Below are 72,089 nucleotides of genomic sequence, written 5' to 3'. Positions count from 1 at the left end.
GCTATTGGTGTTGCAAAGTTGGTGGGTTGTGGCACTAGCATGTATATCACTTTCAATACAGTACCACATCATAGCAAATACCGGTACTGTACATTAACTCCATCATTTTCATGGACTCCACATCAGCACGTAACAAAATGCAAACATACGATAACAGATGCTGGACAGATTGAGAAAGGGATAAGCATGGAGGAACTGTGAGAGATAAGAAAGAGTATGAGTACTACATGACAGTATTGTGATACCAACTCTAACGTACGGAAGTGAAGCTTGGACATTGTTGGAAGGACACAAGTCAAGAGTGAGAGCAGTGGAAATGAGTTATTTAAGAGGAGCCTGTGGAGTCACGTGGAGAGACAGGCTGACAAATGAGGATATAAAGGAGCGTTGTGGTGTGGATGTGGATGTGATAGGAAGCGTTGTGAGGAACACACTGAGGTGGTTTGGCCATGTGGAGAGGATGGAGGGTGAAAGACTGACGAAGAGAGTGTATATGAGTAAGGTGGAGGGTGGAAGAGGGAGGGGGAGACCGAGGATGAGATGGAGGGATGGGGTGGAGAGGTATATGAGGAAGGGGGGTGTGAGTTGGGAGCAGGGCAGTGAAATGGCGGGGGACAGGGCGACTTGGAGGCGATTTGTTTGTGGCCACCCCAAACGGGATTCAGGCGTCTGGCAATAGATAGATAGATAGATGAGTACCACCAAAAACTGAAAGTCAGTTGCTAATAAGAAATAATTTTCATTCACCTACATCACCATCATTAAACATTGCAATATAAAAATTGTTCCCACTGAAAACTGAAAGACAGATGCTCATAAGCGATAATTTTCATTCACCTACATTATCATCATTAATGACTACAAAAATTGTTCACACATTCAGATACTAACGTATGTTCAAGGTCTTGAACTATTAATACACTGAAAAGCATGATCCTATTCTCCCAGTTACCTATGTTATCTTCTTACATCTGGAGCCGATGCACTAGCTTAAATCACCATAGGAAGCAAGGTAAATTAGTCTACATTGTGGTTCTCAACTGAAGTAATGAAATATACCTCGTACATCGTGTAAACCCTGGCAGGCTGAATCAGCACCCAATTTAAGGAAGATTCTCAGTCAATCACTACAGTATCAATATTATCATTATTGTCATCTCTGAAGTTCCCTGACTTAAAATAACAGAGTACATGTACACATTTTGTAAATAAATATGCACTATGTGGGACCTTTAAATGTCCAGTTTGTGACATGCCAATACAAGCAACAATACAAAATGTTTTGTGACCAAAAATCAATAGCACTGTACATTAATGTTCACTCTGGTGTTGAATGATAATAAATACATATATTTGTACCCCAATGAAAGTCAAGACAGTAACCTGTCCTTTTGTTTAGTACCATCACTATATATTTCTCTGGCAATTTTTTACCAAAATTGGCACAGCGATTCCAATTACTGTATATCCTTATAAACTCACGATCTGAAGGAAAGTAATTTTGGTACATATACAATGCAGATAGTTAAGAGTTGAATTTTGGGGAAAAAAAAAAAAGGATATTTAAGGAAGCCACCAGTCTGCTCATGGCAGTCCATAGCTTGGATGTGATGATTACCGATGATCTTGCTGATGGGACTTGTACAAGCATCAAACATTCAAATCTATTGGAAACCTAACAATCCAGCTATGTAACTTATTCTAACCTAACTTTCCCTATCTGGGGGGCTTCACCCCCCAGACCCCCTTAAATTTAACCACCTGGGATTGACAACCCTCAAATACCCATCAGGCCAAATCCCAGTCTAAGTCTTAACTAACTGAGCCTAATCTAATCTATCCTAACATATTCTAATTTAATCTATCCTAACCTATCGTAACTTAATCAGCTAAAATTATCCAAACCTATCATATCTGTTGAGAATTTGAAATTATGCCTAATGTATGCTGTGCATTTGGAGTTTGGCAGCACATCCTCCGTTTGATGGTAAATTCACCTGTATGACGGTACGAGTGATACTGTATAAACAGGCCTATATGTATTTCACATGTAAAATCTAAAAAATGTCATGACTATGATAACAAGTAACGTATGAATGACTAATTTCAAAAGGGGATGAGGATAGGCCATGCCCATTTGGGAAAGAATTAAAATGTTTTTCTATGATTTTCAGCTAAATAAACTGTTAACAACACTCACATACTGTACTGTACTGCTGGTGAGACATTCAAACAGCATTAGGTGGGTAATACAGAGAAACATGAAGTAGAGATAAGAGTGTATTACTGATTTTTTAAAACTGAAGAAGACTTATAAGCAACTCCTCTCTCTAGCTTGTGTTTTCTACACCATCCACTTAATACATTACTGTATTATATAACCATCATATTTCTGGACTAGACTACATACAGACCAGATAAGTATAAAATTATCTGGAAGTTAAGTATGTAACCACTATCATGTGTAAAAAAAAAAAAAAATAATAATAATTTAAAAAACAAAAAAGTGACAAAAATACATAAACTTTTTGTCAATCACTATGATACAGCATCTCATTAAAAAAAAAGAAAAAAAAGATGAAAGACAATCAGAGCATACACCCTAGCTATTAAGATGAAACACAATAACAACAATTATGCCAATACTCACATTTAAATCAGTACAGGGAACAGTGCACTACCAGATTTCACAAAATTGTTTTAGTGATATCAATTTACAAAGACATGGAACAGTAGCACAACTATAACAGCACACAGTACAGAGTTGGTTATCTATAACACTAACATGTCTGGACTAAAGTAACAGTAGAACTGGACAGCACTGAGAAGCTTATCATCATAACACAGATTCTGAAACCAACCACCACCAGTATGAGTTTTAGGGGTGTATATTAGGTGGCACAAGAGGCTCCACTGCACTACTTCCTCAGCAATTTATTTTGCACATCACAGCTTGATATTCTCTTCTACATTGCTTATATAATTTTAATAATGATGCAGTTTGTGGCAAAATCATACAAGAGGATATTAGAGTCATGTGTAGAATAAAAATCACACAAGAGCCACCATGAAATTTTCAAAGCCATTAGAATACAATCACCTATGAACTCTAGGTACCTGAACATTCTTACAGCCGTATTCTTAGTCCATTCTATCTGATGACATATTTTATAGTTTATTCTATCTCCAGATTTTACTTAACGTGGGAAAGACCTCTTGTCATGAAGGAATTAATAGAAGCTGTCTCACCTCTTCAGTTTGAAAGCACTCCTACATTAGATAATCTGAATGGAGCAGGATAAAATAGACAGTATGTCACCTGACTGATGGAGTTAAATGAGATGAGAAAGGTGTAATGAGGTCTTCAATTACTGAGTCATCTGTGAGATTTTATGAAAATAATATATGCCTGCCTCCTCTACTTCACTGATGAATGCTCTGTAATATGGCATGCAAGGCAACTACTGTACATACATGACCAACAGTCACAACCGTTCCATAAATGACCAACAAAAAAGAGGCCCTCCACATACAGTATACCTTCACATTTTGTTCTTAGAATATAACTGGCAATCATCACCATGACAATCCTAACTCAATTTCTGGCATCTCAACAGGTTGGCTAGGATATGGAAATAGGGGTGGGGGAAAGTTATTTACAAAATGACAGTGAAGTTGGCCACAAATTCAATTCGTCACCATTCAAGCAATCAAAATTCTCAGCTTCTCATGGGTGACACCACGGTAGAAAAGAAAATTTCATAGGCATGATCTCCTTTCTAATGGAAAAAGCAGCTATGTTTTGTTCAGTTAAATGAACATGGGGTTGTGTGCACTGGAGAGTTAACAGAAATTTAATACACAAATGACGGCATTAAAGCCAATCAGTTCTAATACAGAAGAGAAAGTGCCTAAAACTTCACAATATAAAGTATCATAAAACCAAAACAAACTATGTCTATACAATCACCTTTTTAACCCAATATCAATGACCATTTGAGGTATGGGATCCACTACATCACCAAGAGTATTTCCCAACATTCCTTCTCAGGCAAACAAATTCTGCCCTGGCTGGTCCACACTGGTTTTTCACTACGGCTTACAATACAAATTATGCTTGACTGAGAAAAATCTCTATGGTCAGAGGCTTCCAAAATCATCTTCAGAACAGTAACTCTTTTTCTGCCATTGGTACACCAATAAACTATTTACACTCACCCTAGATGATTCTGTTTATCAACAGAAATTCCAGCAGTTAGAGAGTTACTTCTGTTGCTGGAAAAAGCACCTATAAAATGTGTTGAAGTGTGTAATTCAATTAGCACAACCACCAGAAGAAGACGGGGGGGGGGGGGACTATTCTAGTCAGTTTATGAACTTTTTAGCACCTGTTCCTTTTCAGTTTATTTCTGCATATGGTGTATTAATACTCTTTTATTTCATTTATGTGAAGTACTTCTATGTCAACACTGGGATGACAAACAATATGAAAGAGAGTCCCAAGGCATAATGTGCAAAATAAAAAACTGAAGTCAGAGATGCTAGAAAGCCTCCACAGCTGATGAATTACAGTCCCTAGTCTGACTGAAACAAATACTGCCTGACTCCATTTTGTTCACAGTTTCAGAGGAGAAACCAACAAAAAGAATACTGTAAATATATCAACTAGCAATGGACAAAAACAGTATAAATATATAAAATTCTTTAACACAACAGGGGACTGAGGAGCTAATAGTTCCTTTAATTACTGTTAGGCTGACTGTATCTAAATGAATCTGCAAAACATACAATAAACCAAAACACTACTTAAATTGCCTCCTCACATCACACGGCAATTTTTATTTCTAAAATGTCTTATTGTATTCTGACATAAAGTTCGAAAGCATGGCAATGTTTCACAAACAAGCATATTAGCACCTTTTATCCTATGAACAAACCTGCTTTTATGAGAAATTACCCAAACTTCATTATCCCTCAAAAAACTAGTACTAACAGTATTTATAACCGTGAAGTAAAAACTCATTACAATTCAATATGCAGGATTGGACTTCTACTTTCCTGAAATCAGACATCTTTATCACTCTTTTGCCTTTTCTAAATGCATTATGTAATTTTACTCAGGTTATCAAATGAAATAAATTCCAGTAGTCAAAGAGCTGAAAACTGTCTCAAGTAATCTTTGTAATGCTAAAATTTTCATCACCTGACTTAAACAGTCTAAATACAGTCTGAATCAAATACTGTGCAGTGCATTCACCTATGATTTGACATTTTAGTCCCCACTAAGTGTTGCATTCTAGAAATTTGTGTTACAGACACAATACAGCTTATGAGAAAAGAGGAACTTGGTCCAAACTTCCTCCACTGTCATCACCAATGATCCTCTTAGGCCTGCTCTAACCACTCAAAATTAAAGAAGAGGCGTACAATGGAGTACAAATGAGTACAAAGGAAAGAAAACAGCAAGAGATCTAGTGGTCCTCTAGAGGTTCTTTGTTGCAGTGAAGAATATAACTACAATACCTAATTCTGTGAGTTGAAAATAAGGACAGTAAAGTAAGAATGCTTCCCTCCATCCATCTAACCCCTCAAACCACAGCTGGCAGGAAAAAGTGAGAAGAACCACCATATAAGACAGAAAATTGCCTTGGAAATTTCATGGGAAAGGTTGACAACAGCAACCACACAGTACACTATCTTAACGGTAAGGGAAGAGTAACAACAATATCATAAGAAAGAAGAGAGTGAGGGAAGTAAAGAATGAGAAGGGATGAGAGGTAAGGAGGACAGAGTATCAGCAGTGCTACTGCCTAAAATGGGACTCACATTTTCAATGTTCTATTTATCTTTCCAAGTGACAGAGGATGGAAAGAGAAGGGTATGACAGCATGGATATGAGAGAGGGTATATAAGTAACAGATGGAGAAAGGCAAGGGAAGAGGAAAGGAGAATGAGAGAGAGGAAGAGAGGTGACAGAAGAAAATATGAAGAAGGAAGGAGAAAGGGAGAGAAGACCAACAAGGGTGCTGCCTCCAGCCAAGCTGAAGAAACAAAAATAAACTCTTATGCCACATGTATTATGAGGGTCACATTTGGATACGAAGAAATGAGTGCAAAAAAGGGGAGAAAGATGCCTTGCAAAGACTGGGGCACAGACTGGTAACTCATGCTAGGCAAAAAAAGGTTACATAATGGATGACAGTGTCACATTCAGGGCTCACATTCTTCACTATGCAAATTCATGTTTTACAAATTTTTCAGACTTGATCAATAGCTAATCATATTAAATATGGATCACTTGTGGAAATGTGCATTATAGGCAAATATACCATACGAGTACATCCGTGGAAGCAGAAGGGTTCCCTACAACCCACTCTGATATAACCAAAATATATATGAAAAAAGAAAATATACGGGTGACTTTAGACTCCCTCCACTGTCTTTCTTTCCTTCATTCTTTCTTCTTCCTTCTCCCTGTGGGTGACTCTACACTAAGTGACAAGCCACATGGTTTCCTGTACACCAGGAAACCATTTACTATGCTGAGTGGTAACCATATAACCAAATTTTGGCACCTGGTGGTTTTGTGGGTAATTAAGGCACTCCATTCGGATTGAGCCAGTGAAGGTTTATATCCAAGGGATGGTTGGGGTTTATTGCTCATGTAATGCCACTCAGGGATGAGTGAGGCTGGTCACTCTCATCTGAAATGTCAGGACCAACTTGCCTAGCCCTGGGCTCCTATGCTCCTTATGGGGCAACGTGGGATTGGATGATGAAGAAAATGAATGAAGAAAATATACGAATAATAATAACCGTGATAACTTTACTTTTTACCAAGCTTCCTTAACACACACCATTCAGTTGCCATTACTTAATACTTTACTGTATTCTGCACTGCATACTTTGTATATTTACTTGGTAGTGTCAGACTCATGACTCAGTAGGTTTCACTAGACTTTTCCCATATAGAGATAGTCCTTGCTATAAATCAATGATTTATTTAATAATAAGCTAACTTTTTATTTTTTCCATATAATCAGCACTGGTGGAATTTACAGACCAGTTTTATAGGTTGCAAGTAAATTACCACGGATTCAAGAGGTTGGCGGTGGTGACCATCATTCACTCACTTGATGCAGAGTTGCCTACTTCTTCCTTCACTTTTGTTGTTCTGTTTCTGCATCTACTCTCCTCACTTCCTACACCTCTCATTCCTTCCTTTCACTCTTTATCACTCTTCTTTTCACTTCAAGTAGCTCTACACTATGTGACAGGTCTAATGGTTTTCTGTACTCCAGGAAACCATATACAATTCTGGGTGGTAACCATATAACCTAGGATCATGGGGTGAAGTGGAGCCTACTGTGGTGCCACTGTTAACTGGGCAGAGAGACACAAGTGCTGCATCCACCCAAAAGCCTAACCTCTACACTTTTCCCTGCATATCGCTGTGGCGAAGTGCTGTCAACCACAGGGAAACATTGGTTCATGGCATGGAATGGCCCTGCAAGGGTGGTTGCTTGCCTGTGGTTGGTAAGTCTGTTTGGCCTGACAGACTAGGGCTGAAAAAAAAAAAAAAAAAAAAAAAAAAAAAAAATACTATGGCCCCTACTTTCCATGATACTAAATCTGAGAGATACTTCTCCTAGTCTTTTGGTATCTCTGATAATACTGAGTAACTACAAATTCTGCCTTGAACCAAATCGTGTGAAATAACAGAATGCAATACAATGTAGCAACAATAACTGAAAAGAGAATGAACACTACTGCACAGTATTTCAAAGTTCTTCAACCAGTATTTCAAAATTTTAAGCACTGCAGGAGTCCAAATACTTTTATGGTGACTGTACTGTTGCAATGAAGATGTTAATATTATAAACTTGTACGCAGTTACATAGAGAATAAAGATATCTCGACAATTCCCATGGAAGCCAAAACCTATAATGTACTACAAACCACTCAACCACAATGAGAACCTATATATTTAATGTTACAATTAATACTGCACATAAAACTATACTGAAAAGGGAATATGAAAAAAATCTGGTGGGTAGTTCTTGACTCTACGCCTAAAGATGACGGTGACAATGGGTAGTGTTCCAGATGAGTTTGGAGGTTCTTTAGCATCTTTAGCCCATCAGCTTATTTCTGTGTATTGTCTTTATATTCTCTCATGTGATACTTTGCAAATTATGCTGATACAGTATCAACCCTTTTAATTTGGTGACCCATCCTATTGGTTTATTCTTGATACTTCCTGATAATTTTATTAAAACTTGTGGAGAGAAGACAATACCTAACCACTCCAGTTTGGTAAGTCTTCCCAAAGCTGAGTAACACAATCTGGATATAGCAAGGATTTATAATGAAAAAAAATTATAATTTTACATGAAAATACTGTATCAAGGGGTTATACATAAAAACAGTTAAGTCAAGTGTAAGTGTCAGAAAGTCTCTTAGACTAATGAGAATACAACCCAACATACCACAGGGAAGACTGAGGTGATGCTGAAGGACACAGGCATTCCTAACAGTTTTTACACAACCCTTTCAGGGAGCAAAAAACACTAACTATTAGATTTTTCCTCCCATCTGTGGGTTTTATTCAGCTTAAGAGTGGCACCCTGTCCTCCAAAAAGATTAAAAGCAACCTAGAGTAACCATTTTTAGGATATGGGAAATCTTAACTATTTTATTCCTGTTGCAGAATACCCTACTCAGCTTCAGAGTGGCCTCCATCGATTGTCAGTGCTACAGGGATCATTAATTACCCTTACGATAACTGCTGTTATTAACCTGCTCTAAAGTCAAAATATTTTTGTATGCTTATAATCCCTCAGTTCATATATGGATGATTTTGGTTACATGATTTCACAGTCATATTCAAACTGCTGATATATTTTGGTAAAGTGGAATTCCCCTTCACAATTTCTGATACTCTAACTAACAGATCTCTAGATTTGGTCTTCTCATGAATGTTGCACATACCAATCAATCTGGGGACATTTAAAAAAAAATTAATCTTGTTCCTTCCAGATGATTTTCTTCAATTTAGGGAAAGCCTCTCATTATTACTGGTGTTAATGAATGCTATATCTAACTCCCATCTAAAAAGCATCTTCTACACTGGTTATGATCATGTAGAGGTACCATGAATAATAAATATACAAAGATGTCATCATATTCAAGAGATTACTGTACAATTTCTGGGTAACAGTAATTGCCAGCCACATATTACACCTTTCAAGGTGTACATACCCAAGGTTAGGATATGAAAGTTAAATACATATTGGAAAAGAAAATCTGCTTACTCCTCTTGATGGTGCTACACACTCAAGAATTTTCCAGCTACCTTTTGTAAATCATACTTAAATGCAATGGCTATGGTCCCACTCCAAGTAGGGCATTCTAATCACTGGACCATGACTTTCATTATTTTACAGGAACACATTCTAGGCAATAAATGAGAAATGCTTGTAATCTGAAGAAGCGAGTAAATATGAAGTTGCAGGCAGGAAGAACACACAACTGTGAAAGAAGGGGTAGTAAGGAGCATATTTACATAAGCTAAGAGGGGTTTACAGTACCATATCCTTACGAACTTTTTCGGGATCTAGCATGTTAATACCCTGCTATACAGAACTCTTTATGCAATCTGTACTGGTATCAAACACCCATAAATAACACACAAAAATTTAACATCATCATCATCATCTTTATCCTACTTTCCATTAACAAATGGGGTGGGTAGTACTAAAAACATGAGTCTTTAAAATCAGCAAAACTTGTTACTACATGCTAATTAACTGCCAATGAAGAGATGCAACAAAGCATCCTAAGGCTCAGAAAATGCATTCTTATCCCTTCGGAGAGAGAAAAAAAAAGTCACTTAGAAATTTTATCCTGGCTGCTGCTAGATCATTTAAAATATTCTGGGAAAGCTTGAGTCCTGTCGAGGGTTGAGACCAGAAGATAACTGATAGTGAGGTAGATGCAGGGTTGTAAGTGAAGTAATGCAGGTGGGAAAGAGGAATACTGATAGTGTATAAAAGTTGATGAGTACAGATAACAAAGTAAAATGAAATGAATGCATCATGTGGAATGACTCTGAGGCTGAATCAAATGATGTGGAAGTACTTAAAAAAAAAAAAAAAAAAAAAAAAAAAGGAAATAGTACTGGAATCAAAGACATACAAACAATGATATTCTGAGATGTTAAAATAAAAAAATCATTATAGAATAGCATATTAAAATATTTAAACCTCTCCGCTTAAACACTACACTGGTTCTGATCAACAATTATGTTCTGAAACAGAACAATGAAAAATTCACCAGTGCTTCACTGCCGCCTTAAACATAATAATACACCTAAAGTAAAAGATTTGTCTGACATAAAACCTCAAAAATACAGAATCGTCATGCACTTGTACCAATATTTTCACGTGTAATTATTCACCTGTGTACTATCTACTTCACTCTCATCTTAAATGTCAGGACCAACTTGCCTAGCCCCAGGCTCCTACGCTCCTCATGGGGCGACATAGGATTGGATGATGGATGGATGGATGTACTATCTACTTCAAGTAATATCTAACAGGAAAAAAAAATCATTAAGAATTCAGGTTGAAAGTCACTATCACATAAATTGCATTTAAACATATGGCATTATTTATGAGGCAAGTTGTGAACCTTCAATTCACATTCACATTCATCTCAACCATTCAGTAAAAAGGAATGACACACTCAACTATAAAGTACAGTATACCTAAAGTGCTAATATGGGAGAGATGACACCCTCTTCCAAGCAAACACAACTCTTTATTTTTCCTAATTTAACCCCCCTCCTTTCTAAATACAAACACATATCTTGTTATAAAAAGTGTGTAAAAGTTTTACAAACAGACTACTGCACTAATGCTCATGGAAGAGGGCTGAAACAGGTGCTAAAAACCGTCTCCATGATTAGAGTGGAACAACATCTAAGCCAACTCCCTACCATGGGCATTTGTTTATATATATATATATATACTGTATATATATATCTATCTATATATATATATATATATATATATATATATATATATCTATCTATATATATATATATATATATATATATATATACATACATACACACATACATACAGTCCATTCGCTTAGTACACGAGTTTCTATGACACAAAATGCCTAGTGTGTGATGGGGGAGGACGTGACAAAATTAGGTAATCTGTAGTGCGCCAGTTGGTTTTAAAAATGCAAATCGGTGCAACAGTGTGAGGTGAATCCTGTGCCGTGCTGCAGAGCGCGACCTACCCTTGTAGTGTGTAATGAAGTGTCCTGTATCACTGTCACATGCCATGGCCATGGATAGTGAAGATCTACCGATTTGAAATGCAGGCAAAATCTGGTGGCCTTTGGTAAGTTTAAAGACCAAGTGACAATGAATGAAAACAAAGTGAGAGCTCAAGAGGTTCCAAATGCCACAGCAAACGGCCTCCACTGCTACTCAACAGACATGCCGAGGAAGTGAACTGAAGGCATCAGACTCTGATCACCACCTTCTTTACTCCACCACAACAATAACAAGATCTGGTGCCCTCAACATCAGCTGAGGATGTCAATAATGGTGTATTTGTTTTGTCTGCCTTGGACTTTGAGGAGTTCATGACTGATGTGGAGCATGCTGGTGGTGGTGGTGGTGGAGGGTACTGGGGCTGGAGCACCGTAACTGCCTCACTCTGCCTTGGAACCCCAACTCTTCAAGTCAACTAAGCCTTTCCTGTGTCGATTGTACAGAAAAGGGCTATTGTGTGGGTTATAATTACTGTGTATATGTGTTTAATGTCCTGTAATACAAAGGTAAAATGAGACTAGGGCCCAAAGGGGTGACTTTTGAGGTGGCCACGCCATCAATTATAAATTTCCCCATAAGGCATGTAATTTGTAAAGCATGAAATTTCTAGAATGTGAGGTCTTCTACTACCCATATTCTCACGTACTTAGTGAATGGATTGTATATGTGTGTGTGTGTGTGTGTGTGTGTGTGTGTGTATATACAGTATATATATATATATATATATATATATATATATATATATATACATACAATACCCTCGCGTCCAACATGTGTTTGTCCAGCACGATTCGCGTCCAGCGCGGAGAGCAAAAAATTAGTACAATTTAATACAAATTAAGTACTGTACTGTAAAATGGGTGCGTAAGCATAACACTGACGGAGCTCCGAGAAGTGGGCGAAATCCGCAGTTCGCCTCTAGCACGATCAACTCTGGTCCAACACGGTCATACTGGACGTTCCCATGACGCTGACAGCCAATCAAAACTTCCGATCAAGTAGCCTCCCCCGCCCGCTATCGTGACATGATCGTGATGTTGCCCAATGAAAAATGCTTCTGCTCTCATGTGAAGTTTTGTTTAAATTTCTCCCGCCAAAGCACCACTCAGTCGCATAATTCACACTAGACGGTGCTTTTTCTCACTGCATTTTCTGCCCTTGCTACTGCATTTTACCCTGCTCACAATGCCTAGGAAGCCTTCTAAGAACCCCAAGAAGTGGCGGCACCTACCTCAGGCCACCAAGCTAGAATTCATCGAGAGGCAGAAGAAAGGGGAGAGGAATTTCAAAGGATTTATGAGGGAGGTTGAGGAGGAGCAGCAGCCATTATCTGCTAGTGATGCCAGCAGCCATCCTCCAGGGACCCAGTAGGACTACCTACAGCCTCGGATATAACCTTCCATTCCCAGCAAGCCCACCAACATTATCGTAAAAGGTTAGTTATCATTCAAAGTACAGTACCATTTATTATAATTACAGTAGTACCAGTATATGTATAGGTATATGGTAGGTATTTAGGGTGACTATTCCTAGGGTTGTTGACATAATTAATTTTTCCCATAAGCTCTGTTGTTTGTCCAACATGGGACCCATGCATGACAATATTACCGTGTTGGCCATGAGGGTACTGTGTATATATATATATATATATATATAGATAGATAGATAGATAGATATAGATAGATAGATAGATAGACAGACAGACAGACAGAGACACAGAAAGACAGACAGACAGATAGATAGATAGATAGATAGACAGACAGACAGACAGACATAGATAGATGGATAGATACGTACATACGAACCTGACACATTCAGTGCCATATAATACAACACAAATGACAAAAAAAGTAAGAATCATGCACTCTGATCCTGTCTCACACTGGTAGCCCCACTTACACGTTACATGGTAAAATTGTGGATTTGACACTGACACCATTTCTTTTACATCCTCCTCACATCAAAAGGAGTGCTCTAACCTCATTGTGAGAGTTACCAGTTTAATAACTTAAGAAACAAAGTGAGGAAGATTCAGAATAATTAGGGTCATCTAACGTGGATACGTGAAATTAGTGAAACGTTTCATGAAACAGATGAGACTGTTGTGCAGATAAAGCTGGCAGACATTGCATCAATGAACTGGAAGCACATGAATTTACATTAAACCAGATTAGGTAATCTTATACATTTGCAAACTTGAACTTCATATTCAAAAACAAGTTTTGCTTACCAGTGTTAGCACTTCTTGTAGCCAACTCCTTCAGTCGTGACACTCTGCGGAGAGACTACCAATGCCCAAGTTGTCTTGTTCGGCTAGTCTTCGGTGTTGTTCCCATGCTAGTCTGGCATCAGTTACAGTGGATGGGATTCATGACCATTTTCTTGGTCATAACTACTCAGACTTGTTCTATGGCATTAGGGTATGGGTTATCCTGTACTGCAGATCATTTACTTTATTTCAGAAGTAAGCACCTTGAAGGTTAGCTACAAAGTTATTAACAAAATATTAAGAAATGCACCTCACAGTTAGACATACCAATTCTTTTGAACTTATTCAGAATTCCACAAGACTCATCTGTAAAAACAATTTTTGATCAGGTGTACATACATTCCGTCCTCCCTATTGTATGAATACATACACTCACACTATCCTCCATACTGTATACACACATACATATATTCACACTGTAATCCCTAATTTATGAGTATAGACATTCAAACTATCATTCCTATTGTATGCACACACACTCATAGTAAGCACTTAAAGATGAATTAACACTTACTCTCCCACTTCAAACATGTCTGCTTCTGACAGAAACACATACTCAAGGGAGAGGAATGACCCCAACACCAACACCTCCCTCGTGTGCACACATGGACGTAATAAACTCCCACTGGTCCTGCTCTGGGCTGTACACTTCTACTGTGGAGAGGTTGTTGGCCCCATCATACCCTCCAATGGCATACAGTCGCCCCATGTTGGCCACAAGTGCCACACGACTTCGTGTCACATTCATGGCACCAATGAATGACCACCTAATGAAGAAAATAATATATATTAGTACAGTATTATGTGCTAGGTGGGGGTGTCCAGCATCAACTCACTCACTGTAGTGCTGTCTTCAAGTGACTCAGAACTGACCTACAATCCAAATGGTTTTCTGCAAAACAATTCAACATCTTGTTTGGCAACCATATACAGTACAGTACTTATGACAACTTAAGGTCGTGACACACTGCTACACATGTATGTTGTATATACAGTAGTCCCTCAATTATCCAGATGCTCAATATCCGGACGTGTTCATTATCCGGATGCTGGACCTCAGCTCTAGTAAACCATTATCCGAATTTATTTGCTATTATCCGGATGTAAAAGTCCCCAAGAACTTCGGCTGGCCAGCCAACATGTTCAAACATTTAGTATTGTTGCCGCTGGGCTGGCTTGAGCCATGAGTGGGAAGTAGTCCGTAACCCACAACCAGAGCTAAAATGTCCGTCCACCCCTGTAATGAATGGTCAAAGTCACGCGCTTGTCCTATTACTCCCAACAAACCTCCAGCACCCGAGTACTGTAATACAAATGTAACCCGCAAGCAGTGTCAAAAAGTCTGTAAGCATTCCCCACCAAATGTCCAATATCGTGTGGCCATGGGGGCTTAGTCTTTCCCGACTGCCACCTCCATCGAACATTGACCACAAGCCACAAGCCACAAGTACATGTTCAGTGACAGCGGCCATCTGCCTCTCTACTGAAGGTCGAAAGTTCCCTGATCACGGTTAGTCGTTTCCACATGGTCACTCAGAGCCTAACAGACTGCAAGTCACATGTAAATGTACGGTAAAAGTACCCGTCCGCCTGTTGACAGAAGGGGGAGAATCCTTCCCACAGCTTTGCTTCTCCCCTCCTCCATACCAGGGGAGAATCCTTCCCACAGCTTTGCTTCTCCCCTCTTCCATACCCTCTCAGCTCACCCGTCACTCCCTTAGTCCCTACCCCCCTCTGTGGTGAACACTAACTAGTGAGTTTTCAATTTTTTGCGATTTATGCAACTACTATTGGCTGTATCGAAATTCTGCAGTAACCATGAGAAAGCTCATGAAATTCTGCATCTAGACATATGCTTAACCTTTGGTAGGTGCTGGCAAAATTTTGCATTAGGATGATGGTAAGTTATATGAAGGTAAGTTTACTCCTGAACACTTCATTCTTGCTATATTTCTGTACTTTTACTTGTCAGTTTTATGTGCTTTTATTAGCTTATTTTATAGTATACACATCACCGAAGACCAATTTCCGGTGGCAAATTTGGCCGTGGAATTTTTTTGGAGCCCCGGGTGAAATCACTTGTCACAGACAACAGATTTTCAAACCGTCGTCAGTTTTTTCGTGGAATTTTGATGTTTAGCATTAACAAGTGTTCGTAGGCCCTTCGGGCCCCTCGCACTTGCTCCTGCAGAGGGCTCTTGCGTTTATGTGCTGTTCTAGTGTAACGTTGTCACTTGGATTTTTTGCAGTTAATCAACTGATCGTGTTATTTGCAGCTCCGGGAATGGAACCCAAGTTGTCCGAACGCATGTCCGAAATATTTTAGTTGTACCTGTGGGCAAAAAATTCTACAGAGATCCTATGCCGGGCGCCAGGAGCAGCGTTTTTTTTTTGGTCAAAATGTGATCGCTCATTAAATATAGTAAAAGTTTTTCAATTGTGATGGGACCAAGTTTTTTCACATCAGCGAATTTTTTGCGATTTCTGTGCCAATTTTGGTGCAATTTCAATGTGTAGTTTCAGCTGTCCAAAATACACACACACACACACACACACACACACACACACACACACATGGCTACTGCTATAGTATATTAAATATGGATAATCCTATGTGTGTTTTGATGTCTATATATGGCAGGTTGATCTGGAAACAGTGCCAAAACGTACTGTCCATACAGTTGTGTATAGGTCGGGTATTTTTTGGTTTTCAGTTTTTTTTTTTTTCATGGTTTTCTTGGTGTTTAGCATTACTTCGGATATTCCTATGTGTGTTTTGATGTCTACGCTGGAGGTGGGGCTGGAGCTTGCACTGTAGCTAGGGTAAGGAGTGGTTGGAGGAAGTTATGGGAGCAGTTGCCTTCCTGACATTGAGAGGGCTCTCTGTCCATGACAGGGTATCTTTTTATGCAGCATGCGTTAACAGGGCAATGCTGTATGGCAGGGAGACCTGGGTAGGAAAGGAAGAGGATATTAGCAAGCTCAAATGTATAGAAATGACGATGATGAGAAGGATGTGTAGATGTGTAGTGTGTCCCTGAATGCAAGGCCTTGGGGGTCTAGGATTACATATGAAACGTTGACAGTAAGGATGGGACTGGAATATATTGGTGCGGCAAAAAAGTGGGGTATACTGAGATGGTTTAGACACGCTGATGACAACTGAGTGCATAAAGTCAGAAATGTAAATGTCAGAGGTAGAGTTGCGAGGCAGACCAATAAGACCTGAGACGAGGTCGCAGAATTAGAATGTGACCTCAGGGATAAGGGACTGAATAAGGAGGCTGCCAGAGATTGAGCAGCGTGGACAGCCACCATTAAGTGATCAATATGCACACAAACAAGTTGGAGCCTTTATTAAGCGATACGATGTGATATCTCTGGGCACTTCAAACCCATGTGCGCAAGACAAAATTTCATTCAGACTGGTTTATTCTAATACGTGACCACAAGGCATTTTGCAAAAAATGGCTGTCTCAAACATGTACTGTATTGTGTAACAAAAAAAGGAGACAAAACTTTACATCATCATTTAATCTTGTGTTGTCCCATGAGCAGCATTGGAGCCTGGGGCTAGGAGAGTTGGCCATGACATTTAACCCTATCAGGTTTCTGGGCTGGGCACATAATGTCTGTGCTACAGTCAGCCACTCTCACGCTGACCCAAATCTTCGCAGCATGATATTTTTCTTTGATCCCTCTGTGTAAATACACTTTTCATGATAGAATGTTGGTTGTGGTGTAATTTTAAACCGCCGCATCCCGTTGACGTATATATAAGTCCAAATGTTTTGTCACTGTGACTCCCGTTGATGTATATAAATGCGCCGCAATTGCAAGGTCTGTCATTTGCACAATTTTCAAATTTTGTGCGTGATTTTTGGTATGCAAGCATGGGACACCTTCCTCTACAAGATGCCAGGCAGGGACAATGCCTTACCCCGCATGACCTCCCCTCCTCCACTTGCCATTGTCTCAGCAAGTCACCCATTACCAGTGACCTGGCCAGTAAAGACATATCGTGCCACGGTAAGAAATTCAAGGGCAGAGTGATTCCCAAATCAATGACAATGTGGAGGACAAAGTTTACGTAGCATTAGAGGAAGAAACAGTCAGAAATGATGATCAGGTAATGTTGCCAAAAAAGGTCAGGTATGTTGATGTGTTTGGTGAGTAAAACAATGCTTATATCGCCTCTATTACTGTGTGAAAACCAATATACTCTAGTACTACATATAAATTCGTACCAAATAAATAAAGATAAATACCATTTATGAGTGGTGTGGAATAGTTACCCTCCCATAGAACTCGTTTTCTTTGGAGCCAGCCTGATAGAAAACCCAGTAAGATTAAGGGGTACTGCTATCTGTATCCAGTATTTTAAACCTCAGGTGTGCGATTTCTCTATGAATTTTCGATGTTTCTCACCAAATGCGGAGGTTTGAGCCCAAAAAAAAAAATTTCCAAAATTGGTCGGAGTCAGAGGTGGAAAATCGGTCAGGATGGGGCGGGTTAAAGCTGAATAGTTGTGCTTTATTGTCGTATGTTCAAAAAAAAAGAACAAAGAAAATAAAATGTCAAAATGACAAGTTGAAGTTACGCAAAAGCCATAAATTTTATACCTTACCATAGAAAAATATTAGAAAAAAAAAAAAAATAATAATAATAAAGATATGTAAATCTGGTTTAAACCATGAAAAACTACAATAAATTACCTGTACAATGAAATATGGATTATGTAATTTTTTTAAAATGAAAGGAAAGAGATGCACAATTTTATTTTAGTCTCGACTGCATATTCGTTTCGCAATCTTTTTCTTTGATCGGTCAGTGTAAAGACACTTTTTATGATAGGATGCTGGTTGTGGTGTTATTTTGAAGCTGAATAGTTGTACTTTATCGTAGTATGCTCAAAAATGGAAAATAAAGAAAATAAAAAGTCAAAGCGACAAGTTGAAGTTAAGCAAAAATAAATAATTTTATACCTTGCTGTACACTAATAATTGCCAAGAATAAAGTGATAAAGAAACAAAGTCATGAGTCAGACCAGCTGTGCAGTACCCACCATGCATAGAGCAACCATTCTGTGACGTCCCGCTCGAGCCTCTTTGTTATGACGCATAAACACGATTTATGGTGAATATTTTACAAAAGCTTCTTAAAATGATGATTAAAACCGTCATCGGAATCTCTGAGGTTGGATTTGAAATGACGATCAAAATTGTCATTGGAATCTCAAAGGGTTAAGATCACAATGACCAGCCTCTCATCCTTGTGTAGCATTACATAAACAATAAACCCCAACCACCCCTTGCATATAAACCAACACAGACTCAATCAGGATGAAGCGCCTTAATTGCCCACTAAACCACCAGGCACCATAGTTTGGTCATATGGTTACCACCCAGTAAAAGAGTTTCCTGGCGTATGGGAAACCATTTGGCTTTGCCACTCAGTGTAGAGTCACCAGTAGACACAAGGAGGAGGAAAGAAAGAAGGAAAGATTGACATATGAAGAAAGAAGGTAAGAAGGAAGGAAGAAAGGAAACAGCAGCCATCCGAGTGCAGCATTACATCGAGTGAGTGGATGGTGGCCACTCTCACACAAAACTTTTTATAAACAATAAAAAGAGAGCCCACGTAAAGACTGGATGAATATCCAGTGAAAATGGCAATCAAGCACCAATTAAGGTATTAAGAATTGTGATCTTACTCCAATGTACACTCAGTACATGCAGAGGTTATGTATCCAAATAGCAGAGCTAGGCACCGTAATCTGAAATTCAAATCTGCAATCAATCACATTTCTGCAAGCTCTGACTCTTACCTTCTGCTACCGCAATTCTGCAATAAACGTGGAATGTACAGGTCCACTACCTCAATACCACAACTGCAATCCAGTTTCATAATTTTCAATACAAAGTGCACAAACAGGGGGTAAATCAATTGGTAACGTAATGAATTATTGAATTTATAATCTACTTATGACATTAATTTCCCACAGTGACACTCAGTCACTGTGACTCTCACTACTCACTAGTAACTCCATTCATAACTTTACTCTGACCACTTCTCTTAGTCCGCACTGACTCAGAAGTTCAAGTTCAGAAGTTCACACTTGTGACACTTGCCACTTCTTCACACCCACACGTCACAGTCATTCTGAGTCCTCCAAGACTGAGAACAACTCTATCTTGAGCAGGTCCATGTTCCTTTTCATGAACACCAATTGCTCGAAGTTCTCCGAGGTCAGACTTGCCCTTCTGGCCTTCATGACGTACGACCCCTGGGAGAACAGTCTCTCACAATACTAGTATTATAATAATATAATTATATCCATTAATGCAAAAATAATATAAGGAAAAGATATAGCCTTTGTGCCACTCAGGAATATCAATCTGACCAGTAGCAGAATGCAATGCATAGAACTTAAATAGATAATTCATATAAATGTGCTTACTCTTGCTGATAATAACTCAGTAAGCCCTTAAGATCATCATCTGTCAAACTGTGGAACAACTATGCATGATTAGTTATGTGTGCCATAAAAATTACTGCCATGCTGGCTTATAGTATATCGTATCGTATTGTATCATTTCTCCTGGTATCGCCCATCCCTACTGCTAACTGACACAGCAACGCTTCACCTGCCGCCGCTCCTGGCCAGGAATCCTGTTCAAGCTTGATATTCATGAGTCAAGCTGTAGTCTGTACTAACTGACACCGACCGCAACGTGGGAGATTGCGGACAGGATTGCAATTGCAGATGTACTTCCACAATGCAATACTGCAAGTTTCAGACAAGTTTGCTGAAATCACAATTCCACAACTGAAATCATGTGGTCCGCTATTGCAGAAGTGATTGCGGACGTGCCCAGCTCTGCCAAATACAGGTAATAAACCAGAGTGAATTAATCAAATCACAAGGTAACACTCCTCATTCAAAACTGTTACACACTGGTGGGTCTGCTTTCCTATGTTTCTTAACCACTGGAAGGCAATATATGACTCTCCTTTTATAGTCACTGTTGGGTGTCTATTATCTGTTCTGATTTAAGATAGCTTGAGCAGGATTGTTGGTGGGAATCTATAAGAGTAACGCTGACTTACAGAGTCAGCAATGACTCAACTCTCTCACAATGAGGACTTACCTGAATAGAGGCAGCAAGAACACAGTGAAAGTTTCAGAAAGGTTTTATGGAAAAATTTTCCTGCTTCTTCGGTACAAGAGGTTTCCCTTAAGCTTAATATCATCACCTGGCATCAGCAAGAATAAAACAACAAAGGTGTCATTATACTGAACGGACTAAAATCAGCATGGGGGCTGCAAATGCAAATCAGTGAGTAATGGGGTAATAAACCTTGTATGTCCATATACTCAAGGAGTTACAGCTATCCTTGGGTTAAGGAAGGTGTCAGAAACCTCAGCTGTCCTTGTAATGAAGAGCTTAAGGTTAGCATGTGGTTAAAGCAAGCCAGGATGGGGTCTATGAACACATACTTGCTGGTGATGGGATCATACACTTCAACTGTCCTGAGGAAGGTAGAGCCGTCATAGCCACCACAGACATAGAGCCGACCATCTAGAGTGGCTGCTCCAAGACGGCATCGCTTGCTTAGCATCGGCGTCACAGGCGTCCACTGACATGTTGTGGGATCATAGCGCTCAACCTGGGAATATTATTGTACTTTGTTACTGACTATTTGGCAGGCGTGAATGAAGCATGTCTATAAAGAATATTACTTCCTACAAAATGCTGATGGCTAGGAAAGTGACATGCAGCCAGGATTATGGGGATTTGAATGATGTGTGATTAGTTATTTGGTCAATTTCACTTTGTATGCTGCTGCTAAGTTTTCCTTATTGTACTTTCCCCATATTTGAATCTTACCTCAGCCCATTCTTAGAGAGAAAAAAGGTCAAGATGATGATCCTGATGCTTAAGATTTATGTTAGGAGAGAGTGGAAGACCATTTGCAGTATGGAAGAAAGTATATCAGTACAGTACAGTCAACCTTCGTATAACACGGTATCACATAACATGGATTTGTACTTATGTGGTCACCTGTAGTATGACCCAAAAATATATACTGCTGTCACAAACAGATATACTGTGGTCACAAACAGATATACCGCGGTGAGTTATCGGATGTTGGAGCTCAGACAGCCTGCCAAAAGTCATTTGTCACATGTGATGACGTCAGGCGAGCGGTGCACTGTGATTGGTCACATGATGTCATATCCATATGTACCCCCATCGGTCACTTGGGGCATCCTCATTTGTTTTTTGATGGTCTCCCGCCTCGTGCCCGCGTCTGAGGTAGAGTCTGGGGTCACCAGTGACAGTGTGGTCAGTAGCGCCAGTCAGGTTAGTGACCTAAACTTTTTTTTATTAATGTCTAGTAACCTTTCTTATGTATTTTTAATAACTTCCTGTGTATGAGTACCAGAGTGAATGTTAGCTGGATGTTTTTTTGGGGGTTTGGGTGGGATCTAGGGTGAAAAAGGAGAATCTAGAAAATGTCCAGTCTAGGTTGGCCCTTTATAATGGAAACATGTGGAATGCATAACACTGAAAAGTATGGCGCGGAGTGTTGTCAGTCTACAGTATATTAGCCGTGTTATTGGAGGAAGGACCATACTCTGGTAACAGAGAATGAAGAAGACAGTGAGACACAGAGTGAAATATCTATATGGGGAGGAAGTAGCATGGATGTGATCTTATGATAACATATTCTATGAATCCTAAGAGGGAACAAGATGTCAAAGATAATCTATCTATCTATCTATCTATTGCCAGACGCCTCAATCCCGTTTGGGGTGGCCACAAACAAATTGCCTCCAAGTCGCCCTGTCCCCTGCCATTTCACTGCCCTGCTCCCAACTCACACACCCCTCTCTCATATACCTCTCCACCCCATCCCTTCATCTCATCCTCGGCCTCCCACTCCCTCTTCCCCCCTCCACCTCACTCACATACACTCTCTTCGTCAGTCTTTCACCCTCCATTCTCTCCACATGGCCAAACCACCTCAGTGTGTTCCTCATAACGCTTCCTATCACATCCACATCCACACCACAACGCTCCTTTATATCCTCATTCGTCAGCCTGTCTCTCCATGTGACTCCACAGGCTCCTCTTAAATAACTCATTTCCACTGCTCTCACTCTTGACTTGTGTCCCTCCAACAAGGTCCAAGTTTCACTTCCATACGTCAGAGTTGGTATCACAATACTGTCATGCAGTGACACTTTGAAGAAATATCACCAAGTGATTATACTTCTGGCTGAAAGTTTCCTGCCTAAGTGTAATGACTGCGTGGTTAATTAACAAGTTTGTGACCAAAGTTCATACTCATGGTAGTACCTCCCAGCATCAATGGTAGCCACCCATCTACCATCTCTTAATGTGGTATTATATCACTGCTTAATGTGGTATTATACAACTGGAATGCTAGATCTATCTCACGGTAGGGAATACTAAAGAATATTAAAAAGAATATTAAAATGAGTGAAAAAGTACTGAATACCTATGAAAATTTCCAAGTGCATTAATATAATAGCCTAGAGCACTGGCTATCAACCTTCCTACATATTTAACCCATGTTAGATGATTATAAGTATAAAGAAGGCCATAATTTGATGAATATAGTGGATACATTAATGCAGCTACAGTCATTGTAAACATGACAACCTATATCATCATCATCATCACCTAATCTATAGAATGTGAAAATATACAACCAGTACACATTATATTATTTCTATAATGTGCAGAAAGGAAGAAATTACTGTCTATCTTCTATGGAGAATGAGAGACTGAACAGGAAAGTATTGAGTATGTGAGCATGGTCGGGGGGAGGGAGACCAAAACGGACAAGGAAGGATGGGATGGAGAGACATATAACAGAAAAGTGTGTGAGATAGAGAGAAGGCAACTTCACTGAAGAGAACAGGGTGCCAAGGAGACTGTGATCACCCCTTATGGGATTAAGGCATATGGTGACAGATAGATAGATAATTCCATCATTTGCAAAAAGTAAAAAGGAAACTGTACCTACCACAAACTTCACTTACTTGGTTAGCACACCTTTCTGAAGATACCACATCTTTTTACATTCTTATTTCATCAGTTTTATACAACTGATTTTACAGCCATTCAAAACAAATAATATATACTTAAATACTAATGGAATGTTTCTTGAGAGCATTATCAGTTACAATGTTTAATCATACTACCCTGTACTTCATAACTACAGTAATATGTTATTTTCCTTGAAGGTTGTTAAAGATGTTATATAAATAAATAAATAAAGGAATGAAAGAAAAACATCAATGATATTAACAATGAAATGTCATTATGAAAGAAATAGGATGCTCATATGACAGTGTATAATGTATCAACATACTGTACACTGGGAACACAATTATGCATGGTATACAGATGAGGCGCTTTATTCGCTTTTTTAGTTAGTTCTTTTTACGGGGTGGGGCACTAACCCACCACCAACCCTTTTAGTCGCCTCGTACGACAAGCAGGGAAACTGGGGGAGTATTCTTGAAACCCCCCTACCCCCAGGGGGGTTTCAAGTTAATGTAAGCAAAAGTAAAGTTATGGTGTTTGAGAGGAATGAAGTCACAGAGTGTGCAGTGAGGTTGGATGGTGAGGATATGGAGAATGTGAGTGCATTCAAGTACTCGGGTAGTGTGATGAGTAAGGATGGAACTTTGGGGGATGAAGTGCATGAAAGGGTACAGCAGGGAAGGAAGGTTGTTGGTACACTGAAAGCAGTGATGAGAAATAGGGAGGTGAGTATGGAAGTTAAGAAGTCACTGCATGATAGTATTGTGATCCCTACCCTGACGTATGGAAGCGAGGCATAGACCTTGCAAGAGGGGAATAAGTCAAGAGTGAGAGCAGTGGAAATGAGTTACTTGAAAGGAGCATGTGGAGTGACGTGGAGGGACAGGTTGACGAATGAAGAAGTGAAGGAACGCTGTAAGGTGGATGTGGATGTGGTTGAAAAGATTAGGAGAAATACACTAAGGTGGTTTGGACATGTGAAGAGAATGCAGAATGAAAAACTGACTAAGAGAGTGTATGTAGGTGAGGTGGAGGGAGGGACAGGGAGAGGTAGACCAAGGATGAGGTGGAGGGATGGAGTTGAGAGGTATATGAGGGAGGGGGGGGTGAGTTGGGGGGAGGGTAGTCAAATGGTGGGTGACAGAGCGACTTGGAGGCGTTTTGTCTGCGGCCACCCTTTGCAGGATTAGGGCGTCGGGCTGTAGATAGATAGATAGATACAGAAGAGGGAAATGCTTGGAAATTGCATGCAAATTATTAATCCATAGAATTCTGATGAGCAGTGCACCAAAAGCATAAGTTCTCCAACACCAACAAACATACTGAATCAAAGATGGACAATCCATCATGTCCTCCAATGGCGTAAACATGGCCATCAAAGGCCACCACCCCGGCAGCGCTGCGGTGTTTGGTCATAGAGGTCACCATGGACCACTTGTTTGCTTCACTGTCATAGCACTCAACCGTGTTAAGGGACGTCACGCCATCATACCCTCCGCATACATACAGGTGATCATTTAGTACAGCTGCACCCACCGCGCTGTTAGGAGGAAGAGTGTCTGTAGTTGGTTGGGTTATGAGGTGTACGTGTATTACTAGTTAGAATAAAACAGCAAGCTTTCATCATGTTACCTTTTATATCATTCTTTTTTAGCTATTTTGTCTACAGTAAGTTATAGACAAATTGCTTATTAAAGATCCACTCCTTCCTACAATGCCAAATTGCCAGTTTCCCATAATTTACAGTACCAAATTAATGAAAAAAATGTTGATATATTCTGGAACGTGGCCCAGACTTAAAACATGGAATGACTGTAAAGAAAACAATAAAATATGCAAAAGGCAAAGTATGGCACTGACTGTTCTAGTTTCATCATTACAAAATTAAAAGCAAAAAATGGGTTATGATGTTAGGATTGTGCTTTGAAATTCAAGGCCAAAATGGCTAGCTGAATGAATGTTTGAAAGATAAACTGTCATATAACCTGGCATAGTAAGAATGGCAGTGTATATGATAAGAAGCATGATCTTTGTCTGAATACACTGTAACAGGGTTTCATCATCACCGAGTTTGCATCCCCTCTCACACAAACAGAGATAAAATAACACACTTTGCTGACAATACAAGCACACAGTGTATTGCTGCATCCCACACCATACAGCATGTCCATAATACTGTATATGTTGCCTTCTTTACATTTCTGTTTTGCTGTAAACTCACAAAAAAAAAAAAAAAAAAAAAAAAAAAAAAAAAAAAGCATCACCTGAAGTTGTACTGATATACATGGGAAGATCTAGGGGTGTTTGTCCATGTTGCCTGGGCAACACCCCTGGTTTATCACACTGAGATTAGTCTGCAGTACTTTGAATACTGTACACAAACAGAATCTTTTACTGGCGTTTATGTATATTCTCCTATACAAATATCATACTAACCATTCTTGGCTGATTGAGAATATTTAGCTGACAATGGGAAAGGGAGTGGCAAATCCTTACTATTTTGGAAAGAGATATAGACAAGAAGTCAGAAATACTTGTAAGTCCACCCCTGATCCAATACCTATAAATCTGATCTGTCATTATCCCAATTTCCATAATCAAACATAAACATGAAATAAGCCTGTGGTAAAAATATTAAATGTACAGAAATTTTAAAAATATTTTGGTATGTTACACAACCTGACATCCACATAACTAAGACAAAAATAAAACTTCTCAAGAGTTTTTAACACATGACTTGCTCTTAGGCGGTTGGTCTGCTATCTCTGCCCAAGGTCTATTCCTTTGGCAACAATCATGAGGCTGTCTAACGACATGGAGAAGAGAATGCTCCTTCTTACTCATTAGTTTTATTTTTATTTAAAAAAAAGGAACAAAATTACAATACCTTTAGTAGCCAAAGATTACATAATACTTTTACAGCTTATAGTAATCATCATCACCTTCACCATCCTAGCCCTATTTCCCATTAAAAAATGTGGTGGGTACTATCCTGGAATAGGAATGAGAAAGCACAAAAGTTGAATTATTAAGTCCTTCAATCTACTGATGAATTTTTATTTTATTCTTATTATCTCTTAATGATTTTATTTGGTTTAGGGTAGACTTTTTCAAACTGGAGTGGTTAGAAGTAGCCTTCAACTGCTTTTTCACAGTTAGAGATCCTTCTCAAGTTGAGAGAGAGAGAGAAAAAAAAAATGTTAAAGGTTAATACAGCATCCAATAGTATGAGTCATGTAATCATACACACATCGTTCTGTCTCTGAAATCATGGCTCAACTTTGTGAACGAAAGCTAAACATATATATTCTTTTACATTTTTCTTTTAAAGAAAAGCCTAGATGATAAAGTCATTTTTTCAATTATCAAATTAAGATGCGGGGGTACAATTTTTGTACATAATTCACTCATCCACTGCTACCCTTTGTCAGTTATTTTACTTTCCCAGTTCTCACACCACTCATTTCCTTAACCTCTGCTGGGTTGACTGTAAGATAATTTACCTTTTCTTGATCACTGTTTTATAACCAAAGTAAACTGTACCTCATATGAGGTTTGCAGCTTAGTCTGCACAGACCTTCATTGTGCCTCGTATGAGGTCTGCAGTTCGGCAAGGGTAAAAAGATTCATTTATCGTATACAGTGGCCTTCTTGGCTATCCAGCCACCTTCCTTAGCCTTCCATGTCTATTTCCATCATTAAACCAACTCATATTAAGCTCACATCACTCCATTCTCCATCGTTCTCTTCATATGGCCATCCCATTTAAGTACACTCTTCTATCCTCCAACTTCCACATAGCTGCTTCTTATCCTACCCAACATATTGTACATGACTAACATACAGCTACTCCAAAATGACTCAGGACCTTCCCCCACAAGGTATTAAAAAACACAGAAATCATAGTATATCACAATGTTTGTTCATGAAATGCCATTCATTAATATGAAATCATGTTTCCCTTGCTTTTCACGGCCAGTTGGATGCATTTCGGCATGGAATCAATTAGATCTCTAAAGTAAACTAAGGACATTTCTTTGCACCAAACATCTGTCAGTTCAGTCTTGAGGTTGTCCAGATTGGGTGTCTTCTTCTCTGCCATGATTTTCTTCATCTTTGCCAGCAGTTTTCTATCAGCTTTAGATCCGGACTGTTGCCAGGCCAGTCGAGGACCTCAATCCAATTACAGTATCCTGAAGCCACTTTGTCACCTTTCTTGGCTTGTGACATGGAGCTGAATTGTGCATGAAATAGTCACACCCATGAATAGCAAAAAGGTTTAACAAATGATCTTTCAGAACTTGAATGTACCGGCCACCATTCGTCATCAAGTTCTTAGGAAGAAAGTAGAGGCCTCCCCTTCCCATTTCACCTGAGAAACACCCCCATACCATTACTGATTGTGGGTGCTTAACAGTCGGCACCACGTAAGCAGGGTCATATCGACTACGGGAGGCAGGGCAATGAACTTTGGCAGAATGCACCTGGAACACCTGAAATGTGCTTTCATGGGAAAACATAACTTTTCTCCACTCATCTGATGTCCAGTGTGCATACTTCTTGGCAAACTGAATGTGCTGCTTCTTCATGTGGTCAGTAAGAAGCAGTTTCTTGGCTGCAATGCGGCTTGGCAAACCCAGCTCCTTCTGCAAGCGGTGTTGGATAGTTCGAACTGAGACATCTTGTAACAGCTGGGGATGCATTCTCTTCAATTCTGCTGCTGTCAGTCGAGGATTCATGATTATTTCCCTCTTCAGAAACATATTACCTCTGGAAGTTGTCCTCTTCTTTCCACCGCCATGCTTGTGCTCTGGTACAACATCAGGTGCCAGGCTGCGTGCTGCAGCAAGAATCTTCATGACAGTCGACTTTGCACATCCAGTACGTTCACAAATCGTGTTGATAGGGACATTATCCTGTCTCCATGCAATGATATGGACCCTCTCATCCCTTGAGCAGTACTTTCCAGGCACAACAAATTGACTCTAGGAAAACAACAGGGCAAACAGTAATGAATGCGAAACAAGAGGGAGGTGCAAGTTCGGAGCGACGGGAACATATACTCCCACTCTCGCTTCTGGGCAAGCACTGACATGCTGAGTGTATCACCTCATCCTGCCAACACCAGAGGAGTTGCCAGTTACTTCTTGCCCAAAAAATTCACTTGGTGGAGGTGGAAACACAAAGCAAAGACAGACAACTCTACCATAGCAATTGTGTGTGTAGGTCCTAAGTCAATTTGACATGCAAGTATATCTTATGTTAAAAAATCTCACTCTTTGTTTTTTACATGCCACATAAATGTCACAGGCAAAGGTGTAGGCATTCATATATTATGGAAATATATAATAATTATAGGCATTAATATGTAAGTATCGATATGAGTAACACTTACACAATAAGTCATGTTTGGACTATGAGGAAAGTTGAACACATATTCTAGTTTAGGAATGTCGGACTACCCCGATGTTTCACAAAACTCTATAAGCCAGACAATACAAATATTTCATGAGCACGCAGTATAACCAACTTGAGCCAGTTATCTGACATCAAGTAAAACTACCTATGGACAAGTACCAGACAAAGACACGCCTATGCACTGGTCAGTATGTAACCTCAGGGAAAGCAGCTGTAAGGGCAGAGAGCCACACAGTACAATCGAGGGCACAAGGTAGAAGATAGAGTGAGCTAGAAGGTTCGCTGTCACGCTTCGTTACATTATGCTGTCAAGCATATCTCCATATAACTTTGTATAATAAAACTCTGTAACCGAAGAGGTCACTATAACTCACCACATTTACGATAAAAGAATAAACAGAATGGGAAAGTGAGATAGAGAGAGAGAGAACTACCTATTCATTCTACTCGATGACACACCATTTTACTTGCAGCGGCCCACACATTTCACTGGTGATAGAAGGGCAGCCATTAATCTACAATACATTTACAATACTGGCACGCAGCATCTGGAATGACTCTATCGGATACATTTATGTGAAGCTACACAACGTGATGAATGTTTTTGGCTTATCCAATAGAGCAAGGATTCCGGGGGCTTGAATGGTGAGTGAATGGAAGCATGGCCCATTGAGTTGGGCAAATTTGGGCTGTCTGGACATTGCTACTCCTCACCCTGCCCTAGGGTGGGAAAGGAGGTCCTGATGATGATGATGATGATGATGATGATGATGATGATGATGATGATGATGATTTACAATACTCTCCCCATCTAATGAAACCCTTGTCTATCAACAATGAGACCAATGATGCCATGTTCATTGTCCGACAGCTTCATGTAAAATATTTAGTAAAGAAAAGGAAACTATGCTTGTTTCTGTTGATTTGGAGAAGGCCTGTGACAGAGTCTCCAAGAAGAGTGAGTGGGCAATGAGAAACCTTAGGATCAAAGAGTGGCTGGTCAGAATGGCTATGGATATGTATGCGGGTGCTCGCACCCAGGTGAGAGTGAATGGAGATTTGAGTACTGTAATTAGTTTTTCATGAATGTTGGTGAGCATCAAGAGTCAGTCTTGAGCTCTCTGTTTTGTCACGGAGCTTGAAGCTCTCTCACGTGACTTCAGATATTGGACTTTCATGGGAGATGTTGTATGCTGATGACTTGGTGCTGACCGCAGAGAATGAAAGGGAAGGAGAGGACAGATCTTGGAAACAGAGAGACAGAATGGGGTACAGTATAAGGGTTTGAGAGTAAATTTTGAAAAAACAAAAGTGATGATATTAGGCTGGTGGCAGTACTGTCAACGCAGGAGTGCAGCCATGTGCAGCTTGCCACAGGGATGTGGGAAGTAAATCCATCTTGTGCATTGTTTGTGATAAGTGTGTGCATAAGAGACATGGTATTGTGGTGGACTGCGAGATAATGCTAATTTTGTGTGCACAGTGTGTCGGGAAGGGCATGTGAAAGGTGTCATGTGTGAAAGGATTGGTCTTGTTGGCGAGCCTCCTGAAAGTGTAAAAGAGTTTTGTTATCTGAGGGGCATGTTATGTGTTGGAGGTGGAGCTGAAGCTAGCTCTGTAGCTAAGGTAAGGAGTGGTTGGAAGAAGTTCAGGGAGCTGTTGCCTTTCCTAACACTGAGAGGGCTCTCCCCCTGTGCTAACAGACCCTTGAACGCAGCATGTGTTAGCAGTGTAATGCTGTATGGTAGTGAGACCAGGGCAGTACAGGAGGAAGACATTCGTAGTCTCAAAGGTACAGAAACAACAATGATTAGATGGATGTGTAGTGTCTCCTTGAATGTGAGTCCTGGGGAGGCTGGGATTACAAATGAAAAGTTAAGAGAGAGGATGGGGCTACAGTGTATTGATGCTATGATGAGGAGAAGTAGCTTGAGATTGTCTGGGCATGTTGAGAGGATGGAGAATGACAACTGGGTGCACAAGGTGAGAAGTGTGAACGTCAGGAGGTAGGGTTGCAATAAGTAAATCCAAAAAGGCCTGGGCCAAGGTTACACAGTGTGACCTCATGGATAAGGGACTGAATAAGGAGGCTGCCAGAGATCGAGTAGCATGGACAACTGTCATTAGGTAACCAAGGCCGACGCATGCAAGCATGGTGGAACATTGATACACGGTATGTTACAATACGAAAAATTAACATACAGTACTTTCGTGCAGTCTTCATGCAGCCTCTATAATGGAAATAAATCTATCAATTTTCTTCCCATATTCCAACCATACAACTTCCTTACCTTCTTTTACAATTCATGGGGCAGACTTTACTCCAGCATTTGCTCGTGGGGTCAAAGACTTCCACTGTTGCTAGACGGTCAATCCCATCATAGCCTCCAATTGCATACAATTTCTTTTTCATAACCACTACCCCAACACGTGACCGCAGCATTGACATTGATTCAGCCATCTGCCACCGTCCTACTATAGGGTCATAGACTTCCACAGTGCTTAGGGAGTCACCTGTATGGGATGAAATGGGAAATGGCAAGTCACACTGTGTTGTGATATTGATACAACAGATGAGCCTTCCATACAGACCTAATTTCAAGAAATCTGACTACATTTTCCCATTTAAAACTACTGCAGCAGTATAATAATTATTCACCTTCAAACTGCTGGGGTTTTCTTTAAAACTGCAAGTACCCGCATTTTTTTTTTTTTTTCCAAAGTAAAAAGTACATTCAATAGCTATTGTTTATATCATTACATCCACATACCCACACCACTGCAGTTATTTGTGAATCTTAACTGTGCTTAATAAATGCAGTGATGGCAATGTTGAGGAAGGGACTGTCATGATTGGTTGCCATTTGAAGTTAAGCTTTACTGCTTCAACTGGCATGCCCGTAAACAATGCAGTGTGAAGGTCAGAGATATTTCAAAAGGGTCTGACTTTTATGCAACCCCCTTATTATTAAATAAGAAAATGGGCTTACTTGTTGACATAACTCATATGAAAATTTAGTGCTAATAGAAACAGCATACTGAATATTGCTATGCAGGAAAATAAATTATTAGTTTATTATAAAGGGATATGATATCCTTCATTATCTCATTTTTTAATCCAACTTTTACTGGTCTTATTATTTGATCTGGTTCCTAGGATTATGTTCCCATTGACTTAATCTGCCCCACCCCTGACTGCCACCTATGTTACTATACTCTTTTTTTCTCTCTTGCCTGTACATCTCTGTGATCTGATATGATCTGGTGCTAGCCACATAGTGACATATAATTTACCATATTGCTAGTTTTCCATTTCTTATTAAGCCTGGCTAGTAATTTCCATGTCTTATCTCCTCTCTCATCATCCACATTTTCTACTTTTTGTCTTATGTCCCCTACACCAACAAGCCTCTTCATCTTAACTAGAGGCATCATACAAGACAACTTATATATCATCATCATCATATAATCCTGCGTTGCCCCATGAGGAGCGCAGGAGCCCAGGACTGGGCAAATTGGTCCTGATTTTTAAGATGAGAACTTATTATGTCTTTAAATGTCCCTATGGTGCTGGAGAGGGGATGCCTTCATGTGCTGGTACCCAATATCTCTCAATTCCCTCCCTATCCCTTGAACAGAGGATGGTGTAGCCCCTGAGGAAGAAAGCTACTTTTAGACTTCAGTCCATCATGTTCAGATAAGCTTAGGGTTGCAACTACTACTGTTACTGCTATTGTTCAGAGGGTTAATTGTGCCAAGTCCAGGATAACTGCTCCAAGTTCTGGGTAACTGTGCTAACTATCTGAAAGTGTCCATTATATGAGTGGTTGTCAAAATATGCAATATTTATTGAAATATAACCATTTGGAATTTATTCACTAATCAATGTTCTACATAATTCCTAAATTTCATCATGTTACCTGGTTACCATGTACTCTTTAAAGCAAAATGTTTATTATGGTTTTTAAATATTTGCTGGAAATGCAAAGGTTTGGTGTTAAATGAATATAGCTGCCTGCATACTTCAAAGTGCTGTCAGTAATTGTGGATTGTTTAAGGTATGCTATGGAAATCATACGAATTTAAACCTTTGAGTATATAGTGCGTAGTCCCTTGTACATCATGCACTAATGGGGCAAATTCACCAAGATTTTATGAGGAATTGCAACCATGATATTAAATCAAGTAATATTGTGAACATACTGTATCTTAAACACTGAAAACAACATGCTACCCAATAATGTGTTCTGTTCATTTATGGCAGGGATTCTCAACCTCTCCATAGGTTTGCAGGAGGGTTTCCTGGGTGTACTTAGATGGCTGAAGAAAATGTATTAAAATCTACTGTGAGAGAGAGAGAGAGAGAGAGAGAGAGAGAGAGAGAGAGAGAGAGAGGTGTGTGTGTGTGTGTGTGTGTGTGTGTGTGTGTGTGTGTGTGTGTGTGTGTGTGTGTGAGGTAGGTTCACAATCACACAGTAGCCCTGAGTGAGGATGGTAATTACTGTATCATTACAGTCACCTAGCTGCAACTGATGAACGTTCATAACACTTCTAATAATGCGTTGATGTTTTTTGATAATATAATGATATATATGCTAGTGATATTTTTTATAATGTGGTCATGAATATCATTAATGAGTGATGTTACAGTATTCTGGAAACTTGTGTTTATGACTGTGGTCATATGTGTGATTACTCAGCAGCAAATCTTATATTTTATTGGTGTTGGCAGAGGTATGCACTCACTTGGTGTCTTCTATAGTCGCAGACTGCAACTCTGGGGTTGTCATTATCGTGCCCTGGCAACCTACCTGTCAAAAGTGCATCCAATTTCGTGTATAATATGACACACGTGTGATTCGTGTATAACATGTTCATGTATATAAATATGATTCGTGTATGATACAAAATCGGATGCACTGTTGACAGGTATGTTGCCAGGGTATGACAATGACAACCTCATAGTCGTGTGCCGCGACTATAGTTACTTTTTGTTCTTTTGACACTGGTGGTAATATGACTGCCTGAAGTTGTTTATAATGTATGATCTTATTACAGTGGTGATAATACAACTCCCAGATGGCATCTTCATTGTTTGACCCTATGTTGTTATGACTGCATGAATTGTTTCTATGATGTGATGAATGCCTGAAGTTATTAGTATTGTGTGAAGTTACGACGATGTTAATAATATAACTTCCTGAAGATTTTTAGACAGTTTGATCTTTAGACATCATAACTGACTGAAGCGCTTCCACTGTGTGATCTTAAAGTGGTGATGGCGAGTGCTTGATGGCATTTTTATTGTGCACTCCTTATGATGATGGTGATATTATAACTGCATGTCAGTGTCAATGATTATATGCATGGCTCTGGTTATGTAAGTATTTTTTTATTACAATTCCAGATACCATTATGACCATCAGCAAAGAAATAGTGTGATAAAAGCTACACTCAGTACTGAGGAACCACTACTGTCAAAAAGGGGCGCAAATTACCACACTGCTTGTATGCCACAAAGCTTTATCAATGGAATGCATGAAACTAAACTTTCTCAAGCAACATCTGAATAGTTGTCATCTGAATCTGAAAAGTAAGAATGCTGTCTTCTTCAAGCAAAAGGAAGAGGGACTGAAGTAAGCAAATGGTTTGGAACAGTTTAGTCAAAAAATTAATCTTGAGTTACTTGCATCATATATGGTATCACAGAAAACTGGGGTGGGGTGGGGGTGGGGGGAAAACATTGCAAAGAAGTTAATCATCCCTTGCTTGACTGACACAGTCTGCTATGTTAGTGGATGTGATGCTAAGCAAGTCACATCAGTATCCCTCTCAAATGATAATGTTCATCAGTGAATATAATATATCTGAATATATCAAACAAGTGGCAGCTGAAATAAAGGGGACATCTTTAGGCAAGTTTGCAATCTAGCTTGATGAGTCAACTGACATGGCTGCTTGTGTCCAACTCCTGGTGTTTGTACACTCCATCGGTGGTGGAAATTTCAAGGATTTCTTGTTTTACCATGCACTGGAGTCAACTACAAGAGGTGCAGATATTTCGATTTTCCATGAAGTCCCAAATCTTTTAGAGGCTGAAGGAATTTCCTGGAATAACATATGTACATGCACAACTGATGAAGCACCAGCAATGCTTGGCTGTCAATCAGGGTTTCTAGGAAAAGTGAATGAGGCGAATTCTGAAACAATGCATCTTCACTGTATGCTTCATAGATATGTTCTGGCATTTAAAACTCTCCCACCAGCGTTAAGATTAGTAAGATGGAAGAGTTAAGAGACAGGATGGGACTGACGTGTATTGGTGTTGTGATGAGCAGAGGTGGACTGAGATCGTCTGGGCATGTGGAGAGGATCTGGAATAACAATTGGGTGCAGAAAATGAGAAGTGTTAACGTTAGGGGTAGGGTGGCAAGAGGTAGACTGAAAAAGACCTGGAACGAGGTCACTGAGTGTGACCTAAGGGATAAGGGACTGAATAGGGAGGCTACCACAGATTGAGCAGCATGGACAGCCACCATCAGGGGATCAAGGCCAACATTTGCAAGCATGCTGGAGCTTTTATTTAAAAAAAAAAAAAAAAAAAAAAAAAAAAAAAAAACGATGCTGTGCACATGGTAAATACCATCAGATCAAGTGCCCTAAAAACACGACTCTTCCACCTACTGTGCTGGTAGTTTGGAGCAGATTAAGAAGCATTACTCATTCAAATGAAGGTTCACTGGTTGTCATGGGAGAATGTGGTATCAAGTGTATAGTCACTGAAAGAGATGCTTTCCAAATTCTCCAAATGTGACGACAAAGTTGTTAGAGTTCACCAAGAAATTGTCAGACAATCAGTGTCTCCAGAAGCTGGCCTACTTGAAGGACAAATTCTTATATCTAAACTCATTAAACTTATCCCTCCAAGGCTGTTTTACCTCAGAGATCGATTTCATGGACAAACTATAGCCAGTCAACATAAGCTGGAGCTGTGAGAAGGGAAGTTCAAAGATGAAAATCTTAGCATGCTTGAACATCTTGGTGAGGCACTTGATAAATGCAAAGGCACTGGGAAACTAGAAATGGTGCACAAGTTCCCTGTGGACAGAGTTGCAGGCTTATTTCCCTGAAGTGACTGAGTTGGAATCAAAACTGATCAGAAACCCATTTAATGTTAATGTGCACCTTCTCCCAGACAGCATACAAAATGAATTCCTCAGAGGTAGTGAATGACCCTGCTGCAAAAGATGCATTTGAAACACTTCCCCTGACCAAGTTCTGTCTAAAATGAGTGAGCTTTACCCTGCTGTAGCTGATGTTACTGTGACGCCTTTGCTGATATTCCCTAGTACTTACCTATGAGGGCAAGGATTTTCAACACTGCTGAACATGAAAACTAAACATAATGCGTGTGGTGCATGACCTTCCAGTACGTCTGTCTAATACTGTTCCTCAAATTGCACAAAACAGACACATCCTTGACACTGAAGTTCAATACTGGTTGCCATATTTAAAACATGGTTTTAATGCTTATATGCCAAATGAAGTAATTATAATTTTTGTTGTCTTACAATAGCTGATACAGTACCATTCTACACTGAAATAGTGCTAATGCTTATTTTCTTCATAAAGTAACTACAGTTTCATCCCATGCAGTACCACTGAACAGACTGAGACACAAGTATCTTCCCAAAGTACGACAAATACATAATGGAATAATTGAACCATCTGAAACACGTACTAGTAAAGATAAGGTTTTCATTGTATTTTGCCAGTTGTAAATTTTCTTCAGTCAGAAATGGAAAGATAGTTATTTCTTTTACAGTACAATGACTATGATGTTAGTGCTAAACTGATTAATAAAATCATCACAATTTCAACCATCTGATAATATCCACTGCAGAACCACTGCACACTGAATTAGCCTTAACAGATTACCATTTTATTATCATTGTCAGATTAACAGGGGTATGGGTCAATGGTCCGATAACTCAGGGGGTATTCAGTGGGAAAAAGAGCGATTATGTTCTAGTGCACTTTCCAGGTAGAGGACGGGGCAAAAACTATAATTACAGTATATAGGTATGTTACACAACTTGACTAAGCCAGAAAACACTGCATGGGATGTTCACCTTTTCATACAACAGAATCACAAAAATTACAGTCTGAGTTTCTAACTTTCAAGGAGCCTGAGGTCCCAGCCATTGCTGTCAGATCTACAGAGCAGATTATTTTTAAATCAGAAACATCTGAGTTTGTGAAGGAGAGACTTGAAGATATTTTTGGTGCAAGTGTCTCACTGTATGCTAAATTTTGTACTCTTTGATGCCATCATTACATGTTCATTAGATTTAACACTGATTTCATATATGCTACATGATTTTCAAATATTTCACAACGTTCAGTTCTCAACACTATGATATTCTTGTATCTCACAAAGTTCTGTTTTCATTTTTTTTTTTTTTTTTTTTTCCAGATGAATAAAGGAATAAAAAAAAATCCACACACCAGATTACTGGTATCCTCCATTCATAAAAAATCTGTAACAGTTGGACCCCAACTGCTGTAGACTGAAGTTTTGGGGAAACTAATCTGGGGAAGCAAGTTCCAAAGAGAAGCAGTTTGGTGAATAAAAGAATTCTCATAGGCAGATCTGCAAAATGACAGTGTCTGAAGGTATAAATGTCATTGGCAAACAACGTTTATGCAAAAAAATACTTTAATTTTATACAGACCAGCACGATTCCTCCAAAGCAAAGGGCAACTGCACCATCAAGTTTCCCCATATACCAGTGGCAATTATTATTTTATGCAGCAACTTTGTTTTCAAAGTAAATTCCCTCAAATATTTACCAAAAACTTTAGGCAATAATCTGAAGCAAATCGTACTTGTAGTTTCTGTAAAAAAAAAAAAGAAAAAAAAAAGAAAAAGAAAAAGCATAAAACAGGCACAAATGCCCCACTGTTCAGTACTAGTACTACTACTATTACTACTACTACAACAACAACAATAGCAACAACTACTACCACTACTAATACAGTTCATTTCCTATTAACACTCTGCCATCCTCTATATTCCCTGTCTTTCTCTGCCACTTCATACTTCAGCTTTTCCTTGCCCTATTATCCTTCTCTGATCTAATGATGAAAGAAGTACACAACAGTTTATTAATGTGTGCCACAAATCGCCCTACCAACAATTCTCTTTAACTTAAAATACCTCTCTCTTCCCTTTATCTTATTCCTGTACCTCCATTTCCTAACATGTATCTATTACAATATCTCTATTTCTTACTTTACATTCTCTATTGCCTTCCTCCTTCACTTTACTCAGCTCCCAATTCTCTTTCACTTATTTTACACTGCATGCTTCCTCACTCTTGTCCTGTCACACTTGAATACAATTTTCAGATACCTGCAGACAGATCAAGGTTGAATGTCACGTACTAATACAGTGTGTCCGTCCTCTTGCCCTCATACAGTACTATACTGTACAGTACAATTATTAGACGTCTGGTGGTCTAGCTTGTTAAGGCACTCCAACTAAATGTGGTAAGTAAGAGTCTCATTTAAGGGGTAGTTGGGGTTTGTTGCTCACATCCTGCTGCCAAAGGGCAAACAACCAGTCTCTCTTGCTTTAAGTGTCTGGAATAACTTGCCTTGCCCCTGGCCTCTCTTCTCTCTATCTCTATACTGCACCTCCATAGCCTAATATGTCCCTATTATAATTTTCTTTTCCTCACATTCTGTCTCCTTCCTCTGTCTCTTTCCTGTGCCTTCAGTCCCTCACATGTCCCTGCTACAATTCTCTTTCCTTAATTTCTTTTGTATCCCTTCTCTATCTCCATACTGTGCAAACATTTAATCCACAGTTAGTCAACTTCCCATCTTTCCTTGACCTGACAAAATGACCAGCAACACATAACAGTTTGAAAAGTACAGATGTGCCTCAATATACCCTAATAATACTTCTTTCCATAAATCTGTTGATACATTCTCAGTCACCTTCATATATTACTTTCCTCTGCCTCTACTTCTTTCATGTCCCAATAATGGTTCTCTTTCCCAAATGATATCCATTTCCTCTTTTTAACACTTCCCTGTGTCTGTTTCTTATAAATTCCAATAACAACTCACCTCCTTTTCACATGCTTCCTGATTCCTCCCTCTATCTCATTCCATTTCTTCTATTTCTTTATCTTTGCCACAAGCTCCAAGGCCTAAGTTACAAAGCTAAGTACCATGAACGGATTTTGAATTTGGCTCTCTTTTGTATTGTTTTTTTCTTCAAAGGAACGGCTTGTGGGCTTTTGTTCCTGGCCTTTGGTACCTTCTTCCTGCATTAAAAAAAAAAAAAAAAAAAAAAAAAAAGACAAAGTGCTTTATGGTATCTGGTCCTTTAACCCTGTCTTCCCTTCAGTCTAATATCCAGCCTTACCATAACTCATCTCCTTTCCTGCAGTCTAACACCCAATCTTTCTTTGTCCTACTACTCCATCCTGACCTGACTTGGTGAGGCCCCCAACAGCATATATGAGTCCCACGATGTCGTTGCAGCAGCGGGGTCGGGTGCGGAAGCTCTGTAGAAGGGGTCGTCTCTCTGGCATTAAATGGTAGTCCTTGGCCTCATCTAGTAGATCTCTGTGGGGGTGGTCAAGTGGCAGTGTGTCAGTTACCAGATGGGTGTACAATGTGTTGTCAAATACAGTATGTAACGAAAAACTGAGCATGTACTGGGCTGGCCTGTGTAGGAGAGCTAGGATACCTGGGGCTTGAATGTTAAGTGAACACCTGTCTGGTTTATTTCACTGGGCATGCTAATGATTAGTTCTCCCTCCATTTTGTTTTTTTCTTTCCTTTAGCCTACCTCATCCCATCCTTGGGTGGGAAAAATAGGTTAGGATGACACTGACAATGACAAAAACAATGATGATGATGATTAGGTATTTTCAATGGAGTGAGGATTTGAAGGCTGAGGATGTCCTTCTCCTGCAGTCCACAATTCTCCTTTCAGGTGATAGGGAATGAGTTGAGGAAAGTTTCTGTAACCAGGTAGTGGAGCGATCTGTAATATCAATGCTACCACAAGTCCACAAGAAGACATCCCCCTCCAGCACCAACACAGACAATAAAGTTTTGAAGGGTGGCCAAAGAACAGTCAAGTCTTGTTAAACAACTGTTTACTATGTGATAAATCTCTGCAACGATAATTCAAAAGCTATACCCTTTTTGGAACAGCAATAAAACCCTGGCTACAATTTTGCTAGAATGATATCTGCAGTGGCTGCCTCTGAGAAACTCATGCACACATGGTGACATACGTAAGCCGACGGTAAATTGTCTGGGCCAACATGGCTGTCCAGTGTTTACATGTGCAGAACCTCACGTCTTGGGTCTGCACAGAACCTCACAGCTCGGCTGTCCAGTGTTTACATATGCAGAACGTCACATCTTGGGTCTGCATGTCAACCCTTTGAGTCTCATCCACCCTACTGCTCACCTGTCCTTCACCTGTGATCATCTCCCTTAAGTTCTCCGAGTTACCTAACATTCTTGCTTGCATAAGACCATCGCAACGCTATCAATATCAAGTAACAGTGCAAGTATGCTATGAATAGTGCTGTGTGCAATAGTAACTCAAGAAAGAACTTTCAGTATGTTAAATATGTGAAACTCTGAATTTAGAAATCATGTCAGGTGCTACCTCCAGTGGAAAGTGTGCTTTTACCGATGCTGCAGAGGACAAGGCTAAAAGGTCAAGGCATAGCCTTTCCTTGACGTAAAATTAAACACTGTTAAGTGCCATGGGCCATAGGGAGAGGCAGGGACTTAGTAAGATCACTGATGCCCTAAAACTGCCCCAGTCTACAATCTTGATGGTGACAGAGAAATCAGATCCTGTAACTGGGGCATTGCAGAATGTGCCTTCCCAGACCGCAAAACACCTAACTACAGCACGGGAGCGTATCCTGAGGAGATGGAGTGTCTCCTACCTCTGTGGGTTAATGATCTGAACCAGGCAAAGCAGCCTGTTCACCATGTATTCATCTGCTGTAATGCTCTCGATTCGTGGGGGACCTCAAGGATAAGCTAGGTATGGAGGCCATGGAGGAGTTCAAGGCCAGCGTGGGTTGGTTTGTGCAGTTTAAGGCCCATGCTGGCCTTAAACACATGACCATGCATGGTGAGGTTGCTAATGCAGACCACGTGGCAGCTGAGGCCTTCCCTGCACAGTTGAAGGGAACTACAGAAAAGGAAGGTATCCTTCAAATTAGCTTTAACCTTGACGAGATGGGCCTGTTTTGGAAATGGATAACAAGCAAGACGTATATCAGCAGGGAAGAACGATGTGCACCAGGGTTCAAGGCAGTCAAGGACTGCCTCACCCTCCTCTTTAGTACCAACGCAGAGGGGGATCTGAAGCTCAAGCCACTCCTAGTGTACCAATGGGAGAAACCCTGAGTGCTGGCAGGGTTCATAATGGAGAAACCTGAGGTTATATAGAAGAGTGACCCCAGGGCCTGGGTGACCTCCGCACTCTGCTGGTCATATATGACGTTTTTTGTTTTTTTTTTAAATACAAGGAAGAAGGAACCACAGGCCACAAGCACGCTAATTGTTCCTTCCAAGAGAAAAACAAAATACAAGAGAGAGCCAAATTCAAGATCCAATCATTTTGAGATGCCTGGACACACTGCATTTGAAAGACTGGAGATCATAGGAAGCAGGAAATACAGACAGAGGGAGACAGTTCCAGAGTTGACCTGTTGCATAAATGAAGGACTGGGAGTAAAGGTTAACTCTTGCATTAGAGAGCTGGACAGAAAAGGGATGAGAGTTTGCTGCTAGACAGGTGCTAAGCGCCCGTCATAGAGGTGGAGGGATGCTTGCAGACAGTTCAGTGGAGCAGTGACCATTGAAGTAGTTAGAGGAGCAGAGACCACTGAAGTAGCAATAGAAAAGAGATAAAGAGGCAACAGTGCGGCGAAGAGACAGAGTTTGAAGGGAGGCAGTAAGAGGAGGAGAGTTAATGAGACGAAGAGCCTTTGACTCCACCCTACTGAGAAGAGCTGTATGTGAGGAGCCTCCCCACACATGAGAGCTGTACTCCACACAGGGGTGGATAACACCAGTGTATAAAGTCAACAACTGTGCAGGGGTAAAGAAGGAACGGAGTTGGCTTAGCACACCCAATCTCTTGCAAGCAGATTTCACAAGAGATGTAATATGATCTTTCCAAGATAAGTCCCGAGTAAATGAACCCCAAGCATGTTCAAAGATGATGCAGGATTAAGCTGAATATTATTAAACATTAGTGGGTACACCTGTGGAAGATTTTGTCGGGTTGACAGGTGTAAGAACTGAGTCTTTGAGGCATTAAAAACAACCAGATTATTTTTACCCAGTCAGAGATAAGAGCCAAGTCAGACATAAGGTGTGCCATAGCCTCATCCCTTGTTTGTTGAAGTAACTGCTGAGATGGGCATTGCGGGAATCGAATGGAAAGGTGAAGGGTGAAGTCATCAGCATACAAGTGGACAGGGTTAGATGTACAGCTTAGAAGGTCATTGATGAATAAAAGGAAGAGAGTTGGTGATAGGACAGAGCCCTGAGGAACACCACTATTGACAGATCAAGGAGAAGAACGATGGCTGTCTACAACAGCGGTTATAGAACAACCAGAAAGGAAGCTAGAGATGAAGGCACAGATAGAAGGATAGAAACTGCAAGAGGGCAGTTTGGAAAGTAAAGATTTATGCCAGACTCAATCGAAAGCCTTTGAGATGTCAAGTACAATGGCAAAGCTTTCGCCAAAGTCCAGAAAGGAGGATGACCAGGAGTCTGAAAGGTAGGTGAGAAGATCACCAGTGGAGTATCCCTGACGGAACTCATAATGACGATCAGAAAAAAGGTTGTGATAAGAAAGATGCTTTAAAATTTTTCTATTAAGAACTGACTCGAAAACTTATGAGATACAGGATGCTAAAGCAATTGGACGATAGTTAGAAGGTTGGGAATGGTCACCCTTCTTTGGGACTGGCTGAATGAGAGCAAACTTCCAGCAAGAAGGAAAGGTACAAGTTGATAGACAAAGGCAAAAGAGTTTGCTTAGGCAGGGTGTAAACACAGAAGCACAGTTCTTGAGAACAAAAGGAGGGATTCCATCAGGCCCATATGCCTTGTTAGTACTGAGGCCAGTGATGGCAGAAAATACATCAGCTGAAGAAATTTTAATGTCAGCCATGAGGAAGTCAGAAGGGGGAAGTGATGGAGGAACAGCACCGGAATCGTCTAAGGTGGAATTGGAGGAGAAAGTCTGAGCGAAGAGATCTGCCTTATCAGTAGAAGAAATAGCTATAGAGCCATCCGAGTAGAAAAGAGGAGGAAAGGATGATGAGGTAAAGTTGTTAGAAAGATTTTTGGCAAGGTGCCAGAAGGAGCGGGAAGAATTCGAGTTGGAGAGTTGAGAGCATTTAGTACGGATAAAATTATTTTTAGCAGAGTGAAGAACAGACTTAGCACGATTCCGGCAGAAACGTATAAAAGATGTGATTCAGGGGTGGGCTGGCTCCGGTACCTTTTATAGGTCCTCTCCTTGTTGCAAACAGCATCAGAACAAGCGTGATTAAACCAAGGCTTTCTTGCATTAGTCAAAGGATATGAGAAAGGAATGTATGCTTCCATGCCCGAGAGAATAACCTCCATAATGTGCAAGGCACACTCAGATGGCTCCCGGCCAAGGAAGCAATAATCATTCCAGGGAAAATCAAAGAAGTACTGGCTGAGGGCCTCCCAATCCACAGCTCCAAAGTGCCATAGACGATGTTTCTCTGGAGGGTCCACAGGCCGTACCGGAGCGATAGGACAGGTTAAGGTGATAAGGTTGTGATCAGAGGAGACCAACAGAGAGAAAAGATTAACAGTGTATGCAGGAGGATTAGTTGTAAGGAAGAGGTCAAGTATGTTGGAGATCTCTCCAAGGCAGTCAGGGATATGAGTAGGGTGCTGTACAAGCAGCTCTGGGTCATTAGGGATAGAAAAGCTGTAGGCTTGTTCACCAGGTGGATCAGTGAAAGGAGAGGAGAGCCAAAGGTGGTGGTGAACATTGAAATCTCCTAGAATGGAGCTTTCAGAGAACGGAGAAATGGATAGAATTTGTTCCATCGTAGAAGTAAGATAGTCAAAGAATTTTTGATTGTCAGTAGAATTAGAAGATAAGTAAACAGTGCAGATATATTCAGTCAGAGAATGACAGGAAAGCAGAACCAGAGTGTAGAGAATTCAGAAGAATCAAGTTCAGGAACATAAAAGTAAGATAAGTCGTTGCATATACAGTATATACACAACAGCCACCTTTGGCTTTGAAATGAGTATAGGGAAAGTAGGAGGATACAGAAAATGATTTGCTGTAAGTTGCCTCAGACAGCTGAGTCTCAGTTAGGAAAAGAAGGTGAAGTTTAGAGGGGGAGAGGTGGTGCTCAACAGGGCGAAAGTTGGAGGAAAGGCGATGAATGTTGCAGAAATGAAGAAGCAGCGAGTCAGACGGTGGTTCCAGGCAGCTCGAGTCGTCATCGGGAGAGGGGCGGAAGGTGGGGGCATTTATGGTTCCCCCGTGGGGACTCTGAGGCTATGTATTTCGACGCCATGATTACTTTTTTGAATTTTGCAAAAGGAAGTGTAGTGTGTTCTGTGCAAGTAGTTAGAGAAACTTGTATTGGAGAGCATGCTGGCCTACTCTCTGTGTTACTGAGACACTGAAAAAGTTCAGCAAAAGGGGATGATCAGGAACTAGTTCCAAGGGCTGATGAAACAGGAGCTCCAGCTCTCCCTGTCATCAGCTTTCCATCCACCTTGGGAGTACTGCCCTGCTCGACTGGTGCCACAGTCTACTGTGTGAATATGCCACCAGAAGCAACGTTGCCATCCATTTCCTCCTGCTGGTTGACAATGTCCAGAGCCATCCTGAGGGCATGGAGGGCTGGGTGGATAATATAACAGTGGTGCACCTGCCCTCCAACACAACACCACTGCTCCAGTCAATGGATCAGAATGCCACTGCAACCTTCAAGGCATACTGCCTACACTGCACCATGCTGCAGATGGTGAAGACAAGTGACTCTGGGGTGAGTGACACAGTTTAGCACTTTTGGAGGAAGTTTGACATCAAGCACACCATTGACAATATAACAGCAGCATGGAAGGAGGCACAGCCGAGCACAGTGAATGCCATCTGGCACAAAGTGTGGCTGGAGTGTGTGAACTCCTTCAAGAGGTTCTTGGCAGTGGAGAACATCCATCGAGACATCCTCGATCTCTCACACTTGGTGGGAATTGAAAAGGTTGATGAGGGAGATGTGCAAGAGCTCCTGGACAGCCACACCAAGCAGCTGTCCACAGAGGAGCTCCCTGAGTTCCGGGAACAGGTGGCACAGGCACAGGAAGGTGGCGGGGATGGCAGTGAGCATGGGCACCTTCAGGTTCTCGATTTAAAAACCGTGAAGGAGCTCCTTGCAATAACAGACATGGGAATTGCATTCGAGACAAGAACCCAAACCCAGCAAGAAGTGATGCATCAACACACGGGATCGAACAACACTTGAACGTGCACAGGAAGGAACAACATCTGAAGGCATACAGGGAGCTCCTGGCAACTAAGAAAAAGGAAGTACAGCAGACCACAATAACCTCCTTCATCTCCCCTGCCAGCAGTGCTGAGGATGAGCCAAGGCCATCAATGAGTGTGCAAATACAATGTCCTGCATCACCTGCCTCCATCATGTTTGCCTCATCTTCACTGCCACCCGGCACACCAGTTCGCCACAATGCCACGCTCTCCCTCACCCTCACCATTCTGCTCTCCATCAACCTCACAGCATCGCTCTCCATCGGTCTCACCACATCACTCTCCATTGACCTCAGCGCAACACCCTCCCTTGGCCTCCCCATATTATTCTCTCCATCTCTCTTCACCTCCTCCTGATGACCTGGAGTGATTGTCCAGGCCCTCCAGTTGTCCCTCAGTCTCAGGGGCGCCCTTGGTGTTGACTCGGACTGGCCTAGGACAAACTTCAGGGGGGTGGAACAGTTTTTTTGGGGGTATTATAGGTTTCGGAGTCAAGAGCACCCTCCCTAATCCCACTGAACCCATGTACAGTAATTTCGACCTCGCTCTATGGCAGATCATTATGAAATAAGTTTTCACTTGATGCAACCCTGTCATATTGCAAGTTGTGACTGTAAGAGCATACAATGGACAATGCAGACCATAAAGTACAATCATCATCATCATCATCATCATCTAATCCTGCATTGCCCCATGAGGAGCATAGGAGCCCAAGGCTAGGCAAGTTGGTCCTGACATTTTAAATGACAGTGACGAGCCTCACTCATCCTTGAGTTACATTATGTGAGCAATAAACCCCAACCACTGCTTGGATATAAACCTGCCCTGGCTCAATCCGAGTGGAGCACCGCAATTAACCACTAAACCACCAGGCGCCATAATTTGGTTATATGGTTACCACCCAGCATAATACATGGTTTCCTGGTGTGCAGGAAACCATTCGGCTTGTCACTCAGTGTACAGTCACCCATAGGCATATGGAACAGGAAAGAATGAAGGAAGGAGAGGCAAACAAGGGAGTGTAAAGTCACCCGTAGGCAGAAAGACGAGGAAAGAATGAAGAAAAGAAAGACAGAAGTGGAAGGAAGGAAAAGAGGGAGAGGAAAGGGCAGACACCCGAGAGCAGCACTACACTGAATGAGTGGATGGTGAGTGCCCCCACCTACCAATATCTATCTATCTATCTATCTATATACATATATACACACAGTAGTTCTGTAATTAATGTCAAACCATTCATAACAGCTCCCTCTTACCGGCACTCATGTGATGATCGAATAAGGTTTTCAGTGGCCACTCTGTCTGTGAGGTACTGTGGTGTGAGAAGTGGCATGCGCACTTTAGTCAGCAGCTCAGGAAGATGCTCCCCTCGCTCTGCTAGGTCTCGCTTTACCCAGGACATTACTGCTTCAAACACCTAGTAAGGAGATATGAGAATGATAGTGAAAACAGACCTTACAGAAAAGAGAGACAAATACAGAAAACCCTAAAGTTAAAACATGCAAATGTTCTTCCATTTTCCACCTTTAAGTGATTCATCACATAATGGATCCTTTGAATCAATATGCATTTTTCTTCCCATGTTAGAAACTTAATTTTGAATGAAGAAACCTGGCATAACTGTGAATACAACATGTAACATAAGTCAACTCCAACCTATCTTAATGTTATTAATTTTATTTGTCAGAAAAAGAACAACTTTAACTGGAGGGTGTAATGCACACAGAAGGTACAGTAATTAAATCTTCTTGGTGATAGTCAGCACCTTCTGGGAGCATTTTTTCACAACACCAAAAGGCTTTCCATTTGTAGTGACCATACTGCAACACGAGAAAGAGAGAAGGACCGTAAAATAGCACGACAAAGTTTCCAAACTTTCCAAAGGTCCCGCTCACAAAGCCAGACACTCACGAGTCATGATGGCCAATGGAGCATGCAGTGTTGGCAAGCCAAAATCTTCAAAAGCGCTAAGCTCAACTTTAAAACGTGCTAAGCTATGGGTGAACTGTTCAAACTTTCGCACTAAATTGGACTTCAAAACATGCTACATATAGAAGAAAATCAAATACTTGTTGACACTAATTACTTATTATGAAAAGCGCTAGATCTAGGACCAATAGTGCCAAATTGGCTGATCGGCTCAGCATATGTGCCAGAAGAGCACTTTTGTAATGGGACTACAGTATTTATGAAAACCGCCGAAAGACCGGAAATACCATAAGACCAGATGCCGAATGGGAGGACTTTCTCTGTATTACATGCTGTACAGCTACACTGCATGACTTGAATTCTTATGAACCCACATTATATTCAACAAACACTACCTAGCACTGTGGTAGGTGATGGCGACCACTATCCACTCACTTGCTGTAGTGCTGCCTGCTTCTTGCTTCACCATTATCATTCTTTTTCAGTGTCTACCCTCCTGTCTTCCTATTCTCCCATCTTTGTTGTCACTTTCTATTACTAATCTTTCCTTTTCAGGTGGCTTTGCATTGAGTGACAAGCCTAATCATTTCCTGTAAGCCGGGAAACCATTTACAATGCTAGGTGGTAACCATATAACCAACCCATACGTGTTCCCTGCGTGTCAACAAGTAGGCTGGTGGAGGGTTAGTGCCCCTCCCCATAAAAAAACTAACTCAAAGACATATGGCCACCCCTGATGGGTTTATGGCATCTGGCTAGAGAGAGAGATAGAGAGAGAGATTTCCTAGCATTTGAAGCTAAAGTACATGTCTGTAGATAAAGAGTTAAAGGCTGCTACATGCCAGATACTGATGTAAGTGATTTCTATACAGCTATTCATTCACCTAATTCTGAGGTTCCACAGTTAGTTATAAATGATGCTTTGATTATTTCAAAAGTACTGTATACACGAGGCATGGGCAACCATTCTGAGTCGACAGCCTAAGCTATGATTTTGGTATCAATCAGCAAACATTTTCCTTTCAAATGATTCTAAAGATATTATTATTGCCTACTGGAAGCATGCTAGTATAATTAATGTCTATCACTGTGACCAAAAAAACATAACAAACATCTTCATAAATAATACATGATGGTTGGGAATATGTATCATGATGGTTGGGAATATATATTTTATTAAGGAACATTTCATTTGCATTTTAAACAACATCACAAAATGAATATCCACACTGTATTCTACATGATCAACTGTTAATGAAAAATACACAGCTAGTTCACAAAACAAATGTTTACCCATAATTCATAATCCATCCATCCATCCATCATCCAATCCTACGATGCCCCATGAGAAGCGTAGGAGCCCAGGGCTAGGCTGTTGGTCCTGACATTTAAGTTGAGAATGACCAGCCTCACTCATCCCTGAGTGGCATTAAGTAAGCAATAAACCCCAACCACCCCTTGGATATAAACCTTCACCGGCTCATGCAGATTGGAGCGCAATAATTACCCATTAAACCACCAGGCGACAAAATTTGGTTATATGGTTATCACCCAGCATAGTAAATGGTTTCCTGGCCATTAATGGACCTGTGTTCCACTTCAATCACATTTTTAAATTTTTTATTCTTTATTTTTTTTTTTTTATAGGGTTGCATGCCTCTAACAGGCAGGTCAAAACTTAAATGTAACTCTGATGGCATTTTCTAAATTATCATCTGTGAGCTGATATCTGTGACTGGACTTGAAAAACTTCATCTGCCGGAAAAGCCGTTCACATAAATATGCGCTGCCAAACAAAGCAACCGTAACAAAGCAAGCTTCATCATTGCAGATACAGTGAGGTTTGTGTATATATCACTTGATAGTTTAGTGTTAAATTTAGTGAACAATTCCAACAGCAATTATAGTGTAAAAGTCCTCTCATTCGGCACCTTTGGGACCAAGCAGGTGCTGAAAGAACAGAAGGAGCAGAAACTGCCAATGACCGGGAAAACCTGCCAAAAAGTTTCTAGAAGTCATGGTCGGTCATCCTAGTGCAATCACTGTGTCTATCAAATATTATTGGTCAACCCTAAGCATTAAATCGGCCTTCTGTTTCCTATGGTCGTATATAGTGGAGGAGCTCACATCGAAATCTTCCACTGTCTTCTTCCTAGGAACACCCACCTCCAATTTTTTCAATAATTCAATCTCCTTGGTGATAGCACCTTATGGGTGCATTTTTTCACAACACCAGTATGCTTTCCACTAGCAGAGGCCATAGCGCAACATGAGAACCAGAGGATGACAGAAAAATAGCACGACAAAGTTTCCGAACTTTCCAAAGGTCCTGCTCACAAAGCCAGACACTCATGAGTCATGATGGCCAACGGTGTATGCAGTGTTGGCAAGCAGAAATCTTCAAAAGCATCAAGCTCAATTTTAAAATGCGGTAAGCTATAGATGAACTGTTCAAACTTTTGTGCTAAATTGGAATTTAAAATGCACTACTTACAAAGGAAAATTTACAATTTATTGGCGCCAAATTATTATGAACAGCGCTAGATCTAGCGCCAACAGTGCCAAGCTGGCCAATAGGCTCAGCATATGTGCCAGAAGGGCAGAGAACTTTCATAATAGGACTATTTATGAAAACCACCGAAAGACTGGAAATACCCTAAGACCAGATGCCGAATGAGAGGACTTTTACTGTAATGGCCAAAGTTCAGAACCTGGGATACCAGTACTAAAAATATTCCATTGCTCACATGTTTTCTGAGCATCAGGCAAAAATTCATTTAATTATCGAGCAGTTAGGCAGACCCACAAAAGGGGTGTACTAGCACCACAGGTTGCCCATGTCTGAAAATGCAGAATATTGGTAACTTTCCACTTACAGTTTCTTCACTCTGTACATTCAACTCGTCACGTGATATAATCTCTCTGACATCCTGTAGTGGGAGACTGAGGAACTCATCAGAGACACAAACTTCAGCAAAGTGTTTCTGGAGGTACCGGTTGCACTCCTCCACCAGGGACCAGCAACCCAAGGTATCTGCAAACGCCCGGATGCCCAAAACATTGTGGGGGTACAGTCTGTGGGGTAGAGATAGAGTACACAGTAGAAGAAAACACTGCGCTAGACCTCCCCATATCATGTAGACTACATCTGGAAAACTGAGTGAGTGTGGAGATGATAATGAAGAGACTGGTGAAGATGGTTGGGGTGACTGAAATACTGTACAAGTCAACCCCAGTTAAACGATGGGAAACATTATGGAAAAAAAAAAAATCATTAGGTGGGATATTGTATATCAGGGAAGGTTTAACATGCAAAGTATAGAGATGCGTTTTTTAGCCTTGTGATTCCCCCCCCCCAACCAAGTCCTAAACCCACCCAAATAAGTCCAAAAACAAGTGTCTAGATAACCTGAACTGCCAAATACCTTTAAAACAAGCTAAATTAAGCCTAAAAACAGTTTATAACTCACCTAAATCCCCCCCAATCCTGAAAGACATAAAAAATACGTCTGGAAAAAATCAAAATTAGTACTATAAACTGCGCCCCAAAATGACAATGGTCACCCTTCCTATGACTAAAACACTTCAAGTCTAAAAACAGTTTATAAATCAACATAACACAAAATTTAAGTCTAAATTATCATCAAAACTGGTAAAAACAACAAAACAACATCCATTGTTATATCAGGGTTTGGCCATTGTTAGGCAAGTTAGGGAGGTATTTCTACCCCCATTGCTAATCTGGCGTATCACATACTATATAGGGGTATCGTACAGTATTTGTATTTATATCTGTACCTGCAGATACAATAAAATCAATATTTGTATTTGTATTTGAAAATGTCAAACATTGCATATTTGTATTTGTACATGATCCTACGATTTGCCATATTTACCTCATGTACAGTCAGGTACCGTAATCGTACAGTATTTATATTTGTACTTCCAAATACTGTACAGTAAAATCAACAGTGGTATTTGTATTTGCCTCCTGACAAGTTAGAGTATTTGTATCTGTATTTGTATTTGCCTCTTGCCAGATTAGTGTATATGTATCTGTGTTTGCATTTGCCTCTTGACAAATTAGTGTACTGTATCTGTATTTGTACAGTATTTGGCCTCTTGTATGTGACCTCATCCCTGGTATGTATAGGAAACTGCTGAAATGGATGGAAAGTTCTTTGGCAGGAAGGTAAATGAGAACAGCTATATTAAATAAGTTTTCCCAATGAAGAGGGGTGGCTAGTGGAGTCCCCCACTGTTCTGTGGTGGTCCTGATCATGTTCTTGATACATGGAAATGTCATGTCAGGACTGAGTACAATAGTGATATGAGTTTATTAGCACATGATGCAAACATTATGAAGTGAATCAAAGGGGTAGATTGTTGCAAGGAACTGCAAAAGGATCTGGATTCTCTACAATTGGGGTCAAACATGGAAAATGGAATTCAATGCTAAAAAATGGGAGCATATTAAATGGGGCCAAGGTATGTGTCTATGATGGGAGAAAAGATAATAAGTAAGACACAGGAAGAAAAAGACTTTGGTGTGACAGTACAGAATGAATTATCACCAGAAAAACACATGAACAGGATTACTGGCATACATAATGGTGACTTTTAACTGAACTGAGGCTCACTTACTTAAGTCACAAAATTCATTTAAAGTAGCTTGAAAATATATACAGTACTCTCTCAATTATTCTATCTATCTATCTATCTATTGCCAGATGCTTAATCCTGTAAGCAGTTGCCACAAACAATTCTCCTCCATGTCATCCTGTTCCCTGCCATTTCACTGCCCTCCCCCCAGCTCACACACCCCTCTCTCATATGCCTCTCCACTCCATTCCTCCATTTCATTCTCAGCCTCCCCTCCCTCTGCCCCCCTCCACTTCACTCACATATGCTCTCCTCATCAGTCTCTTGTTCTCCATCCTCTCCACATGACCAATTATCTCAATTAACTGTCATCACAATATCCGGCACTGCTGGCTTGGCTCAACTGAAAGCAATACCTGGCAATACTATGCAGTATCCAGCACCGAAACAGGATGTAACTGGCGGTCATATGGAATATCCAGCGTTGTGGTGCATCAACCAGTTTGAAAAAGCTAGCCATTCAGCACTGTATGACCGTATTGTTTCATTAATTCATTGTATTTTATGCTTTATTTTTATCTTTTATTCAAGCAAAAGTTTTTAGGATAAGGGGGCAAGATGGAGAGTAATGTAATATCCAGCTTGAAACTGAATATTGAGCCGATGGTGGGTACTACGTAATATCCGGCATTTCACGTTATTCGGCGTAGGGCTTGGCTGAATTACGCTGGATAATTGACAGTTTACTGCATTATATCATAGTACCATCATTTTTTGTATAATGCAGTGACTGAATTCCATACAGCTTATTGAATGTTCTTCAAATTTGGTTTGTGGGTAATTTATCCAACAACATTTTTTGGCACATGATCAGCATTCAGCCCCTGAATGGTTTTCATTCAAACAAGATATACCTTCCCAAAACAACTGCAGCATCCAATATTCATATCCAGCACTCCAACAACCCATAATTCTTTACGTACTTGCATGCCTCCATTAGCGATTACACTGATTTGGATGCTTTATGCTACCATCATTTTTTTGTGGGGGGAAAAAAAAAAAAAATGGATTTGATACTCCATACTACCATTACTTTTTGCAGAAATTAAAAAACCATAATTTGGTTATATGGTTACCACTCAGCTTAGTAAATGGTTTCCTGGCATACAAGAAACTATTTGGCTTGTCACTCAGTGTAGAGTCCCCATAGACAGAAGGAAGAGGAAAGAATGAAGGAAAGAAAGACAGAAGAGGAAGGAAGGAAAGACGGAAGGAAGAGAGGAAAGGGCAGGCACCTGAGAGCAGCACTACATTGAGTAAGTGGATGGTGTGCACCCCAACCTACCACTACTTACAGTAACAACTGTATGGAAACAGTTGTGGTATTCTGTCACTTACCCATGACTTATAATGAGAATTGCCTGCAATGGAACACATTTTTAACTTATAATGAGACAACCTGTACATGTATTTCCTACTCTTTTCTTTCTTCTCATGTATTTCCCAATATTCTCTTCTTTTTGTTTCTTCTTACCTGTCCTTGAGGAAATCAGAGCAGGCTTCTCGAACCTTGGCCAGCTGAAGGAAGGAGGCACCAACCAAAAGGCTCTGCACATTGCTCTGATCCACTTTCACCTTCCCAGAATATGCAAAGTTAATCAGCGACTCAAGGGCACTGCGGAAGAGTTAACATCATGAATACTTGTTAACATCAGCCATACCTTTTTCCCCACATAAGGATGGGTTGAAGTGGCCCCCCCCCAACCAAAGAAAAAATGTCCCATCAAAAGGGCAATATTATTTGATTCACCAATCAAACCCCCAGAATCCTAGCTCCACCTCACAGATACAACGTCCAGCCATATGCTCCTCTGTACAAAATTCTTCCCAGCAGCTCAATCCACAGTCAGTTATACACTCTTTCCAGCACTCTATTCACACCCATTCTATCCACATGATCATACTGGTAGGTCCCTGTCCCACAATGCCACAGGCTCCAACAGCAGTAGTTCAGTATAGGAAGGACGATGCCCTGTGTGTTGTTCGTCCTATGGTCAGCCTTTCAATGTGCAACAACATGATCAGCTCAGGCATGGTAAATAAACACTGGCTTCTCAAGTTCGCAGTCTTTATCCATCCATCCATCCATCATCCAATCCTACGTTGCCTCATGAGGAGCGTAGGAGCCTAGGGTTAGGCAGTTGGTCCTGACATTCACCAAATAATTACACTTAATGCTTGCTAACTACACTTTACTGTTTTCACATGTACCAAAGCTATACAATCTCCACTAAGCTGCACTGACACTGAAACTAAAATTGAAACAAAACTGACTCCTTTGGCTCTTCAACCTCCTTCTATAGCCTTCCTTGCTTCTCCAGCATTCTAGGATGTGCTGGTACTTGCCTCCAGCAACAACAGTTACCAAACTGGAGACATCCAAAACATGCAAGAGTTTTCTTTCATTACAAAATGCTCTAAATGCTTGAGCATAGAAACTGAAATAAAATTACATAATTTAACAAACAATCACATAAATAAAACATTATAGAGAAAATGAGCATAAAATTTAATGCATAACTTCACAAAATAACTCCAGTCATAACAGCAAACGAACTGGCAACTCTGACACGTAATAGAAACTGCGAGAACCACTAGGAACCCTCCAGTATTACCTAACTAGCAAATCCCTCTTCTCAACACTACCCCCTCCCTAGTCCTTTTCTTGTCTTGACAAAACTGCACAATGTATTCAAGCATAATCCTTAATCCAAACTAAACATTTAATTATACACAAACTAATCCTTCAATTAATCAGGTCTTCTCCTATGCCGCCTCTGAAGACGTCCCTGCTCCTCCACACAGTCCACTCCTCCTAGAATGACTCGGTCCTCTTCCTGGTTCAGTTCTTCCCTCAGGAAACTGTCACCATCCACTTGTTCTTCATCTACATGGTCCTCATTAATGTCCTCGGCTGTAGGAGAGCACGATTCCTTGGAGAGGTCCCAGACGTACTGTCCTGGCCCACGGTGCTGCCACAGACGATTTACATGCACCACCTTTGGGCGAGACTTCCTGCCTTCCCGAATCCAATACGTTACGTCTGACGGGCGCTCCATCACAGTGTAGGGCCCATCCCATGGGCTCTGCAGTAACTGTCCCTTCTTCCGCTGAGGATTGTAAAGCCAAATTTTGTCACTATCCTTGAAACTCACCTCACTTGCCTTGGCATCATACTTCTGCTTCATCACTTCTCCTGAAAGCTTAAGGGCTCCTCACACTAGATGATACACCTTAGCCAGCCTTTCCTGGAGATGCTTTGCATAGCTGGAGGTGTCTATAAGCAGCTCCTCACCAGGTGGTCTTCCCATTAACAGGTCAACTGGTAAGTATAACTCGTGGCCCAACATCAGTTTTGCAAGGGTGTAACCGGTAGACTCATGAGATGCAGACCAATATGTCATCAGCAACGCAGGTAATTTCTGGTCCCATTCCCAGTCCCTCTACACAGTCCCTGGCCAGTTCTTGCCCCAGGGTTCAGTTGAATTTCTCCACTATCCCATCTGACTGTGGCCTCAGTGGGGTCGTCCTGGACTTCTTGGTCCCCAGTAACTTGCAGCACTCACGGAACACAGCAGACTCAAAGTTTCTACTCTGGTCCAAATGCAGCTCTTGTAGCATCCCAAAATGACAGAAAAACTGGTCAACTAACACTTGAGCAACAGTTGCAGCCTCTTTATTTGGGATGGCATAGGCTTCTGGCCACTTTGTAAAGTAGTCCATGGCGACACATATATACCGGTTTCCTCTTGCAGTAAGTGGCAGAGGTCCAGCAATGTCCACTGCAACTCTTTCCACAGTGCATCCACTTGGTACAGCTGAAGAGGGACACAACCATGTTTCTTGGGTCCCTTCTTGGCACAGCATACATCACAGGCCCAACATCACTCTTAAACATCCTACTGCATGGCAGTCCAGTAGAACCTCTGTCACAGCAGACTTAGAGTTTTCTTCACTCCCAGGTGCTCACTAGTGATCTGATTATGAGACTCTTCCAAGACCCCAGGCCTTATTTTCTTCAGAACCACCAGTTGCCAATACTGTACTTGCTGAGGCCATCGGGTGTTTCCCACTGACGCTCCAGTAGTCCGTTGTTCACACGAAGAAGGTCCCACTCCAGTAGCTCTTAGTTGCAGGACTGAACCTGGAAACCTCTTCCTAAGATGGTCGCACTGTACTCCACTGCAGCCACTCTAGCACTGGTTGTAAATACCTATCCTCCATCTGCATCCTCTTCAGGTCCTCTTCAGCTGACACTGGCCCTGTCACCCCGGTACAGCAGCATCTCTTGCTAAGATTCCCATTCCTACTACACTGCTTGCCATCTGTTTGTCCATCTTCTCGCACACTATCAATAGAGGTTCTCTTGAATTTTCTCAGTAGTGGGGATTCTTGGGAAAAACTGGCTGGTTGTTGCCTCTTGTCACCAGTCTTTACTAATTTACCCTTAACCTTCTCATCTTCTGCAGCCTTCTTCTTGCTGACCTTCTCATTTGAACAATCACAGTCGAAGTGTCCCACCTCACCAATGTCCAACACCCGTTTGCTGCAACTGTCGGTTTCCTTGCACTGTTCCATTCTTGCTCCTTCTTCCATTTGTAACAATCCACCTTCTTGTGTCCTAGCTTCTTGCAGAACCAGCAACCTCCTCTGATCTTCTGTTCTCTCTTCCACTTGTAACAGTCCACTTTCTGACGTCCTGGCTACTCACAATACCAGCAGCTTCTTTCAAACTTTTCCGCTTCATGTACCTGCCCCTTTCATGCCCTGAATCCCGCAATATGACCTGCTTGAAAAGTGGATGTACTGGACCTGACATAAAACTCAAATTCTAAAGCCCTGGCTAGTGCTTCTTGCATGCTTCTTGGTTGTGCCTGCTCCACTTCCGCTTTCAACTCTGCACTATCAAGAGCATCGATGAACTGGTCTCTCAGAAGAATAGCTAACAAGTTTGGTGCTGCTCCAGGGTATGCCTTGTGTGCCATATTCTCCAGGTCATGAGTAAGCTACTGTAAGGAATCACCTTGAGCCCATACATGGCTCTGGAATCTTGCTCTGTAAACCTCATTTTGGTACATGGTGCCATATCCGCACTCCAGTATTTCTACTATAGACTGATGACTGTTCCTCTCCTCTACTGACATCTGACCCAGAATTTCCACTGCAGCATCCTTAAGGCTAGTAGCCAGCTGCACTGCCCTCTGCCTATCATCCCAACCATTCTGATCAGCATGTAATTCAAACTGTTTCTCTAGATACTTTGCCATCAAATTCCTGAGGTTTCTTTTTAACCCGCCACGTGCCAGTGCCGTTTTAAAACAGTCTGACATAATGCTATTGTTTACAACACACAAATCCAGTACCCTACAATGCCGGACTTATGGGACATCCTGTAGTCTTTAACAATCTTAAAACATCTGCCCCACCAGTTGAGTAACGGAGCAGTTCTGGCCCACAGTCCATCAAAGGTTGCCAACCCTTGCACTAGATCATGGTAGATATCCTCTACATACTTGAAAGACACATTTGCTAAATCTATCCCATCAGGTCTAGCCTTGTTCATCTAATTAACCCCTACACACAGCATACCTGAAGTAACAGCATTCCACAGCTAACCTCTGACACCACTGCATACCTTGTGTAACCATCTGCTACAAATTTACGTAAAAATGAATTGCTCACAACACATAGCATGTACACCTTCTGTAACCACACTCATCATCCACTCAAGTGAAAATTACTCGTTTTGGTCACTTTCAGTCCCTTACACTTCATGCCATCATCTCTCTTCACCTCTTAAACCTCTCTATGGCCTCCCTCCCATTCTCTAAAATCAACACTAACTTCCCTAAACCACTAGCATACAACAATTCCGAAGGTAAGGCAATCCTAAACTCATTAAATTAATGCCTCTAGTGCCTTAATAAACAGCAGAAGGTATACAGTAAAACAGATCCCCAATGCATTCCAACATTCAGAGATAATTCACCATTGCAGCCGCCATTCACTCTCATCGGGTTACTCATTCTTTGTACGGTATTTTATTCACTCTCACAGAATGTTATCAGTAAAGAGATGTCTACTATGTTATAGTTCTGGATACATATATGTAAACTAAATATGAATAGCATGATTATGGATCATGTTTTTCCTACCCAGCACCTAAGAGGTCTGCCTACGTACCCAAAGGAGTGGGCACACCAGTCTTTTCTTTTTTCTTTTTTTTTATATGCTTGACTCTGGGCATAGGCTTCACAGCCTGCTCCCAAGGCCCAGTAGTCCTCCTACATACCATATGCCTCAACATGTCACCATTTCGGCGCTAACACCCACCGTCCATATTGAATACATGCTAGGGCTGTCTCATACAGGACTGGTGTATTGGTATTAGCGGGGGTATTTTTACGACATGTCGGCGGGTCTTCTGGTAGATCGGTAAAGTCTGCTTTACGTGAAATTCAAATTCTTAAACTGTTCCCTGCCCCAGCAGGGATTTGAACCTGGGTCCAGTAGGACCGCAGGCCACCTCTCTACTGACTGAGCCACCACCTCCTCCACTGGTCTGGGAACCACTTGCTAACATTACAAAAACTATCACACTTTCTCTAACCTTGGGTCTATTCCTTGCATGGTGATTTCCATTTGTTTACTCTCAGCCATGTCATGAGTAAACATGGCATTGAAGTATGGAATCACTGCTGCCAGCACAATACGATGTGCTGTGAAGCACTGGTCCTCCACCTGCAAGTGTACAAAAACTGTTATTGTACTAGCCTGCTGTAACTGTTAACTTATATAAGTAATTTATGAATACTATAAGTATTGTTTGACACACCTGAGCTGGGACAGCACAACTGCAAAGTGGGAAGTCTAGCTACACTTTCCAAGCATCACACTGGTATTTACTGTACTTGGCCACTTCACCAATCACCAGCAACCCCTTTTCAGTCATGTTACTGCTACCAACAAACATGGGAATACATCAAGGATAACAAGTGTATCAAATGCCAGATCCCCACTACACACTGATACTGTCCTGGGTTCAAACATGGCACACTGTACAATTACAGGCAACGACTAAAATCAACTTTCTCAACCTATGCTAAAAAAAAAAAAAAAAAAAAAAAAAAAAAAAAAAAAAAGTATGGTCATCACATTAAGGTATAGGATGTGTTATTTCAAACAAAAGCTCAAAACTAAGTGCATACACATTACAACCGCAGATGCTGAAAAGAGTGGCAAAACCAACTAAACAAAACAAAAGCAGCCAACTACATTATTGTACTGTATAAATATTACATACCGGAGACAGGGAAGCTGATAAGTGCTACTGACAAATCAGGCTGAGTCATACTGAAGCTGTGTTGAGGGGCAAGGAAACTCTAGAAACTTTGAAGGATTACCTTCAAGTCATGTTCCCACAGGTCAAATTCTCATTACAGTACATTTATTGTACAGTATTTAAGTTAGTGTAACATTTGTAGAGCTCTCTGATTTCTGGATAGATTAGATTATATTATACAGTGTACGGAAAATACTATGTATCCAAAATGTTCATGTTCTTTTAATCTTAAGCACAAAGTTCAAGATACTGTAACCTATACATGTACTGAATTTGTAATTACCACTCAAAAGATTGATGTATCATTCTGCTCAATCCATCTGAGAAAAGAGGCATACTGTAATGTGCTAACTAAATGCTTACGACTTCTGTCAGTAGCTCTATCAACTCCTGCAACCCTGACACCATGAGCTGAAGAAGCCTCACAAACTACTGAATCTTCTGACTCTTAGCAAAGGCTTATGTAACTCAAGGCTGAGGCTGTCAGCTGCCAATATTAAGGTGCTTATTGTGCTTTTGCCTGATTAATGAAGTAAAAATGTTTTAAGGAAAATACACAATACAGGTAAGTTCTACCAGTAGCTACTTACAGTTACTTGTGCTTTGGTACAAAGGGTAATCTTTTCAGAGTGTACAAAGATTTCAGGAATGCTGAGAACCATTCCTCATTTCCTTTATTCCAGTTAATTATGCTAATTGCTGGACATTTAAATACTTTATTTGTTGATATTTTCACCATCAACACTGTACAGCACCATGCAGTACAGTGTCCATTGAACAATGATCACACAGCAATCCACTGAGCCACAATTTTATAGACATATAGCTTTAAAAATGAACTTTCCAAGAATGTACTCTGACAGATCTCCTAAGAAAGTTCTCAAAAGCAAGGCTGAGGACAACAATGAAGGCTGTATTAATCAAGTGAATGAGCAAAAGTATAAGCAAGCCCCTGATTTCTGACACACATTTATCAGTCAGACATGATCTATCTGCATCCCACATTACAGACTGCACTCAGCAAGGACACAGAAAAATCAAACATGTTCTATCATCATCACATGCTTCTGAAATTATTATAAACTCCACACCTTTGCATCCTCAATTTTAATAATAAGGCCCAAAAGACAGAATTCTGAAACCTTTTCCACAACAATGGTTTACATATTTATTCGAGCTATCTAAGGGTGATTTTATTAAGCTCAAGAATTACTCTCAAACAGAAGGGTTTAAAAACAATCTCCATCAAGCCTTGCAGTACAACAAAGTCTTTAATACAGTAGTTACTTTAATTCACTACCACCAAAAGATATTATCCAGCTTTGGGAAGACTTCTCATGGTATGTATGAACTAATAGCCTGCTTATATACATATGACATGGATGGAAGCTCTACCATACTCTGGCTGTGGGGTCCTGAAGGATAACTGAGCCATAGGGACAAGGAGCACTTGATGACTTCAAGTGACCCAACCTTCACACAATGCCATTGGTGTAAAAGGTTTTCCAAGTGTCAAGTGGGAAATGCATGTAGAAATTTGTATTGGGGTGGCTGTGTTTGTAAGTAAATGAGTCTGTGTACAAGGTACGAAAACGTGTGAACATTAAAGGACTTTCTACAATATAGGACCTTCTTAAAAAAAAAAAAAAAAAAAAAAGAGAGAGAGAGAGAGAGAGAGAGAGAGAGAGAGAGAGAGAGAGAGAGACAACAGTTAAACTGCAATTCAAGCATTTTTTTTATAAGCCCACATTCTTAAGATAATTTTAGTATCACATACATCACAGGTGATTAACATCTGATTTTCAAACAAAAAATACAGGTATACCTCGATACACAGTACGATACCCCAGCTTACCGATAGAGGTAGAAATACCACCATATCCCGGCTAATGATGGCCAAACCCCAGTTTAACGATGGGTTTTTTTTTTTTTTTTCCCGATTTTGATGATATTTTCGACTAAAATTGTGTATTTAGGTTGATTTATAAACTGTTTTTAGACTTAAATTAATGTTTTATCCATAGGTGGGGTGAACATGGTCATTTTCGGGTACAGTTTATTAAGCCTGATTTTTCCAGACTTATATTTGATGATTTTCAGATTTTATTTGTTGGTTTTAATGAGTTATTCACAGATGTTAGGCTTGGGTTAGCTTTTTTAACATCTGTTAGGCCATTTAGATTGGCTTTAAACTTGGTTTTGGGCTCATTTGGGTGGGTTTTGGGCTTGGTTGGGGGGAAACTCAAGGCTGAAAAACGCATCCCATTACTTTACATGCTAAATCTACCCCAATATACAATACCCCGCCCAACGATGGGTTTTTACCCAACCAATTGCATCATTAAACTGGGGTATACCCATACTGAGAACAAACAAAATATACCTACTTTGAGATACTAAAGAAAACCAACTTAACATCCCTGACGTTGAGTTTCCTGCCAATACCGCTGACTGGACACAATGTCAGTATACCATACCAAACTCAAACATACATACTTTAATTGCCTAAATAGCAGTGGATGCCTAACTGGCAAAGCTTTGAAACTTAAATGAGGACTTTGGCTCCTAGACCCCCAGTGATTATAACCTACCTCACAGCATGCAAACTGAAATGTGCATTACGTAAAACTTGCACCAAAAAACATCTCATGTTAAGAATGTTCAATAATCATCACACAACCATGGGATGGCAAAGGTGCCTGCAATCTAAAGTAAATCTTCCTATTTATTAAACATGAGACATTCATTAAAATATGATACAGGTTGGCAAAACAGCGCACGGTGACTCAATTAATCTATCTCTATCTATCTACAGTCAGTCGCCAAAATCCCGTAAGGGATGGCCGTTGGTCTTTGAGTTAGTGGTTTTACAGGGAGCAGCGCTAACCCTCTGCCAGCCCACTTGATGACACTTAGGGAACAAATGTGAGTTGGTTATATGTTTACCATCCAGCATTATAAATGGTTTCCTGGTTTACAGGAAACCATTTGGCTTGTCACTAAATAAAAAGTGACTGGAAAGATGGGAGAAATAGAGAGAGGAGGAGAGACACAGAAAAACAAAGAAAAATGTGATAACGAAGCAGGCAGCTCTACATCAAGTTTGTGGATGATGGTCATCACCACCTACCACTTAAAAAAATACTTCACATTCCGTAAAATCTAAGATATGTGGTACACAATATGAGCAGCAATTATGGAACCACCTATTTATGAACATTTTTAGAAACAAACATTTGAAAAAAGGCCACCATATATGCTAATCTATAAAAAAATAACAAAGGATCCTGTCAACACTTCATTCATCATTTTCATTCATTGCCAGATCCCATGTATCCCAAATGGGGTGGCCAAGGGCTTAGAGTTAATTGTTTTACAGGGAGGGGCACTAATCCTCCACCAACCCCACCTGACATGTAGGGAGAACAACACTTCATACCAATGGAAAATCTGGAAATATTAGATGACTATCATATTTAATAAAATATTTTTGGTAGGAGGTTCAGCTGCACAAACAGTACCCTTACACTATGTGTCTTCTTGATGTCAGCATTAGCTACCACCTATAGCTCATTCACTTTAACTTAGCCCAAGTTTTTATCCTTTTGCAGCTTGTTTCATGCAGCTCAGGGACAGAAAATACTACTATGGCTCTGCATCCTTTCTGTTGCATTTCTTCATGACTAGCATCATATTCTAGTGTTAATCTATTGCTGTAACACAGCATTCAAGATGGAAGGATGACAATTTTAAGCCAAGGTAAAGGAACAGAATACCTTACATATATCGGTACTTCGTGTCAATTTTCCAAAGTATATGAGATAATGTAGCAATCACTGAGTTTATGAGTGCAGTTTTTCATATCATAACTCGCAGGTACTGTATACTGTATTCTTTAATTTCTATTAACCCTTCAATCTGAGTACTGTATATCATTTCTGTTTTATTCTTACTGTTACCAGACATTTTCATTCAATTCTTGGGGAAATTTCTTGCAGTGAAAGCAGTAATGAAGGCTATCTCTAACCTCTCCACTTTAAAAAATCTCTCTTGATCTGCATACGGTTGGGCCTCCATATCTGCAGACTCACTATTTGCAGGCTCAGTTATTCATGGTGTAATAAACCATTTTAAAAAACACTTTAATTTTCACTCAAAAACATAAGAAAACAAAGGAAGCCATTTATGAACAAATAACAAGAATCACTTTTTTCTCAGATGACTGTGACCTAGATCTCCATGCCTAAGGGGTAAAAAAAAAAAAAAAAAAAAAAAAAAAAAAAAATCAGTAAATTTTTACAAGTGGACAATACACCCCCCAGGTAGTGCAATATATTTTTCTGGTAGTTTTTGATGCGATTCAAATGTTTCTGACCTTCATTTTTGTCGGAAATGCCCCTCACTGAACACAATAAAACTAACCACACCAAACCCAACATACCTAACCTATCTTAGGGGAGTAATAATCAATTTCTGAATGGGGTAATGGGGGTTGTGATCCTTAGGGACTATACTATACGATAATGGTGCTAAAATTCCAAAACTGCATATTGTCCACTTGTAAAATAATAGCAAAAAATCTAAGCCTAACAAGCTGTATAGAAGTAAAAATTGTTGGAAGATACTAAAAATGAAAGTAAACAGCCTAGTAAAAGACGCAGCTAAGAATATAATAAAATACATTTTAGGATAAAAACTTGTGGAACTACTACAATGAACATTTTTCACCAGTAATAAGCAGAACTCCACAATAAAGCTTTATCATGTGCTGGCAATTTTTAACTCATTCAGAACGATGGAGTCTTTTACGTTTTACTTTTTACCATCTCCAGGCAACTTTCCTCAAGCCAGGAAAGCAAACTAATGTTAACCCCTTTGCCAAGATGACATACCCTGTACATCATTTCTAGGCAACAGCAGCATACAAGGACATACCCGGGACGTCAGAAGCCAATGCATTACTATGGGGGTAGCAAAGGGCTAATTTGAGTTTCCTAACTTGTCTTCCTACTAGTCAGATATGGTACTTGTGGGAAGATAAGCTTGTGACGATGTGGTTATGAGGTTAAGCTCATGGCAATGAGGTCAAAGCAGATAAGGTGGAATTAAGAAAGGTTTTCTCTAATTCCTGAAGTTTGAAACCACACTCCTAACCTGAATGAAACTGTCTGGCAATAAGTAAATGACAAATACCGACATTTAGGTTAGCACAAATTTTCAAATTTTGTGCTTAAAAAAAATACAAAATTCTCAGCACCATCATATAAAAATGGTTTTTAATACATTCCACTTACAAAAACTGCAATTAAAAATAGTGTCTTAACTGCCTTATTTCTTGGCAATCTTTTATTTTGGTAGATATACTCTAACACCTTGTAAAGCCATGGAAACCACTTGTTTTAAGGACTGGAAACATTATCAAGTGGTTGGGGTGCCTTTTCACCATGGTTTTCTCGCTTGAACATCACTAAACTTATATTACATGACTTCATTGCAAAATGCGAAAGATACATGGCATGAGCGGGATGTCATCTGTGCCGTGGCAGGGATGCCCCTGGTGCCCATCCCTCGTGCTCACCTTAAGCGTCACATCACACAGCTTGCCTTTCCTCCGGATGTCTTCCATCACCTGAAATCCTCCAACAGGTAAGTCATCCTGACTGAATATCGTAAACTCATCAGTGTCTACTAAGGAAATACTCTCCAGGTCCACTAATAACTGGGAGTGCTCCTCGTCCATGGTGGCCTGACACAATGAACACAGCTGCTGTTTATAAACAAACGCCCTCAGGATACATCCCTATTGGCCTTTACGTGCTGCCTGCCCACCAATCAGATCTATGCTTCATACAACGCGGTTTGTTATTGGTGAAAACCTTAGCAACTCACAGAAAACGGAGATTAAAGGGACACCGCAGTAGATCCGAACTGCCTTTTTGTGCCTTCGTGATAATCTTTTGCTTAATGTTTTATGATACAAAAGAACACCCTTGTTAATGAGCAAGTTAAAAGTGCTGGTTGTGTCTTATGAAGAGTTGTTAGTCACGAGGGAAAAAATGACGTTCATGGCATTTCTCTTGGCACTTGTTACTGGCCTTCTTCCTCCTCAGCTTGATGTAGTTATCTCCACAAGAAACTGTTGTTGTTGTATGAGTGATCTTTCGTTGGAGTCACAGGCACATTAGCCTCTTCCAAGATTCTGAGTGCGAAACCGGTGAACTGCAAGGTGAAGCTGTTCTCTGCAGTCAACAAACATCCATTCGAAGAGGGCAAGGAGGGAAATGACTGTATGCATCATCATGAAGCGGTCATCTCTAGCACCTCCACAGTTGGACTCTGTATGAATACACACTAAATATTCAGTTAACGACTATAATGGGCAGTAGTTGCCAATATGACAGCCACTTCAAAATTTTTTCGTTAAAGCTCAGTTTACATGGCTCGTACTAAAGTAAATGTATACTGTACGATGACACCCTAACACACAGGTGACCCAGCACCATCCAAAGATACAAAGCTCTCAGAAGTTATGCCTTCGCCAAGTGATCGTGAAATGCGTATTTCTGTCTTGTGACAGACAATAATGCTTTGTATCACAATATCTGCTGTAAACGTATTTTGTTCTATTCGCGATCCTCCCCTCCCCCCCAAAAAAAAAAAAAAAAAAAATCATGCCAGTAGTTTCGCTCACAAACCTTCCACGATGACAGTAAAGCAAGTTTGCCTGTTCTGTCTCGCTGCTGAACGCTCTATGTAATGTGGTATGCAGACAAATCACATGTAATTGCTTACAGATGTTATAAATGATTATCAGATTTTAAGGACATGCATAGGATAGACCTTTGCCTTGAGAGAGAGAGAGAGAGAGAGAGAGAGAGAGAGAGAGAGAGAGAATACAGCTTTTCAATGAGGATTTTATAAATGTACAGTACCTGTGAAGCTTGGTTATATTTTATAGCGGATTCCCATTTCTATCTTGCTGTTAATGACTTTTCCGCATTCAAGAAGAAGGGCACATCAAGGATTGTAGGGGGAGGGAAGGGGTTGCACAATGTACTGTATACGTTTTGTCCCAGACTGCTGAGAGGGAGGACAGAGGAGGGGGTGAAATGAAAATAGTAATGACCACGACTGTAAAAATCCTCCCTATTTTTAAAAATTACTTGGAATGACTATAATGATCTGTTAGAAGTATACCGTAGGCTATTAGCAGTATGTTCGGTTCATTGAGCAGGACAGAAACGTAGTCAGTATCAGTGAATGCATTCGTAGGACTAGATACACTAGTTAGGCAATTTATTATTCAATCTACCTATCCGCAAGTCTATTATGGGAAGTATGAGCATAGGACGTTAATCAATGTTCGGAATAACCGGATCTCCACAGTAATAAATTATTCTCTATTGCCAGACGCCATAATCCCGTAAGGGGTGACCATTTGACTATGAGTTAGTTGTTTTACGGGGAGGGGCACTAACCCTCCACTAACCCACTTATTAACACGTAGTGAGAACGTATGGTTTGGTTATATGGTTACCACCCAGCGTTGTAAATGGTTTATTGGCTTACAGGAAACCATTAAGCTTGTCACGCGATGTAAAGCCACCTGAAAAGACAAGAAGAGTATAGAAAGTGACACGAAAGATGGGAGAATAGGAAGAGAGGAGGGGGATACAGAAAAAGAATGATAAAGGTGAAACCGTGAAGGAAGAAGTAGGCATCACTACAACGAGTGGATGATGGTCGCTACCACCCCCTTTAGATCTTGCTACCACCTACCATCAAAACGTAACTCGGGCAGTTTATTATTCAGAAATGCTCTTATTTGCTCGTATATCTCACCTTAATATTCGCTCGTTTAGCTGTGTTTCGTAGCTATGCAAGAGAATAACTTTACATATAATCAGCTAAGCTTATGCATAATTCAAGCCCAAGAATCTTTGTAAATACCGGGCCTGATCGCGGTGTAGTGAGGATGTGAAATAATAACTTCGTTAGTACATAATAAATATTTATTTCCAAATTCACAAGATATATACAACATACCCTGTCATGTGGTATGGCCAAAATAAGCTCAGATCCTTAACCACTTTCACTACGACGACTTTTTTTTTTTTTTTTTCATTCGTCACCTCCATACGATTTCATTCAGCTTAAGATCTCTCGTCATAATGAGGTTACTGAAGGATATATCTACCTCTTTGTCTCGTAAATAAGCTTCAAATCGTCTGGAGAGAGCAAGAAAATATAAAATACTTCATCGGGTTAAATTACCGCGTCTTTTATTCCTGCTACATTCAGACGATTACATTCAGCTAGAGATTTTTTTTTCTTCCGAACTTGAGTAAGGTACAGCCTTCATTTACCCCTTCGGTACATTTTTTTCAGGTTTACTACATTGGAATTTGAACATGAGTTGGATATAACCTTCACTAACCCCTTCAATACGAGAGGTCTTGAATCGTCTGACAGTAGTAAAAAAAAAAAAAAAAAAAAGTAATCGTAGTTAAGGGGTCATTTTTTCACATGCACAAACTGGGGTCGTATATGTATACGGGGAGTGGGTGTACATGTTGCAGAGGCACGCACACTCCAAGGACGTGCACACATATCTTGGGGACTGCTGTACACACACAGATGTCCGTCCTGGTCAGGTACACATGCGGCCATTACAGTGTACGCATAAGCTCACACACACACACACACACACACACACACACACACACACACACACACACAACCCTTTCAGTACGAGGCCCTTCCTGAATTAAATAAAAAATCGTCTGATGGTTGGAAGAATAAAATAATAATCCCTCATGAAAACTAATGAGTTTTTTAAAATCCACACAGGGCCTGCTTGAGCTGACGTAACCCCTTGAATCCGGTATCATTTATTTCTATATTTACTCATTTATTTATTACTCATTTATTTTCAACGTCCAGGCGCTTATGATCAGCTTAGGAAGAGAAACCAGGTCGTCAAGGGGGAAAATGCTCCTAACCTCGTCACTACAAATGGTCACGCTACAGCTTAACAAAATCGTCTGGATGTAGAAAGCCTGTATGGGTAAAATCGCCTGGAGGTAGCCAGAATAAAATCTAAAAAAGAAGACGCCACCGAATTGAAGAGGTTTGGATGAGAGTACTGTTGGTCCAGACGTAGGCCTACTTACAACCCTTCGCACCGATTATGTACTTGTTTTTCTTGCTACTTTCAGACGATTTTATTCAGCCTGGGAGAGACTTTCAGAACTGGAAGGGTTACGTACAGCCTTCAGTAACCCTTCAGTGCCAGAGGTCTTTTCTAAGCTTCCTAAAATCGTCTGAAGCAGGAATAACACGAAATAAGTTACCGGATTTATGGAGTTAACCTATTCAGTACGGTGACCTCATTTCTTCCTACAGCCCGACGATTTTATTCAGCTTTGGGGGAGATTTCTCGTAGTGAAGAGGTTAAACGAGATCGTTCTTATCCCTCTAAGTGCTACAAGTCCTTCCTTCAAAATAAAATCACTTTGCAGCAGCTAGAACAAAGCAAATAGCGGATCGTATAAAAGGGGTTATGTACACCAACGGCAAACACACACACACACACACACACACACACACACACACACACACACACACACACACACACCACACACACACATCTGAGGAGTGCAGAGTCCGGTTGTGTGTGCTTGTGTGTGTACATGGGACACACACACGCACACACATACATACAGAGATCATAGTCATAAGTCAAGGAGGCCATAATTCTCGTGGACTTAGGAGGCTTAGTGGGTCTTGTTCTTGTGGGCTTAGAAGGCTTTGTGGGTCGTTCTTGTAGGTTTAGTAGGCTTAGTGAGTCGTGTTCTTGTGGACTTACGAGGAGTAGAGTCGTGCTCTTGTTGGCTTAGAAGGCTTAGTGAGTGTTCTTGTGGGCTTAAGAGGCTTAGTGAGTCGTGTTCTTGTGGGCTTAGAAGGCTTAGTGAGTCGTGTTCTTGTGCGCTTACGAGACTGAGTCGTGTTCTTGTGGGGTTAGTAGGCCTAGTGAGTCGTCTTCGTGGGCTTAGAAGGCTTAGTGAGTCGTGTTTTTGTGAGCTTAGTAGGCCTAGTGAGTCGTGTTTTCATGGGCTTAGAAGGCTCAGTGAGTCGTGTTCTTGTGAGCTTAGTAGGCTAAGTGAGCCGTGTTCTTGTGGGCTTAGAAGGCTTAGTGAGTCATGTTCTTGTGGGCTTAGTAGGCCTAGTGAGTCGTGTTCGTGTGGGCTTAGTAGGCTTAGTGAGACGTGTTCATGGGCATAGGAGGCTTAGTGAGCCTTGTTCTTGTGGGCTTGGGAGGTTGTATTCTCGTGGGCTGTGGAGGCTCCCTGCAGCACCCCTCTCTTCATCAGTTCACCTCTACCTTCGGAACGTTAATGGGGAAGGTGGTGAGGCCGGGGGATCGACATGGGATGAATTAGGTACGACGGAACATAGGACTCGGGTTTGACTTTTTAACTTTAGGAACCAAATGCGTCAAAAAAAAAAAAAAAAAACTCCATACATTTTTTTAAAAGTCGGACAAACCGTCTGAAGGTGGCAAGAGCAGGTTAAATTGGTTTTGGATGAGAGATTGAAATTTTACGTTAACTGTTTGCATTTTCTTTTTAATAGACCACATAAATAACAAAAAATATTATTAATTTCACCATGACGTCACATTTCGCGTTTTAATAAAGCTACCACCATACATCTTTATTTTGGAGGTATTTCTAGCTTTAAAGAGGTTAATGAAGAATATTATCTGACCCCACCAGTTCGAGTAAGTATTCTTCAAACTGAATAAAATCGTCCTGTTAGCAGCTAGAAGAAAATGAGGTAATACTAAAGTGGTTAAGGAGAGATCCTAGAGCCTCCTAAGTCCACCAGAATATAGCCCAGCTTACTCTACGGTGTGGGGTTCAGCGTGGTGTACACAGTAGGTATTTCTGTGATGCACACTGTACTGTACACACTGTAGTCGTTCTGTGGTGTAAGTGTACAATATAGCCTCTTCTGTGGCTTACAAAAAGTGCATTGTTCTAAGATGTATAAACCCAGGTAGTTCTAGGAAATTTACGTTATTCTGGAGAGCACAGAAAGCCTCCTTAGTGGGGCAATGTGCACGTTGTTCCATGGTGTACAGTATAATGCCAGGTGTTTTGTGGGCATTGTGAACATTGTGTTATGGTGTACTATGTAATATGTGGTGGGAAAAGCTTGAGGAAGTTAAATAACAAGGAAGGAAGGGTACTGTGGGTAGAGTAAATAATTATTTCATCTCATGGCACTTTCCATATTCACATATAGATAATGATAATAATAATAATAATAATAATAATAATAATAATAATAATAATAAAACTTTTAACGGCAAAAATATAATGAACTGTAAATTATTACTACTTTCTGATCTAAAAAAAAAAATCAACTTCCATCCTTATAAAACGTTAACATTACAACTGAAATTTAAACAGTTATTACCACCAGTAAATATGAAATAGCTAATAAAACAATCATGTGCTACTTGCAGTAAAAGCGATACTAAAATACACGAATAAATAAACGACCTCCAGCAATATCAATAACAGAACAGCCAATGAGATAATAATGAATTATGAGGCAGAAAAATGGGGACCATAAAGTACTGGGCGTGGGATGGAGGGGAGGGATCATGGATATAGACGTTACGAGAGCTGAGAAAGAAGGGACACTCGCATGCAGAGGTAACACTGGGGTGAGGCAGTGAGGTATGAATGTATGGGGACGGCAGACAGGCAGGCAGGTAGGCAGGCACACGGCAGCCTTTCTTAGTGGGGACAGTTCTCTTCGTATGTCATAAAAAATGAAAGTAAAAATAGTCTTGTTGTCTGTGTGACGCAAGACGGGCAAATCCCCCAGCCAATGACGGGACCAAAGTTTTCATCATATTCCAATGCTTAAGATCCATATATAAAAACCTACCTAATTGACACTGCAGGTCCCATGAATTTTTGGCCAGGAAGAGAAGCCGCGTCACAGGATCACACCTTCAATTTCAATTCAAACAAAAAGGCTGCTATTTTCGGTTTTTACAGCGAGTAATAGCGGGAAACATCAATTATTTTTTAGTCAACATCTAGGCGATAACAACATCCATATGCTTTTGTCATCAATCACATTTAGGTATTATAACATTTATGTAAGGCATTCAATACGTTGAGTACACAGTTGTTCCCGGCGTAACGATATCAAAACACCAGTCTACACTAAAAGCCGTATTCTGGTTGATTTTGAAGACCTCGTAGCACTTCCTCCTTCGCGAATTATTTTGCATATTGCACCATAATACTGCGCTGTATGCTATTTACATCTTTTTAATACCAACACAGCTTTTGCATCAGTAACATACATGATAACATCAAGGT

At 40.5% G+C, this 72,089-nt stretch overlaps 1 protein-coding gene across 1 annotated transcript; it reads right to left on the bottom strand.

Annotated features, from left to right (window-relative positions):
* Nucleotides 1-14,178: 14,178 nt before the first annotated feature.
* Nucleotides 14,179-65,422, bottom strand: LOC145399670 (kelch-like protein 18). The gene is made up of 10 exons (XM_080272211.1): nt 65,261-65,422; nt 58,951-59,081; nt 53,815-53,955; nt 50,555-50,753; nt 47,006-47,166; nt 39,630-39,766; nt 31,417-31,639; nt 25,031-25,247; nt 21,124-21,293; nt 14,179-14,389 (listed from the first exon to the last, which is right to left on the bottom strand). Exons 1-10 carry the CDS (start codon nt 65,420-65,422, stop codon nt 14,179-14,181), a joined length of 1,752 nt encoding a protein of 583 aa, XP_080128337.1.
* Between the last annotated feature and the right edge of the window lie 6,667 nt (nt 65,423-72,089).

Source organism: Coenobita brevimanus, chromosome 50 (genome assembly GCF_032717465.1).
Source record: "Coenobita brevimanus isolate Jiangsu-jjx chromosome 50, ASM3271746v2, whole genome shotgun sequence".
NCBI lineage: Eukaryota > Metazoa > Arthropoda > Malacostraca > Decapoda > Coenobitidae > Coenobita > Coenobita brevimanus.
Note: the sequence above shows the minus strand (reverse complement) of the source record. Positions and strands in the feature narration are given on the sequence as shown.

Bases quoted from the DNA above. Each gene is read 5' to 3' on its own strand.
- LOC145399670 (XM_080272211.1), bottom strand. From the start codon at position 65,422: ATGGACGAGGAGCACTCCCAGTTATTAGTGGACCTGGAGAGTATTTCC. The intron at 39,767-47,005 runs GTAAGAGGGAGC...CCACCCCCACAG, and splicing joins CGATCATCACATGAGTGCCG to AGATCTACTAGATGAGGCCA. The intron at 31,640-39,629 runs GTCAGGATGGAG...CATCCCATACAG, and splicing joins TGGGGGCCTCACCAAGTCAG to GTGACTCCCTAAGCACTGTG.